The sequence below is a fragment of the Anser anser genome, assembly GCF_964211835.1.
Source record: "Anser anser genome assembly, chromosome: 1".
Taxonomy (NCBI): domain Eukaryota; kingdom Metazoa; phylum Chordata; class Aves; order Anseriformes; family Anatidae; genus Anser; species Anser anser.
Genome location: NC_139720.1, coordinates 75,946,713 through 76,007,660, shown reverse-complemented (window position 1 = coordinate 76,007,660; position 60,948 = coordinate 75,946,713). Strand labels below are relative to the sequence as shown.

At 38.3% G+C, this 60,948-nt stretch overlaps 1 protein-coding gene across 6 annotated transcripts; it reads left to right on the top strand.

Annotated features, from left to right (window-relative positions):
* Positions 1-1,708: 1,708 nt before the first annotated feature.
* On the top strand, positions 1,709-43,006 carry BMAL2 (basic helix-loop-helix ARNT like 2). 6 transcript variants are annotated; one of them, XM_083813142.1, is made up of 19 exons: positions 1,799-1,934; positions 7,125-7,320; positions 7,837-7,886; positions 9,569-9,713; positions 10,902-10,937; positions 15,384-15,422; positions 17,626-17,783; positions 20,015-20,094; positions 20,763-20,855; positions 22,850-22,967; positions 23,833-23,976; positions 25,639-25,879; positions 26,868-26,974; positions 27,559-27,709; positions 28,925-28,980; positions 29,750-29,858; positions 37,960-38,047; positions 39,158-39,266; positions 40,428-43,006. In XM_083813142.1, exons 2-19 carry the CDS (start codon positions 7,292-7,294, stop codon positions 40,559-40,561), a joined length of 1,887 nt encoding a protein of 628 aa, XP_083669268.1. In that variant the 5' UTR covers positions 1,799-1,934; positions 7,125-7,291; the 3' UTR covers positions 40,562-43,006. The 6 variants fall into 6 exon arrangements, with proteins under 6 accessions (XP_083669267.1, XP_083669268.1, XP_083669270.1 ...); XM_083813140.1 differs by lacking the exon at positions 7,125-7,320 and adding an exon at positions 5,260-5,355 and having other exon boundaries at positions 1,808-1,934; positions 23,845-23,976; XM_083813139.1 differs by lacking the exon at positions 7,125-7,320 and adding an exon at positions 5,260-5,355 and having other exon boundaries at positions 1,809-1,934.
* The last annotated feature ends 17,942 nt before the right edge of the window (positions 43,007-60,948 follow it).

Genomic DNA, 60,948 nt, shown 5'->3' with positions numbered 1-60,948 from the left:
AATGTAATTAATTATGAAAATACCTAGGTAAATAATATTCTTGCTTTTATTAAAACCAACATGCTTTTTTGTGTATTTAATTTTCTTTTTCACTTTTAGCAAAGGATGCTTTTCTTTTTATCTTAGAGAATAATTTTGTTATGCCTCCAGACCAAAAAAGCAATCACTTTTGTGATTGTTGTCTGTTGCACAAAGATAGAAATTTTAACAACTTAAACATTAACCTCTAGAACAGATGCTGACAATCTGATACACTTTGAGAATAGTGCACCTACTTTTGCTAGTTCCAAAGGAGCCCCCATTACTAGTAACTGCCAGAAGCTCTGGAAGTCAATGGAACAGTACACCTGCAGAGGTAGCTTCCTTCACACAGGTCTCAGATCACCTGGATCCAGCTGCCCTGTACACACTTGGCCCCTTGAACATGAGTTCAACAAGTAGGTGCAGGGACACATGCAAGAACATAATATGCAAGATGCAAGATGGCTCAGGTAAGGATGAGAGAGGGAATTAGGAGAATCTTAGCAAATAGAGATAGAGCGCTGACAGTATTAAACTAGTAGATGCTACTTAGTGTCTTTGCTAACTATTGTGCATTGCACAAATTAATTAAAGCAAGAAGCCTTGGGCCCCTTACCAAGGTTAGTCTCATGATAAGATTGTGAGCCTGTCTTAAGAAACTGGCAGAAACTGGTCCTGCGGATGGACAAGAGCCAAGGAGCAACTGAGTCTGCACAAGGACAAGAGGTCAACTGGCGGTGGCGAGGAAGAGTCAACAACCTTCATCCCCACGACCCCCGGCAACAACCACCAGGAGACACTGCACAAGTGCAGATGGGAGGAGCTTATGGAAATAACTTCTTGGAACTAATTTTAAGATGAAGTGGGGACAAGTTATGAATATGCATATGCGCAAGACTTTGGTGGGACTACCCCCCCGTGCTGCCCAGTGCTGAATAAACGTACCTACTTTACAATCTTACTGATTGTGGAGTCAGTTTTCCGCAAGTCAAGGATGCAAGAGACTTAGGCAACAGCCTGTTCTTAACAGCTTGAACTGAGCAAACAGAGGCTACATGAGTGAGCTGGGGCAACACAGTAAAAGTGGTTCTGTTAAGAGGAACAGGTATTGCTGAGGTCCTGGTGCCCACACCACACATTGGAGAGATTTCATTTCAGGTTAGCTCTAGTGGAGTCGTGTGGAGCAGATGCCCATTACCAGGTGCAGCACATTAAGCAATTTCACGTGCAACTTGAGGTTTCCACACAGAAGGAATACAGTTCTCACACAGCCAGACAACTCCAGGATGCGAACCAAGATGCAGTGAGGATACTGGGTATCTTCACTTTGAAAGCACACACCTGGCATTAGTCAAAACCAAGGTTACACACTCAGTGCCTAGCAGAATGCAGGTCTGCTGACACAATTCACCATGTTGGTAAGAGTTAACTATTTTTGTGCTACTTTTTACTTGCATGTGTGACTGTTCATCGCCCTGCCCACACGGCGGAGCAAATGACCCCCAAAAAAGTGTCACCCAACCAAAATCACGCCAAGATTCCCACTGAGGGCTTTCTGCCACACCTTCCCTTCCCTCACTCAGCAGCCGTCCGCCCCTGACTGCTCCCCGCCCGCCCCGTCGCTATCTCGCGAGAACCGCCCCGCCGGGCGGGGGGGCGTGAGATGGTGGCGGGGCGGGGAAGGGGGGGGTAAAATGGCGGCGGGGCTGGCGCTGCTGAGGCGGTGCTAGTGAAGGGTGGGGGGGAGCTCGGCGGGGTGTCGGAGAGCCCGCCCTTGGGCCGGGCTGTTCCGTTCTGTTACGCCTCACCTTAGCTCACCTCCCGCATGCCGCCGGGGCCGGGGGCGCCCGCCATGGCCGAGGCAGGAGCGGGGAGCGCCGAGGGGGCCGAGGAGGAGCGGCGGGCTGCCGAAGGTGGCGGGGGGCGGCCGCTGTGGGCGCGGGCAGGTGTGGGTCGGGGTGGGCGCCGCCCGCGGGGCGCGACCTGGTGTGGTTGTCCGCCCGTCTGTCTGCCTGTCGGTGGGACACCGTGAGTGGGGCTGGGGTGCTGCAAGCCTGGGGCAGGGAGGGTGCTCAGCCCTGCGTGCGCTTGGCTTGAGTGTGCTCGGAGCTGTGCCATCTCCTTTCTTCTTGTGTCTTCAATTCTTTCTTGGGGTTGGATTTGGGTGATCTTTAAGGTCCCTTCCAGCCCGAGCCGTACTCTGTTTGGAGTGTAGCTGAGGTGTGCAGGGGTGGATGCAACGGCGGTGGACTGTGCCTGTCCAGAGGAGCCCCGAGCACAATGTCCACACTACACTTCACTTTGTTTAAGCTACAGATGTGGCGTCATACTGATGTGGTGTGGGCTGCAAAGGTTTCTCTATGTTTGACTTAGTACGCTGTTTCTGATATGCAATTAGCTATGCACCTCATATGCTAGGATGACTTTTTGGCAGGCAAACGTAATTTAGTATTCTAAGTGTAGTGATTTTTGGCTCCTGCATGCACGTGCCTACGCCTGTATAGTGAGCAAGGTTTGATCTTCCTATTCATAATCTTAAGTTTCTGGTACTAAAACAAGGCAAGTTGTAAACCAGCTGCAGCTGCTTGTGCTCCCCCTGCCTTGAAAACGGGTGTGTTGTTTCCTCTTCTGGGGTTTTGAAAAACAGAAGTGAAGAAATCTCTCCTAAACCATCATTGCGGTTCTGTTTAGTTAGCACTGATTCTTCTAGGTTTAGTTGTTGTTTTAATACGTATTGGATTGTATGTGTTTTAAGATAGATGGGGATCCTAGTTGTCTAGAAGAAACAGGCATTTTTCTGTCTCTGTTTTTTGGCTGTTCAAATACAGGTATAATTTTGTAGAAAGTAATCAGTGTTTGAAAACAAAGTGTTTCTTATTTCACAAGGTTTTTGCAGTGTGTAAAGTTGTGTTTGAAACAAGCTTTTATTGTTTCTATGTGATGCATGGGAAGGAAATAATAAAAATAAAGAAAGCTCATTGTGGTCATTTTTCCATTTACAAATGGAAAGGTAATGAACCGTAGGCTTTTATGTTTTAGTGTGGAAGAAACCTTCCTCCCTGGTTTTGTTGTTACTCAATGTGTATACTTCTTTTAACAGATTTTGAAGAAACAGAGTCTTTTTCTATCAACTTTTTTAAATATAAAAGTATCTTCATTTGTTGGGAATAGATCCATACTGGTCAGCTTCTTAGTATTTTTTTTTTCACTTGAATATACACATTATTGTTAGTATACTTGCACATTATTAAAGACAAACTCTAAACTGGACAGTTAACATCAGTTCAGAATCATCTTCACCGTAAGAATAAAACCACTTTGTGGGTGACTGGAAAGTGAATCAATATGCATACTCTGTTGAAAATTCCCTGTTTGGGCTCCAGGACCTGCTGAAAATGTGGGAGTTCTTCAGCAGGCTTGATGGAGTCAGCCTTTTCTTGCAAGTTTTTGATTCAAGTAAAACCAGGTATACTCAATTCCTTTAGCAGTATATGATCGGAGAGGTTTTTTGGTTTGTTTTGTTCCCCGCCTTGTAATGAACTGAGATATATGAGACTCTCAGTTTCTATCAGTGACCTGATTTGAGCCTGGAAGTAACTAGGAAGGCAGGGTAATCTTTCAAGGGCTTGTTTGGTATCTTTTCATTAGCTAGTTACAGTTATACTTTGTAATAAACTAATAGGTTTGGACAAGTCATTGGTGTTTGAGATCTATTAAGTGAATATATTATTTAATTAGTTGTGATTCTTGAGTATATTTTCTGAATGGTGAAAATAAATGAGCGTAGATGCAGAAAAAAATCAGTGGCCTATATTAATATTTGGTTCAAATTTTTATAATTTGGGATATTAAAATTTTTCAGCATTTTGTGATAATAAAAACAAATCCAGTGTTCTTAAGCCAACCTGTAAGAGTTTCTCTATTTACTGAAGTATGCATCTTTTTCCTGTTTATGCATGCTTATGAAGTGTGATACACAAAAAAACACCTGTTTTAGACAATACCTTTCTGGTATTTTCAGAACTTATCCCTGATTAAAACAGTTGTCCTAGCTTTAAAGGAAGGTATACTGTGGGCTGTGATCTGGATGGTAAACTTGCTGTAAGTACTTTGAAGATGGTTTTCACGGCCTGTTTTAAAGCTGTAAACCCCCAAATATTTAATACAACTGTCACCCCTATTTAGAAAATATGGTTGCCTGCTTTATATGTGTTCAGACCTGCAGGACCTGTAAAGTAATGCATATCATGGTGCCTGTAACTTTCTTCCTCATACAGCATAAAGTACTGTAGGTATGTAGAATACGCATACAGTTTTTCTCATTCTGTAATAAAAACCTGCAGTAAGAATTCATTAGAATGATTTTAGAAAAACAGTTTTGTAGTAAAATAAAGCAATTTACGTGATGTAAAGCTATTTGAAATCAATTGAATCAATAGCTATCTTGTATGAGTATGCACCAGTGCATGTGCAGCTAGTTACATCTGTAATTGCTTAGGAAACCAGAGACTTCTAGATCTTCAAACAAAAATTTTGAGCATGTCTTAAGCATTGTGAAACTTAAGAATCCAACTGGCATCTTGAGTAGTACCTCAGTTTAGAAAATCTAGGTTGCTTAGGTACTTGTGTGTGTTCATACCTCTGCTTCTCTTTATGACTGTGTTCATAAGGGCTTCAGGCTGAGACCCTTATATCAAGTATGTACTTGGAGGCTATGTGCACGTGTTGGCGTTTAGGTTCAGAGCAACAGCATTATTTTGAAGTGAATTCTCAGTCATCCTCACTTACTGCTCTGCAGCTTTTTATAAATGAAGTAGACTCCTTTCAGAAGAAACTAAGCTAGAATGGTATTGTAGGAAAGCTAATGCCACTCCAGGCATATACCAAATGTACTCCAACTCCAGATGTAAAGGACTGAACCAAGGGTTGGTTCTCAGACAGCTTTAAAACATGCATTGTAAGGTTTCTTGGTCCAGTGAACCGGATTGAATGGGATTTAACATAAGCTCCCTGGACAACTGAAAAACTAGGAATGGGGACTTCTGTAACCACCTGCTTCGCTCTGCTGGCCAGTTGCTGCTCTGCTGTAGTATTTACTAATAGACATAGCCTAGTAGCTCATGTGAGTAGACTTCAATTTCAGTAAGTAATCTAGCAAGTTAGAGTAAGGACCACTTATGTGCCACCTTAACTACATTCACTTCTAACACAATTTTGACTTCTTGAAACTTGTCAAAGCTTGGACTTCCTTAAGCAGCTGCTGAGCTGTGACATGGAGAATAGTTCTGCATTGTATCTTCTGAGGACAAATGCACACAGAATGCCACCCAAAAGGTTGCTTTGTTGTTTTTCTTGAAAGATACTTGCTCATTGATATCTTACTTCAAATATGTTTTACTGCAATATCCCAGTAGGTGGATTTAGATGTTGTTTTTTAGTTGCTTAAAAAAAAATAATGAGGGCAGATAAAGAGGTTTTGTATTAATTTATTATTATCTACATTACTTGTATTTTTCCACTTATGTTTGGAGTGCCTATGTGTATCTTGTACGATTTCATTTTGATGATTCTGAGAAGTGACAAATATGTTTTAATATTAAATGAATATTTCAGGAGAGCCCATGGGGAGTGAATTTATCACTAGCCAAAAGCTGAACTTTGACAGGGAGGTGAGTGGATCATGAAGTGGCAGTAAGGCATAATTAAGGCCATAATTCTAAAGGACTGTCTGGGATTTGTTGTGTGTGACTCTACCAGGTGCTGTCTGTGGCTGTTGTATTGCAGCAGCTGCGTGAGAGGTCTGTAGCCACCTTGGGTGGGATTCACCTTGCTTATCTTTAGATGTCAGTGGAGTAGATACAGCGTCAGAGCTAGCTACTTTCTTCTTTGTGTAATTACCAAAGGGAAGGAGGTAGGCACTCATAGGCGGCATTTCATCCAACTGACTATGGGAATCTATTTTAGATTGAGATGAATCACCCTAGAAATGTTAAATTTCATCTAACCAACTGTATGAGTCTATTTTAGGTTGATATGAATCACCCTAAAAAGTCTGCTACTCTCCAAGAGGCCCTAGAATGGCTAGTTCAGATGTGGACATAATTGTTTGCTTGGAGGCATCGCACCTTTTATGACTGGTGGAGTTTGGCTGTAAGCCTCTCCTAATAGCCTGTGTTTAGGAACTGAAAAGCTTAAAACTGCTAGTGGTACAGACTGCTCAGAAATGTGGCATGTGTTTAGAAAATATTATTGTCAGTAGTTATTAGAAACATGTAGAAGGTCTCCAAAGTCTTGTTTTTTAATACATTGCATGGGATTCACACAGAACAATTACTGAACATATTTTTCCCAAACTGTATAAATTTATAGCCCTTCCTTAAATGTTAGGTTTTGCCTGATTAATTCTAATAAGTTTAGTGAGAATGTACAATTTTTCATGTGATATGTTTGTATGGGCTTTCCTTTTTCATAGAGACAATGCTTACAACGCTGTTTTTTGTTTCTAATATTACATTTGACTGTCCTGATGTACATGCCTAATATGCTTCTTCAATATTTTTAAGATAGATAAGCATACATGCTTAATACTGAGAACCAAGCAGGTCATAAATAGTTCCTTGAAAACATATACTGTTGACTGAGCAAATAGACATACCAGGGCCTTAGCAATAGTGTGAAATTATTAATAGCATTAGTTTAAAAAAAAAGTCAATTTGAATTTTGTTAGCCTTGCAATCCAAACTAGTGTAAGTAATAGCCTTTGGAGTAGCAAAACAAAATGTATCTAGTTGAACTAAACTGTTTCTGTCACTCTTTTCAAAAGTAACTAATGATTTTAATCATCCAGGAAAATAAATTTGTAATAAAGATGGTCTTTCTGGGTGTTATTGTTCATGAAGCAAGAGTGGGAGACATTTAGTTTTGCTTCATGTGTTCCTAGAAATGCTTGATTTTAATGGTATGAAACTGTTCACAGAAATGGAAAATAAAAGGAGGTCCCTCAGCTGCACAAATGAAAGGTAGAAATGCAGCTAGGAACCTCCTATCGTAGAAACACACCTTATTTATTGGATCCTTTATCCATCTCTCCCAACGTGGTACAGGCAGAGTGAAGAAGTCTCTCGTCACAGAGTGCAGGAGGTAAAGATGTTCTTCAGAGGGAGAGCGAGCACCTTGGAATCACCTAGTCTCATAGTGAGAGCTATTACAGAAAGCCCGAAGGGATTATTTTAAAGCGTTCTTACTGACTTCTCAGAGCTGACCTAGCTTTATGAACTGTTTCTGTCTGCTTCTTGTTCAGTGAGTAGTAGGTATTAAAAACACTTGTTCTTTTCTGTGAAATTCTAAATATTTAGTTTTCTACTGCATTTGGTAGTTCTGAAGTTTTAATTTATTTCCCTATTTGTTTTCTTTTCTGTTCTTTTTTTTGATAATTTTGAATAAGTAAGAGTATATGCTGCATGCTGTACACGGCAGGAATTAATACAAATTCTTAATATTATCTATCTTCCTGAAGATATATCTAGATGGCATTTAATATGGCATTTCACTTAAGATGTCACTGTGATAGTAAGGATTCAGCCTATCACCTAAACATTTAGATGTAGAAGTTCTAATAAATTGTTGCTGATAAACTAAACATTCGGATTTTTCCTAGTTAAGAAAAAGATGTTAGGAAATGTAGAGGAGATGGGTTCAGTGTTCAGAACTTAGTGCCAGTGTCAGGAAGGATTGTAGTTACTTTGACAGTATGAAGGATAAATTGGAAAAGCTGTAAATGACACATCATTTGATTCCTTTTTGTTTCTTTAAAAGGAAGTGGTTTAGGAAGCAGGCTGGCCATCTGTGTGCAAAGGAGTATTTAGGTCAGTGGGTCTGTTCTGTTCTGCCTTGTTAAAGGATGAAAGGATTTGTTGTGCTGAAAGCATTCTTGTCTTTGGTACATTTAGGTTTCTGTTTAGTAAATACTCTTATGAATATGCATGAAGAATGATTGTTACTTCAAAAACCTTATTTAGTGATTGTAGACTGCTGTTAAAGAAGTGAATTAAAACTACTCCCTACAAATAAGAAGTTCCTTTGGAATTGTTTTTGTTTGGTTTTATAATTGCAAGAATTTGTAGCAGAAATATCAAGTGAAACTATAAAGTGATGATTAATCAAAAAAAAATTAAATATCTACCATTTCTGCCCTTGTATTTATAACTTATTTTAAAATAATTTTAATATCCCTAGTTTGAATGTATTGTGTGCTTGAAGTAACTACCTCTTCTTTCTGTTGTAGATGCCCAAAGGCTGTTACTTATTTGAGAAGTGTTTATTGATTCTCTGTTTTCACCACCTATTTTTCTTTGGAATTTCCTATGTGGCTTAATGAGTTAAAGAGATTTCTAAAATAAAATGGGCTGTCTCTGTGTAGTCTGACTTGGTAGAGAGAGGATTAGTGGAAGACCAGGCAATGTTCTTCAAGTATTAGCCTATTTTCATTTAACTCTCTAGAGTAATATTCCAACAGAAAATGAGAACCTAGGAGGTAATTTTTCTGCTGTAAGATGCATTTATACCCAAGAGGGGAAAAAAGTATGCACTGTGCTTCATTCTTTTTACTTTTTTAGCATCTGTGCTGTCTGTAAAATAAAATACTCTTAATAAAGTATCCAGATTTTCTTCATGCTGGACTTTGAAAGTACCTGTTTGTTTTTTGCCTCCTGCAAAAGTAGGAGATACTTGCTTTGTGGAATTAATCCTTTCTTGTTTCTAGTTGTATGATGTTGGATACTTTCCTCACTAGCACAGGAAGCCTAAAGGATTGCCTGTGTTGCTGAAACAAAGTTAGCTCTGTTTCTTTAAGCATCAGCTGGGTAATTCTTTGTAATAACTTTGCACTGAGATAGGGAATAAAAAGTGCATTAGTGCTTAGAATCCTTGAGAGTATGTTCCTTTACCAGTAGGTTGCTGGGATTATTTTGGCTTGTGACTTTTTTTTTTTCTGGCTGAGAAAGAAAGCTGTTTTCCTTGGTAGGAGAATTTTCAAGGGAACTCTGAGGTAGAACGTGACAAGCTTTCAAGACTCTCTTGGCCTGTGTGATTGATGTTACAAATAAGTGTAGATTTTGTGTCAGAAACATAGCAAATTTTCTTTTTTGGGGGATGCTCAGCTTGTTTAAAAAACATAGTTCACTTTATTTTGTTTAAATTGAATGTAGAGTTAATATTTGGATCTGCTAGCTAATGCTGCATCTTGTGACTTTGGAGCAGGATGCTTGAGGTGCTGGGAGATTTAACTGTAGTCTTTGGAAACTGAGGAAAGGTGTATTTTACACTGCATTAGTCTGAATAAGTTGTGGAGGTCTTTATAGGACTGTAGGAAAATGATGTGCTGTTCTCTGTACATAGGTTGTAGCAGTGTAACTTGTTTTTTGTGTCAGAGGTGTAAGTCACCTACACATGTGGGTTTTGTTTTCTTCTTTTCTACAACTGAAAATCAGAATGAATGCATGATGATGTAGCTTGCATTGAATGCTGAGTGTTTTTTCTTCATTTATAGATAATTTCTCAATAGATGGAAGCCTGTGCATTGCTTCTAGAGTCTCCAGCCTCATGAATCCAATAACTAAGACTGCTACCACTTCTTTAAACGCTTCTGTGGCTGAGATTCCAAGGAAGCGCAAAGGAGGTGATTCTGATAACCAGTAAGTAAATTGATTGTTTGTGTCTCCACATAAATAAAGGAAAGAGGATTAGAAAGTTACTGTGTCATAGAAATAACAAATGAACATCTCAAGTTTATTACAGCTGTTTATTTCAGTTTCTTCTAAATGTGCTGACAGTTCTGATCAATTAAAACTCAAAAAAAGAATCCTTGAATCCAGGTGATACATGTAGGTTTATATAATGTGTCTTCCTGTTCTGAAGTATCTGGTAACATGTCTTTAATAATGAAATTTCAATCCTGGCGCTTTTTTTTCTTGTTCTGCTTGCAGGTAGTTATTAAGTAGCTTGAAGTTTCAAAAGTGCATCTTTGAATATCATGTTTAATCTCTTTAATGTAGAGTTGCAGTATCAGAACTGCTTCTTCAGTGAACAGGGCAGCCATTTATATAAATGTCCAGAGAGAACTGTGACCTAAAAATGAGTACCTTCCTGCAGTAGTACTCGGTCTCTTTAAGTGCACTGATACTATTAGCTGTTTTCTCCAGTTTTATAACTGCCAAACAGATGCCAGTTAACCAAATAATTGTTCACACAAAAAAAAATATAATTTCAAGTCCTTTGTTCGTAGTTACATTTATCAGCTAGAAGTAAGTCGGCATGCAGATCTGCTGCATTACAAGCATCTCTTCACTACAAGTGTGGAAAATCCACTTTAAAAGGGGGGGTGTTGTAGGAAATTTACATGTATATGTGATTATTAAAGCAATTCTCTTTAAACCATGCTTTTTCCATATATAGGCCAGTGATCTACAGAATGTAGCCATACTGTGGATGTTGATGTAATTATCAACTCGCAGCTTCATGTCTATCGAGAAGATCTCTGAAAACTCCCGAAAGACAATAGCTTCTGAAAGAAGTCTCCATTGTTTTTTTTCTGTAGTACTAGTTGATTTTACGTGTTTAGTGAAAATGCTGGTTATTCAACAGTGTTTTCCTGAAGTTTGGATCTGTTTCTGATTTCATAAAACTTCTGTCAGAAAAAAAATCATGTGCAAGTTGAAAAAGTATTGTTTTATAAGTACTAATAATTAGTTTGTAAAAACTAATATTCTTGCTGAGAATGAGTGAATAATCAAGTGGGACTTCCACACTTCTGCACCATTAAGTATATCAAGTCATCTTGCGTTTCAAAGTACATTCAGCTTACTTCATTACCTGTTTTGCAGGGATACAGTTGAACTTGATGGTGATCCTCAGAAAAGGTACTCTTTATAAATGAACCCATTTCTGTTTTCAGTGTTCTGTCACATTTTTCCATTTGTCTAGCTAAGCTGTGTGGTTTGCCTTAAGGAATGCTTGTCTAAGGACATGTATTTGTGTAGCGAAAGGTGTAGCTAATTAGTGGGGTGGATAGATCCATTCAGTGTTAAAGTTTTCTACTGTTTCTTTCAAAAATGACACTAACAAGCTCATATGTTTACTAGACTTATTCATGTTGAAATTAAGATACAAATAGGAAAGAAAAGAGTAACCGTTAAATAAGGCCGAGGAGGTGAAGGGAATATCTCATGCTCTTCTAGGACTGGCACATCTAAAAATGTTTTTCAATTTTTTCAACCTTCACAGTGTGCTTCTTAAAATATAACTACAACATATATGTTAAAATAATGTTATTACGAGTTGACAAGCCAAAATTAATATTGGATGTGCGATATAAATAAAGCCTATGTGTGTATTATGGAATAGTTATTAGTTACATGATTACTTTGTGATTTCTTTTTCTGCACCTCAATACCTTACTTAGAATATATATGTTTATATGTAGCTGTCCAGTATTCTATTTTATCCTTGTAGTCAATATTTGGTGCATGATTTATTCGGTAGTATTAAAACCTTCTGAGCATAAATTGTTAATCTATTTGTGGATTTTTCCATTGTGCTTATGATGGAAATCTTTGAATAAAGATAATCCTCTTTTTGTCTTTAAGACCCTCACTTCATTTTTAGAAGAAATAAGGAATTATGATTAATAAATAATAAAATAGAGGAAAAGGTGGCAGTATTTAATTTCTTTTGAATAATAACAATCCTCTTCTTGCTAGTACAAGTTAAGGATACCTACATTAGAGCCATGAGGTAGACTTTCATTCTGTGTTCAAGGTAGCTTTAACCTAGCTATTTATATCAATAACAGCACATTTGTTAGGACAGAGGCTATATAAATCCATCAAAGGCTGTGACTGGTTGCTTGAACAGCAAACTTGTTCTAGTTTCTTCCCTAAGTGAAGCTTCTGAGGGAAGAGATACAGTCAAGAGGCTGCATGCTGCATTGCAGGTGATCTGGCTCTACTTTATCTCTTTACCTCTTATGGTCAGATAAGGTAACTTTTACAGTATCAAGGAATCATCTAGGTTGTAAAAGACCTTCAAGATCACCAAGTCCAACCACCAACCTGACCTGTTGAGTACCATCCCTGGCCTGTGTCCCTTAGTGCCACATCTGTATGTCTCTTCGGGGATGGGGACTCCACCACTTCCTGAGCAGCCCATTCTAATGCTTCACCACCCTTTCTCTGCAGAAGTTCCTCCTAATATACAATCTAAATCTCCCATGCTGCAACTTGAGACTATTTCCTTGTCCTATTGCTCGTTATCTGAGAGGAGAGACTGCCAGCCTCCTTTCAGGTAGTTACAGAAAACAATGAGGTCTCCCATCAGCCTCCTTTTCTCCAGACTAAACAACTTGTTCCCTCAGCGCTTCGTAATGAGTTCTGTGTTCTAGTCCCTACACCAGCTTCTTTTCTGTTCTCTGCACACCACTGAAGCAACTCAATATCCTTCTTGTAATGAAGGACCCAAAACTGAACACAGTATTTGAGGTTTGGTCTCACCAGTTCCAAGCACAGAGGGGTGATCCCTTTTGTAGGCCTGCTGACCACACTATCCTGGTTTGTATCTGAAATACCATTGGCCCTTTTGGACACTGGAGTACACTGCTGGCTTGTGTTCAGATGGCTGTCAAACTAGCACCCCCAAGGGCCTTTTCTGCTGGGCAGCTTTCTAGACACTCTTCCTCAAGACTATACTGCGGCATGGGCTTTTTATGGCCTAAACGCAGAACCTGGCACTGAGCCTTGTTGAATGTTGTGTGATTGGACTCAGCCCATTGATCTAGTCTATCCAGATGACTATGCAAAGCTTTTTTACCCTCAAACAGATTGACAGTCCTGCCTAACTCAACATTGTCTGCAAGCTTACAGAAGGTGTTCTTAATCCCCTTGTCCAGATAATTTTTATCAATGTTAAACAAAGCTTGCCCCAGTACTGTGCCACTCACTAGTACTCTCTGAGTCTGGCTGTACAGCCAGTTTTTCTCCCAGCAGTGTACGCCTGTCCAAGTCTTGAGCAGTTTTTCCAGGATAATACTGTGAGAAAGTGTCAAGTGCTTTACTGAAATCCAGGTAAACAACACATATAGGCTTTATGTCATCCTTACTGTAGAAGGAGATCAGGTCAGTAAGGCAGGGTCTGCTCTCTGTGAACACATGCTGGTTGCATATGCTTACTTGATTTTTTCTGTGTGTGCTGTGAGATGACATTCAAGATGATCTGCTCCATGACATTCCTTGATACCAGGGTCAGACTGATAGGCCTGTGATTCCTGGGATCCTCCTTCTAGCCCTTGTTGTAGATTGGAGTTATGTTTTCTTGCCTTCAGTCAACTGAGACCTCCCCAGTTAGCCAGGACTGCTGGTAAATTATTGAAAGTGGCTTGGTGAGCCCTTTTGCTAGCTCAGTCAGTACCTGTGGATGAATCCCATCCAGCCCCATAGACTTGTGAATGATCATATGATATAGCAGGTCACCTGCAGTTTTCTAGTGAATTATAGGTGCTTCATCTCGATCCCTGTCACTGTTTTCCAGCTTGGGGCTGAGAACAATTGGCCTTGCTAATAAAGGCTGAGACAAAAAAGGGATTAAGTACTGGAGTTTGTAGTATATGCACATTTCTGGTAAAAGTTTATTTCAAAATGAAAGAAGAAATATTAGGTACGAGGAACGGCTGAGGTCACTGGGCCTGTTCAGCCTGGAGAAGAGGAGGCTGAGGGGAGACCTCATCGCAGTCTACAACTTCCTCATAAGGGGGTGTCGAGAGGCAGGAGACCTTTTCTCCATTAACACCAGTGACAGGACCCGCGGGAACGGGGTTAAGCTGAGGCAGGAGAAATTTAGGCTCGACATCAGGAGAGGGTTCTTCACAGAGAGGGTGGTTGCACACTGGAACAGGCTCCCCAGGGAAGTGGTCACTGCACCGAGCCTGTCTGAATTTAAGAAGAGATTGGACTGTGCACTTAGTCACATGGTCTGAACTTTTGGGTAGACCTGTGCGGTATCAAGAGTTGGACTTGATGATCCTTAAGGGTCCCTTCCAACTCAGGATATTCTATGATTCTATGAGGTATTGATAACTCCTCCAGATCTGAAACAGTTTGACTGAAGATAAATTCTAGGGTCACGTGAGTCCAACCTAATCCTGAGTTCGGGCTTATCAGACTGCCTGGAAGATGCCTGGGTTCTAGTAAAATCCAGGTTGAACAGCTGGATCTCTGAATCTTGTGTTAATTTGACACTGACTGCTGCATCCTTACTGGGGTCAGTGCTTGGTTGTAGGTGGAAGCAGCTTTTGAAGTCTTTTCTAAAGCTCTAGTCTCCAACTTTCCTTCCACTTCCTACTTCTATTTTCTTATAGGAAACAGCCACTGCTTGATTGGCCTGTCTCCTTACATTCCTGCCAGAACGTACACATCTTCTATAATGATCTTGAAGCTAGCAGGTCTCTCCTCTGGAATGGAGCTTAGAGTACTGCATGAGATGTCTCCACTGCTGAATTAAAAAAAAAAAAAAAAAGCTGAAGTACTGTTGTATAGATTTAAAAAATGCTTGTATCCATTTCTTTTAAAGAAAATAGTTGCCAATATTAGTATAGAACTGCCTCTCTGCAAGTACCAAATTGCTCATACTGAATTGGCAAGACATCTATTAGGCCACTTTCTGAATTTCTTAAAGATTGTGGTGGGGAATACTGTGATCTTGGAGAAGAGAAAAGATCATTGCCTTTGTTTGAATTATTGTTTAAGTTTTCCTGTTGCTAAGTATTTATCATGATATTGGTGCTATGATTATCTTTCATTTATGGTTTTCTTATATAGATTCTTTTCAGTCATTGCTGTGGGGTATGGGAAAATTTTAATTTTTACTTCTTTTTTGGTCCTTGAGCAATTAGGTTATATTTTAGGCCCAGCCTAGGCTAGGGTTGTTTTTTAATCTTTTGGCAATCAGATTTTGGAAATAAGAACATGAATAGAGGACCCTTGAAAAATTTAAAAAACAAAAATACACTAAATCAAGACTGGACTTAAGCTGTTTGAATGTTCCATTAATTTTGTTTTCTTTAGGTTAGAAATAGCTCTATAATAATGAAATATCCCTGTAATATGTTCACATAACAGCTGTAAATATTGGAAATTATGCTTTTGTCTATCTGTGTTACGCATCACTTTCTAGATGTTTGTGTTAGGAATTTTTGTGGTTTTAGTTTTGTTGGAGTGACAGTAAATTTATAGCATTTTCTGTATCTTCTTGAATTCATGGAAGAAGTGCCTAGTACTAAATACTCATTGTAAGACTCTATATCTTGTTTTCTCTAGGAGTGAAGATGAAGAACATCTTAAGATAAAAGATTTCAGGTACTAACTTTATAGCATTAAATGCTATACACTCAAGTTGTGTATAAAGGAAGCTAGTTGATCCTCAGTCTGCATGAATTTAGGAATTGTTTCTTATAGATTTGTTTACACATGAAGGTATTTAAGAATTATCCCACACAAAAATGGATTCAGTGAAAGCATGACAAAGAATTCTTGTTCTGGAACAAGTGCTCATATATGGAATTACTTAATGATTGCCACTGCACTGTGAATTCACATCTTACCTTAATGCAAATTAAAATTCACAGAAAGTACTTGTCAAAAGCATTATTTATGCAATATGCTAACTAGTAATTATCATAGAAACAACAAGGTTGGAAAAGACCTCCAAGATCATCTGGTCTACATTAAATTAAATGGAAGAAATGAAATAGTGTTCCAAAACAAATTTACAGTTTTTTAAACACCAAAATTTGTTTTTCTTTAATGAGTATCTCAGATCACTATGTAAGACTGTGTTTTGTACATTGCTTTGATACTTGTGTTGTACTGTTAATTTTTTTCCTTAGATGATGGATTTTTAGTTTATAAAAAAAAGTATATATTGGAAGACATTTTTGAAGGTTTCATCAACAGTTAATCTCTGTCCAGTGTTCCTTTTCACAAGCTTATTAGGAAACTTGCTCTTCTCCCTTCCTGCTTGTAACTGGGGAATGTAACAGCAGGCTTTCTGAATCATCAAGTTTCACTAAGATTTCTGCATCCATAAATTATTCTCAAATATTAGAGGTGTGGAAGATTGTTCTGTTTCCCCATGTGTTTGTAACCATTTTCCTGAGGTTCAAAGTACACAAAGAGCATACATAATATATTACTTGACTGTCCCTACTCTGATACAAAGGTAAAACGGGCTGAGCCAAGAATAACTGATGAAAGTAAGCTAAAAAAGGCTTCGGGGGTGGGAGGGGGAAGCAGATTACTATGAGTGATCCAAAATTAACCATGTGGAGGGGGAATTTCTTTTTTGTGCTTCCAAAGAAAAATAATTAAAAACATAGAAGACTAAATCTTTAAAACTGTATTTCACTCTTTCTAACAGGACAGAGTTACTAAACTTTATTATCATCAATGCTTTGTTAGAGTACGCCTAAAAGGAAGAATTTGGGGATCAGTTAACCAAAACATGTTGCTTGAGTCAGTTAACTGCCATTGTGTCTGGTCTCAATCAGAAAGGAAAATAATCCTTATTTTAAATGAGTGGCTAGCTTGTCTTCTGAGTGAGAAGGGAATAGAATTAATTCAACTTTTCTTGACCAGCTAAACGGTAGAGGGAAGATGATCAGCTAGAAAGTCAACATAATTGACTAGAAAGAATTTGAGAAAGGGTGACCTGAGATAAAAATATATTTGTGATGTGCAATGTTGTGTGCCCTAGAGGGGATTTTATGATGAAAACTGTGCAAGAAAAGCTCTTTTCAGGTGGTTGAATTCTTGAATGGAGGCTTATTGAGATGAAATCTGACATAGGGTGTGCACAGAGGCCGAAACCCGTCCTTAATTCACCTTACTAGGTGAATGAAGGGGGAAAGCTTTCTGAAATACCTCTAGTGAAAAATAGATGAAACATAGCTTTTTCTTTCAGTTTCCACAGCATCTCTTATAACCACATGTAACTCTGTCATTTGTGCTGTGAATAAATGCTTGTATTTGTGTCTTTTTTTCAATACGAGTTATTTTCAAGATATTTAAATAACAAGAAGACATTGCTCATCCAGGACTATTGTGAGTTTGCATAGACAGAGCTCAGAGATGCTTCAGCGAGTGCTTAGAGCATTATTTGTTTAAAAAGAAATAGTAGTAGAATGAATTCCCCATCTTACTTACACAGGCTAGAGAGCAGCAATGTCTTCAAATATTTACTAATGACATCAAATGTCTGGTATACAGTAAGATGTCAAGGTATTCACTTGGGCCTCAAGGGTCACAAGAAGAATTTCAGTTTTGTAAGTCTTCATCAGCTCTTGTTTCTGCCATACATGATCAAGTTTTTGTGATATTTCACTTATTATTGTGACTGTTGCTACTTTGTTCACATGAATCCGATTGTCAAATACATGTGTATAAAAAAACATTTCAGTGCAGTGATGCTTGTCATGATACATTCCATTCCCAAAATTAAATTGATGAATATTATGAGGAAAATTGTGTGTTCCACACCTTAAAATATTTTTTTTCTTATTAGAGAGGCTCACAGTCAAACAGAGAAACGAAGAAGAGACAAAATGAATAATTTGATAGAGGAATTGTCTGCTATGATACCCCAGTGCAACCCCGTGGCACGAAAACTAGATAAACTTACAGTTTTACGGATGGCTGTGCAACACTTAAAATCTTTAAAAGGTAGGTTTTAGGAAACTAATCCTGACAGTCCTTGTTCTATCATGGGTTATAATACATATTTTCTTTGATGTTAAATACATCTAAGGTCTTCTGTTTTATTTCCTTGCTGAATTCAATTCTGAGTCTATTCTTCATTTAATTTTACATTTGTAGTTTCCAGAATTTCATTTATTTATATTTTTTTCTGCTATAGTAAGCAGTACTTCAGTGTCTGATACCTTGTTAGCTAAGGCTATACCTTTTCAAAATTATAGAAAAATCAAGCAATTCCATCTTCTGTTATTTTCTAACCCTCAAATTAAATGTTCTGCTGTCTCTCAACTTTCCATCATACTTTCTTTAACAGTAATACCTGTGGTGCTATACTAACATCAGTAGCTGTACTGCTAGTGAGAAGAAAAGGGTCTTCAAACTAATGTTTGTTACTGCAGAGTTTGTGATTGCATCAGCCCTTTGTATTGGAATTTCCTGTTTAATTATTGACTTTGTAATGTACAACGTCATTGAAAAAGACCGTTTTTAAAAAATAACTAATTTCTGGGAAGACTTCAAGTTGAAAACCAAGTCACTTATGAAATATTGAATACTTCCAATGAGTTGTTTGTCTAGCATGACATCAGAAAAAAGGTCTTCTCAACAACGGGAAACCATGCTAATCCTTACCTAAAGAAACTGATCTAAGTAGTTGCACTAATAGGGAGCACAGAGAACTTACTTCAGTGATCAGTTTCATCTTGTACAGTGTAGTTTTATAAAACAATAACTATTTGCATAAAACTAAAGAAAAAATGAAATTTGAATGTGATCATATTTCTTCTTTTTGTTTCTTTGGCTTGCAAGGACAGTAGTCAAAAGAAACATTGCAAGACATACTTTAATATGGCTGATTACATTTAAGTCTAAAACACCACAAAATTTTATAGAGTGCTAGGAAAAAGACTTATTAAATGCTTATGTCCCCAGCCATATAACAAAGTAAATGTGGATTTCATTGAGTGTTTTGTGTATGTGCCAGAGTCAAACCAGGATATATTCTTTCATCTCTTTTTGCTATTCTTGCTTTGTTCACGGGTTTTCTTTCTCCCCTAAGAAAAATTAACATCCAAATACAAGTTGCTTATTGCTTGGTCTATCAGCAGCATGCAAAATTTTGTTGTTGTTTTTTTTTGGCAACACTGTTTCAGAATAATAATTTGGTCAACTGTAAGCAAAGATTAAAGACTCTGTGCCTTGCCAAAAATTTGATTATGGATAAACGCATCTGATAAGAACCTCTTTAGTTGTTAGTCAAAGCAATGTATGAAATTAATTATGTGACTGTCATGACAGTTATGGACTCAGAATAATTTAGGTTGGAAGGAATTTCTGGAAGTCCTCCGGTCTAAGTAGGCTGAGAATTGTGCATAAAGAAATAATGTCACAGATTAGCGGGGTAGTAATTGCACTTAGAGTTTAAGCAAGCATCAACATCTTGACAATGAAATGAGAAATCTTAAGCTCAAACAGTGTTATTTTAACAATGGTTTAGGAAAACTGGACTTTATCTGCCGTAGTTGTCATATGTATCTTCAAAACAAGTGCTTTAAGACAATGAGAGATACTACATGGAAGTACAGCAAATGCTGAAATTCGTTGGCAAGTTCAACTGCTATATACCTCAAAAAATACCTAGAAAAAATGTGAAAATACTTGTAATGGCTAAGGAGGATTTTAGTGTGTTTGCCATGGATGATAGAACAGTAATATGTTGTGAGTCAAACATATAATACCTATTCAGTGTAACTACACAGAATGATTTTTTGGATGGCTGGATATAGAGTACTAATGAAGCCTTATTCATGCCAAAAGGCAATTGATAACATAGGAATTACTCAGATTCAGCAGATATTAAGGGCTCTGTAATAGGTCTACAAAATATTTCTAGGTAATGCAGAGCTCATAATACCTTTTCTGTAGCAGTATACTAAAGATATCTGATCAGAAGCTTCCTTATTTTCTGCTAAATAAAAGGCAAGGAAGTAACTGGTGGTATGCCCGTATTCAGTATCAGTGTATGTTTAAGAGGTTTGTTTGGTTCTTTTTTAAAAAAAAATCTTTTATAAATTTTTATTCAGCTGTTGTGATTGAAAAGAGAATTTACAAATTAAAAATTAAATATAACTATGTTAAAAATAAATCTAAAATATATCTTTTGATATTGTATACATATTTACAAATAAACTATTTTCCAGGTTCCACTAGCTCTTATACCGAAGTTCGATATAAACCTTCGTTTTTAAAGGATGATGAGCTCAGACAGTTAATCCTTAGGGTAAGTAGAAGGCAACTGTCAGTTAAATGTTGTCTTTATTAAAGCTTGCCATTAACTTTTTATTTTGGGAGAGCTGCCTTCCCCGTCTTTTTCTTCAAGCAAGTGCTTTGATGTAGTTGATGAGTTTTGGTTTGTAACCTCTGTACACTAAACAGGACTTTTCACTAAGATATACTCAGCATGTTTCACACATAAAATGTTTTTAATGCAGATATTGAAACTTGCATGCAAGTATATGGAATGCTTTTAATTATGCATAAATATACTTGCAGTTACTTGCTGTGCTTCAAGATGCAGAAATAATGCCTGAAAGAAAATCTTCCTGTTTTTGCATGTAGTCATACACCCACACCCTCTTACCCTTTCTCATTTGCAGCTATTTTCTCTTTTCCTTTGCTGCAATAACACAGTTTGGCAAGATTTGTAAGATGACTCCAAGTTAAGCTGTTTTGCAGCTGGCATTCTCTTTCCCAAAGCTGTGTTTAGGAAACTCTAGCTGTCTGCAGTGGAAGGGCTGATTTGGTCCTTGCAATCTTTTTAATTGCTTTTTGGTGTGATTTTTATTTAATAAAAACATTCACGTTTAAAAGTGTACCTCCTTGTAGTCATCAATATTCATTGTATATTTTAATTGTATGTTTTTTAAGACAGTATCTTTGTATTTTCAGGCAGCAGATGGATTCCTGTTTGTGGTTGGATGTAACAGAGGAAAAATTCTGTTTGTCTCAGAATCAGTTTGCAAAATACTAAATTATGATCAGGTGGTTATATTTGAGTTTCTTGGTTTGTTTTTACCTTGCATTTTCTTTTACTTAGAAATATTTAAGCTTTTACATTTTACTGTATTTTATTTTTAAAAGAGTCCTTTTGTATCATTTCTTGGAATGTTGTTGGTAACAACAAAGTAAAACTGAATTTCCTGGAATAAGTATTTGTAAGTGTGGTCAGTGTTTGTGACCTGAGCAATAGCACTGGATTTCAATTGATTGTACTTAAGAGAACTGCTAGTCTAAACGAAAAGGATATTTTGAAGATGTCCTAATTTTATCCCCATTTTTTTGTTGAATGATTAAGTGATTTTTTGTTGTTCTAGCCTGAGGAAAATTGGTTGTTCAGCAGCATGCGTTAATTAAAGCTCTCCTTGGTGTAGTGCCTTTAGGCTCAGATGCACCATATATCACCTCACCCACAGTAACCATCCATGTTATATAATCTTAACTTGTAGGAAACAGTGTGAGTTAGCTTAACCTGTAGAATAGGCTACATATTTTGTAGAATAGGCTCATACGAATAGGCTCATACTTTGTATGAGGTGACATTTAACATCATAAGGAATTACTGCAGATAATAAAAGCATGATAACTTGTTCATGTTTCTATGACTCCCATTCCAAAAACAGGCTAAAACAATTAGTGCTTCCATCTGTCTACTTCTGTAATTTAGAAACTATTTGTGCTACATTTGCTTTGATTAAAGGAGGAAGGTCAACCAATCTGAATTCTGTTTTATATATTTTCTTTAAACAGAACTATGTCTTATTTAAATTAAAGTTAAATGAATCATTTTATTTTGTAACAAGCATAAAGCAGATTTTTTTGAGAACCTCTATACTGAACTTGCTCAAAAGTACAATTTGGAGTCTCTCACGTTAATCATACCTGCCTCCAAACCCATAAGATCTTCAATGTTCCAGCCAAAGTGGTTTAGAGAATTTAACTGTCTTAAGTCCTGGATTTATTTGCTTATCTAGGAACCGCTCTGGTTATGAATCCCATCCTGCAGCGTAGTCTGTTCGTTAAACCTATATATTTTGACAGGGCTGCTATTAGCCTTTCTCAGGGGCACTCATCGTTTTCGCTTTTCATTAGGGTTAGATGGGGACTGGGTAAATGAAAGAGGCTGAATATTTATCCTGCTTTCTTTGAAGATTTTCATTAAATGTATTTCTGGTTGTAGTTTATTAGAGAGGTGCTCCTGTTTTATGCAGTGATCATGTAGCAAGTGGCCAGGGTCCAAAGTGAGTTGCAGTTTGAGTCTGGAATATGATTATCAACAAAGCTCCTTTCTACCCTTTGATTTGACCTGCTGTGGTGAAGGTAGGCCATCAAAAAAACAAAGCTTGCCCACTTCTGTGAGAATTCCTTCCTGTTCCAAGAGAAGGTAGCAGTGCCTACACTAGTGCAGCAGACAAGCTTTGGATGAGCAGACTGAGCGGGTTGAAAGGATCCCAGCTAGAGAGATCACTGTGAATATCCACTAGCAAGGAGTGCTGAAGTGAGCTGAGCCATTTGCAGCTTCCAGACAGCTCCTGGCTTAGCAATGCTGTTCTGTCCATCTAAATGAGAGCTCAGTCATTAGGTATCATGAATTTTTCTTTTCCCTTCCATAACCAAAATAATCTGTGAGGGGAGTTGTTTTGCACATAACCTTCTTTGGCTTCAGGATCAGAAGTTCAGAAGTTGTGTTAAGTAAATAAAACATATATATATATATACATATGTTTTATAGCACTTACTCTTTGTTAATATGCAACTAGTATTTTTCAAAGGGAAGTTACAAATTTTTTTTGCTACCCCATTTATATAAAAAATAATATTAAACAATGGAAAGATAATGCAGATTGAAATACAGAACTTTAGAAAAACTGTGATATTTTAAAGTTTTTTTTAAGTAACATAGAATGTGGTTTTTCTGAGGTGTTAAATGTGTTCAGTGACCTAAAACAGTGGGGTTCTTTTTTTCTTTTTTTAAATAGGCCAGTTTAATTGGACAAAGTTTGTTTGATTACTTGCATCCGAAAGATGTTGCCAAAGTGAAGGAGCAACTTTCATCTTCAGATGTCTCTCCCAGAGAAAAGCTTGTAGATGGCAAAAGTAAGTCATGTGAATGTACTCAGATTTCTTTTTTTAAGAGATGTTAATAAAATTGAGTTCTTATGCAGGACATATTCATGTGTTCATATGTGCAATAAGTTCTGTTCTTATGCAGGACATATTCACATGCTTATATATGCATGGATGTACAAACTTGAAATACGGTTTCTATGAACCAGACATTTGAATGCTTATCTGCTCCATAGAATGCACTTAGAGTTTAAAAACTAACCCAGAAAAGAACTTTATATAATAAGAGGGATTTAAATTTGTGTTGTTAAACATTTACCAAGTTGTCGTCTGACATTCTTCCTACCAGGCATACTACTTTTTTTTCTTGTATTTGATAGGTCTTGTCAATACAAAAGACCTGATGTAGTCGAACATGGGATAAAATACTTCAATATCAAGAATCCCTGTCTTCTCTGAAAATGCTAAGTGTCGATCCTAATTTAACCAAATCTTATTTTGTTTACAGTTATTTCTAATATGGAAAGCATTATGTACTCTGCAGCTAATAACTATTTTATAGCTGACTTTTATAAGCATTTTCACACTTCTTCTATGTACCAAATAGAAGTCAAAAGTTTATAAAGTGTATTTATTAAAATATAATTCAAAATGTCATGTATGGCTTAAGTTTAATTTGGTAGTTCTTTTTGATTTTGGAATGTGTGTGACAGCCACGTTTTCTCTGCCTTGTTTAAGTTATTAGACCTTTTTCATTTTTAATTGTCAGGACAAAAATTAGGCAACTGAACAGTAAGGAGAATGTACTAGAAACAGAAATGAAGATTAGGCCTTGGACTCAACAGTTTTATTGCTGAATTTATTTTTTTTAACTACTTTACTAAATCTTTATAAGCTGGCTTGCAAGTACACACAGATTTTCAAGCTGGACCAGCTCGACTGAATTCTGGCGCTCGACGTTCCTTCTTCTGTCGGATAAAATGTAGTAGGACCACAGTCAAAGAAGAGAAGGAGTGCTTGCCCAACCCAAAGAAGAAAGGTATTCAAACAGTGTAGCTGAAATGGGGGCTTTGTCTTGAAATTTGGTATATTTAAGTTCCAAGTCAGTAGCATGACCCTTGTAGTTATCACAAAGTAGCTGTAGTGAAGTGTAAATATGTACTGAAGACACATCTTGAAAAACGGTCTAATTGTACTCTTTCTCCTCCCTGTTCACTCCTGAAAAGAGGGAGGGAGGAAGGAACCTCAGTTTCAGTGCCTGTTTAGGAGCACACGCTCTGTTGTAGTCAAATTTTAAAGTTTCAGGGAAATTTTTGAAAGCACTGGAGCAGATCAGAAGAATGAAACTAAGTAACATGTGTCTTGAAGATAACTGTATGAATCAGGCCTGCAAAATCTACTGTTTTGGAGGGAAAAAAAAGCAAGTAAAAACTTTTTTGTCTGATTTACATTTTGTGTTGTGTGTACTTACAAAGTATGGGTTTTCCGTTTTTGGTTTTTAATGGTGAAGTTAATTTATCAACGTATTCCATTTACTTTTTTTCCAATAATTTTAATCTAGTTTATAGTTTCAGTTTAGTTTTGGTATGCCTGTGCAGCAAGTATATTCTTGTCAAGTTTCCAGTGAATGAATCTTTTTTTTAAAAAAACGTAATTTCCAGCTTTTGTTTAATACCTTGGCATTGATTTTTGCAAAAGTGTGCAGAAATGATTTGATCCTGAATAAATCTTCCTCCTTTTTTATTTCAATAACCTGTTACCGTTGAGACAGAATATACAAGAATAAATTTAAAAATAGGTCTGTCATTGTAAGTAAATGGAATTCCATCTCCCTTGATGTGCCAACTAATATGATAAGACTATTTAACATATAAATGCTTCTTCAGGAAAGCACTATTCAGGGAGATCACATTGTAAATCTGATAAACTGACAATCACAGCAGAATAAATACCTCAGTTTTTCATTTTACAGTGGTAATTGATGTTTTCCATACTTGATAGAGTTAATGCAGTCAAATCTATGTAAATCATAATTTGGTAAGAATACAGTTATTAAGAATATTTTGGCAATTTGTTTTAAAGATAGTTACTGCAGCACATGGTATGTTATATCTATGCATTGATGCAAATTAGGCTATTTACATATTATATAAGCAGTGTATGCTGTAACTTAAGTCTCTTTTGATATTTTTGTTCCCAGAAAAATTGAGGAATTCGGAAGCCTTATATAAATAGAAAGTAAGCTGGGTTGTTTTGTGTTGTAATCTTGGTTGATTCTTTTAGTAGCTGCAGTAAAACTATGTTAAGATCATAGTGTTCATATAAGATAAATTGATTTGGAAGCTACAGAATGCTGCCATGGGTTATTTTAATTTACAATATATAAGAAACAATATAAAGAAAAAGTGATCTGTGAGTTACTAGACTGTTTTTTTTTTTTTCCTGTGAGACTGTTTGCACTGTCAACACCTATAATTTATCTTACTAAATCTTATATAGGGCTAGAAGTGCTCTATCCAGGTAAGCCAAAATTAAGTAGTATGAAATTAATTCAAAAGTACTCTGTAAAATTATGTATAGCCTTTTACAGTTGTTGTAGGTAAACATAAAATATGACTGCTGGTATTACGGTGAAAGGAATAAACAACAACAACAAAAAACATTTTGAACTGTAACTGCTGATTTTATTTCTTTTTATTAGATCACAGGAAATACTGTACCATTCACTGTACTGGGTACATGAAGAACTGGCCTCCTAGCGAGGTGGGAGTAGAAGAGGAAAATGATGTAGAAAAGGACAGTAGTAACTTTAACTGTCTTGTTGCAATTGGGAGGTTACACCCTTACATTGTTCCACAAAAGAGTGGAGAGATAAAAGTCAAAGCAACAGAATTTGTTACACGATTTGCCATGGATGGAAAATTTGTTTACGTAGATCAGCGGTAAGCATTTTCTTCTGTAGTAAAGAGAAAATCAAAATGACACAACTGGAGTGGTTTTCTAATCTTTTCTGTGAGAAAGACACATGATGTTTCAAGCAGGATAGAATTTCTAGATTTCGTACACTGGAAGAGCTTTCTCCTGAATCAATGACTTTCTTTTTGGACTTTCTTTTTGTTAAACATAATGTAGCAAAAAAGTGTACCGCTCTGTAGGAAAAGGTAGGCTAGAAAGATGAAAATACATAATAAAATACACTCGTGTATTTATTTGTAAAGAAAAATCTCAAGTTAGAGCTTCGTATCTCTATATATGACTTTTATTTGTTTATAAGTTGCACTGACAGAGAAAAAAGTAATAAGCACTTCACCAAAATTACTGCATGTTAAAATCTTAATATTTGGAACAAATACATTATATTTAAATGAGTTACCAAATTATTTAATTTGAAGTGAAAGCCAAGTTCCTATTTTCTGAACTTCTTTAAAAAGGACTTTTGTCAGTAATACAGACTGAATTTCATTAATGCCACTGGAAGATTTTTATTGCTTTCAGTCATCTTTCATCTAAAAGTATTAGTTCAAACCTATTCCTTAACATGGCGAAGCAAAATTTAGCTATTTTTTAATGACTCATTATGGGGGTTCAGTACTCTGGCTAATTGGAAGAGCTAATAGTGATTTATACTCTGTGTGCATTTAAATTGTGCATACACATGGTTTGCATGTTTAAACACTGTTATTTTGTCTTTCTATTGCCATTCATTGCAAAATCTTGGTATCCTGTATTATTCATTGCAAACAGATCCAAGGTAAACTGCAGTTAATATTTCCTGTTGGTTTAGAGCTATTCTAGTGCTGTATCTTTTCCCAAACATGAACACGAGCATCTATTTCTTTAAATATTCATTTTCTGCTTTATCTGATACTGAAGAAACCAAGCTTTGCAATTGTTTGAATGTACTGCAAATCATGTTTTTATTTCTAACAGTGCAACAGCAATTTTAGGGTATCTGCCACAAGAGCTTCTAGGAACTTCTTGTTACGAGTACTGCCATCAAGATGATCACAATCATCTAGCTGAAAAACATAAAGAAGGTACAAAATGATTGGTCCTCCCAGGCTGTGTACGACTACATGTAATTGCTATGTGAAAACAGTACAAATCAAAAAATCAGAAGCTGGGAATTAATAAAGTTAAACAATCTTAGCATTGTCCCTTTCTACATCTACATGAAGACATGCCCACATAAAGTGTGTAAGAAAAACAGGGAGAAACTTCTGTTGTCTTGGATCTTGGTGCAGTGCTTTAATTGCAAGGGAATAACATTAATGCTTCTTTCAACCTTCCGCTTCAATTCTTCTTTGTTAGAAAGAGGAATAAGTCCTGGAGAGCAAATGTGACTAATCAGTTAAATAAAGACACCAGTTATTAAAGTTCACCAAGTCTCCCTGCTAGTGGTTTGCAGAAACTTAGTACATGGGCTCATGTTTAAGATGAATAGCATTGTTAAAAATGTAGTTTGATTTCAGTAAGGTGTCTGTCCTGTCAATTTTATGGCATTTGATTTGTATTTCTGATTGTCAAAAACATTTCAGCTTTATGATATCACAGACCATTTTTTTTAGCTTAACTCTGTCCTCCAGAGTATTAGTGATCATAATTCTCCTTTCTTATTTAGTGTTGCAGAATAAAGAAAAAGTATTTACAAATTCCTACAAATTTAGAGCAAAAGATGGGACATTTGTTACTTTAAAGAGTCAGTGGTTTAGTTTCATGAATCCATGGACCAAAGAACTGGAGTACATTGTATCAAACAACACTGTAGTATTGTAAGTAATTTGTTATATGAATTCCCTATGTTAATTTTTGTCTTATTTGCAGCTAGCATTGATAGAAAGCAACCTGTTCAAGAAGCAGAACAAGACTAGAAAATATCAGCAGTGCACGAAGAGTTTGAGTAATCTGGAAAAACATTTTGCATTTACCAGTTGATTTTGATTTCAGGCTTAGGTCGTGGATTTAACTATGAAAAATGTGCGATTTACTAGTGGAAAAACAGGAAAGAGTTTATTAAAGGAAGAGAGGAAAGATCTTTAAAGATAATAGATATGAAAAAATGGAGATGTGAAGTTACTTCTACTTTTCTTCCTGAGCTTTGTAAGACTACATGTGTTGGTGGGGCTAATTTTAAGTGCTGCCCTACCTGCCATGTGTCAGAATATGGAGAAGCATAACTGATAGATAGTAGAAATGCAAGGCAGGACAAGAAGATACTGTCCAAATTGATTGCAAGGGAAGAGCCTATGAGACAGTAAATGAACTGTTGGAGTGTGTGATTAGTTCTTCTTCTGTTACTTTTTTGTTCACTGAGCCTTGCAATGGAGTTGTATTTGGATTGTTCAATAGATACCGAGGTTCTTTGCCAATTACTGGGTTTTTGAGAGGGGGAAGACAGTGATTCTATTTCTGTTAGACCAAGTTGTCAAGGGAGCCTTTTACCCATTTTGTAATTAGTTCATGTCTTAAGTCAACATTGTCCGCCTATTTTGTCTGTCTTTTTTCCTCAAAAAGACAGTGAAGCGAAGTTAAAGCAGCATGTGCTGCCCAACAGCCAAAGGCCACTTCTGCCTGCCTTGGAGATCAAGACATCCGAAGCTGTCTGGAGGAGGGGAAAGTAGGCAGCAGCTGTAGGCAGACAGTAGCCACTGGCCTGTCCTAGTAGCAGTTGTTTATTCTTAACTGCTCTCCGACCTAGGAGTAAAACGAGCAGCCTTGTTCTCTTGGCACAGAACAGACAAATAAATTGACTGTTCTTTTTTATTTGGGGAATAAGTGGAAATGAGTATTTCTCTCAGTGCCTCATAACTATCAAGTAGTATAAAGGTTGAACATTGAAACATGTAAGGAATATCTCATTTTATCACTAGCTTGAGGATATTAGTTTTCCTATGTAAAGTATTGATTGAAATCAAACACAAATACACTGGATTTTGCCATTGAAAATGTTGCTGATTTTTGTGTTTTCTTTTTTATTTAAATCTCAGAGGTCACAATGAGTCTGCTGAAGAACAGGTACCCTATGCTTCCCAGCCTGCAGAAGGCAAGTGTCTCTTCTTACAGTTACCATAGGTGTATCTTCTGATGGATCATTAATGTTTTAGGTTTATTGAATCCAGGATTTTTTTTAAGGCTAAGCTGTTTTGCAAGGGAGATTTTTTTTAAAGTATTTCTAGTGACAATTTCTAGCTATCTAGCTACTTGCAGCATCCTAATTCATGTAGTTCAGATGAATGTGATGAGAAGGGCTTGCAGCATCTCTTTTCCCACTAGAAATTTCTACTATAGCTAGGTTTTTTTGATAGAATATCATGTTTCTGTCACGGTCTTTTCTTGTTTGTTTTTTTTCTTTTTTCCAGTTTTCTGCAGAAATACAATTGCAATGACTTTACTTACATAATAAAGGGTGATGAATATTTTGTTAACAGTTCTGTGCTATGCACATACTCTGATCTCTGAGGTTTTCTTTTACCTTACTAGAAAGTTTTCTTTAACAGCATGTTTGTGAAAATCCAACTTTTTTTCCTTATGCTTTTTGCATTGACTGAGGCGAGAAATGGTAATAATTAAAGCTAGTAACTTCATTTCTGAAGTTCAGCAGTATTGACATTTATATTATTCAGTTATCTTTATATTTCAAATAAGACTTGTAACATCCCCCAGGAGGTTAGTATTTTAAGGAATTTCATTTCTGAAAAAAGGGAACAAAAACTGCTTTAAAGTGAATCCTCGAGGTGATTGTTCCATGCTATGTAATAAAACGTCTACAAACTTTAGATTTTATTCTAATTTATTTTATTTTTTAACTGTAGATGCTGTTAAACAATCTTTAGTGAGTGTACCTGGAATGTCCTCTGGAACGGTTCTTGGTGCTGGCAGTATAGGAACCGAAATTGCAAATGAAATATTAGAATTGCAAAGGTAATAAGCACTTAACATCATATGTTAGGATTTTAATTAAAGATGGAGAAGAGGCATATGTGATTATGTGGGGACTGTTCAAGTTTCATTTTTAATATATGTATTAAATTATTTTTTTATTCAGCAATGGTATTATGAGGTACCAATTATAACCTAATGTAGGTCTCACGCATGGCAGTACACATCACTGGCCTTGATAAATAGTTTTGTTTTGGGCATGCAATTTCCTTTGTTAATGGAAGAATTATATAACTATGACTTCAAAAGTATTACTATGATGCTTTTTCACTTGAGATTGAAATGAGTAGATACTCCATTAGGGAATGGAAAATTAGTTGTCTGTGAGTAGCATTTATATTTTTCCAATGGTGTGCCAGCAGAGACTTCTTTGAAACAGTAACCAGTGGAGTGCTTTCATAGCCTGTCTTGTCCCTTTCCTAATTGTCCTGCAGGTCGGCTAAAGTGATAGCTCAGTAGCTCCCCAGTACCCAGCTGTACATTTAAAAAAGCATGACTGCATCATTCCAAATGGGAATCCATGCAACATTTATGCTGTTAAAGACTGACCCTTTTAAAATTAACTAGTTTTAGTAGATTTGTAGCATAGCCAGTGAATTACAAAGGAAGAAACATAATTTTAATGTGAAGATGTCCTTCTGTGTTTTTTGTATTGGGCATCCACAGTGGTGCCTGACTTGCTTATAGAGAGGTTATTACTCTATTTCAGTTTGCACCATATCAGCATTTGTTGTTTAAGAACATTTTTAAAAAGTCTCTGAGGCTAATTCCAGGATTTGGGGATTCACAAGCACAGAAAAAGTCTGTTTTTTATTACAACTCCTTTGGGAGTCAAGGCTTCGTCAGAAGCTCCAACCACTTTTAAGATCAAACATAGCATAGGGTACTATCATCTCACAGGACAGGACAAGTCATCTGACTTAGCTTTGGCTAATGAAGCGATCTCTTAGACTTTAAATCTTTAACTTCCAGTTTCAAGTAAAGAAATGCAAACGAATTGTTCATGTCTACAGAGCAGTGTGTTCCAAGGATCCTTGTAATTCTTTCCAGTGACGCTTTTGCAACAGTACCTGAAGGACCATAGTAATATTAAATCGTCCAGTAGGAGATACACCAATTTTGGAAACAATGGTAGATGTGTAAGGAATAGTTTAATATGCCACAGCATAGTCAGCTTCTGTTATTTCATTAGCAGATGTCTGACTCCTCAGCTCATCTGTGAGGATATTATGAGAGGCAATGTCAAAAAATTTATCAATATCAAAGTAGCATCCACTACTAAATGCCTCAGTCCACCAAGCTGGTCACTTTATTGTAAAAGGTTATCATATTGGTTAAGCATGATTTCCTCTTCATAAATCCATGCTGAATTCCAGGATTACAGATTATCTCCACATAACATGGTTGTGTTCTCAGCTGTCTCTTCATCAGAACACAATAAAAACCATGGCCAGAGCCTAAGAATGGTGAGTCATGGTGGTAGATGTTTCTTACTCTGTTTCCCGTATTTTGGAGTCACTTTCCGACAATGAAGTCATATCCCTTTATTAGAATAGTCAAATTGAACAGGGACTCATTCCTTTTGAATGAAAGGAAAAAATGATTCCGTAGTGATAGGAGGAAAGGACTGCTATTTAAAAATAAAAAAATAAAAAATCCACCTCCAGCATGTTGACAGGTTGCTGGGATTATCTGTAAAGGAAGAGGAAAAGCACTGGCAACAAAAGCAACAAAATTGGGATGTTACACTTTGGTAATACCATTTTTAATGTTCTCTCATCAATACCACCTATAAATGGAAAGTGTTATTTTTATCAACTTTTCTGAAGACCAGAGTAAGCTGGTGGAAGTTCTCATCTCTGATGATGAACACCCAGGCATGAGACAAGAGCTTAACTTGATACCCCTTCTAGGAGATTGTCAGGTCAATGTTACGTTCTTGATTGAGATCACTTGATATTTGCTGAAAGGTATGTGATCATACATGTCATCAGCTTAAGAAAACCAGTTTATTAAGCGGATGAAAAACAAATTGCTGGATGAGGAAAGAATGAATGCATTCCTGTGAGTTTTCTTTGAAGCTACCCCTTGAAAGTTTTGGTATCTGTGATTTTAAGAACCATAAGCAATACTCTTCATAATGCTACAGGAACACAATTTCAGGTGCAGTATCTTCCTAAGCAGCAGAGGAAAATTTTGTGAGCTTTTTATGAAGATCAAGCCAACTCGCTACTCTTCTGTGACAGTTCTTAGAGTTCAGCAGGTCGTAAGGGAGCAAAATTTTCATCTTAGAAAACAGAAGAATTCATCATAACAGAAAGAATTGTGCAATTTGGAGAAGAGTGTGATATTAAATTAATCTCCCCAGTTCGGAGGAGGTTATTTTTGTAAGAGGTTTTTCTTTTTTTATGGATATTTAAATGGAATTCTGCTGTGGAGTTGAGGCACATACGAATTAAGGCCTCTTTAGGGATGTTTCAGGGGAATATTTATTACTTCACATCCTTCCTCATCCCAAAAGAAGAACAACTGTTCCTAGTCCCCTACAGACCTTACAGAAATTGAGTTTATTTATCAAAAAGTTATATATTAACACTGCTATAATTTTCTGTCATTCTGTCTGCCTATCATAAGCTTGAAGCTCTTAATGATGCTAATCTCCCTATCTATCAAAGATTCATTTTGTAGATGTCTTGTTTCATCATGTAAGTAAAGTACGGCTTGACTCCTTAATGGAACAGCAGTTTAATGCAACAGGACATTTACCCCTCTTTGTCTGACTTATCAAAACATCTTTTCATCAAGATCTAGTCACAGTGTTAGGCCAGACTTGCTTCTCATTTGAAAAGTGCAACTGCTACGAGAAATTAAAACAAACTGTGCAAGTTCTAGGTTCAAATAACTTCTTAGAAAAATATTTTTGAAAGTACTGGCAGCAACAACCACATGCCTTACGAAGTTGTATTAGATAGTCTTATTCTTCAAGTCATTGATTGACCTTTGTTTTTCTCATTTACATGCACATCTTGAACACTGGTTAGAACAGGAAATAGTGTTATATTGTTTTCCTTGGGAACAACCATACTACTTCTCAACTAATAATCTCATTATCAATAATCTAATTAACCTCTAATCTAATTAACCTCTAATTAATAATCTAATTAATCTCATTATTTATAATCTAATAAACTAATAAACTAGTAATCTCATTGGGATGAGTGTTGACAAGCAGACTTGTCTTATTAACAATTGGCTTTGAGACTGGTGCAATCGGCAGAACTTTGAGTTTGTTGGTCATGGGAAGGTCTACGTGACATCGCGGCTGCTGGCACCAGATGGGATGCGCCTCTCTCAGAGGGGGGAAAAGGATTTTTGCCCAGGAGTTAGTGGAGCTGATAGATAGGGCTTTAAACTAGAGTCGAAGGGGGAAAAGGATAAAACCAGGCCTGCCGGTGATAAGCTAAAGGATGGCGCACTAGAATCAGAGGGACTGTGTGCTAGTGAGGTCCTTCGGTCTGTTCCACAAGGTGCTGTGTGCAATGAGGAGTATTTGAAGTGATACTACACAAACGCACGCAGTATGAGGAATAAAATGGAGGAGCTAGAAGTCTTGGCCTGTTCCCACAGCTATGACATCATCGGCATAAGCGAAACCTGGTGGGATGAGTCCTGTGACTGGTGTGTCGCAATAGGTGGTTACAGGCTCCTCAGGAGGGACAGGCAGGGCAGACAAGGTGGGGGGGTGGCGATGCACATGAAGGAGGGGCTGGACTGTGTGGAACTTGAAGTTGGCGATGGCAAAGTTGAGAGCCTCTGGGTAAGGATTAAGGAACGAACAAATAAAGGGGATGCTGTTGTGGGAATCTATTACAGACCACCTGGCCAGGATGACACTGCCGATGAATTATTTTTTGAGGAACTTAGAGATACCTCGAGATCAACTGCCCTTGTCCTTATGGGGGACTTCAACTTGCCAGATATCAACTGGGATTACCACATGGCCAACACGAGCAGGTCCAGGAGGTTCCTAAAGCACCTCGATGATAACTTCTTGGTGCAGGTGCTAAGGGAGCCAACTAGGAAAGGTGCCCTCCTAGATCTGTTGCTGGAGAACAGAGAGGGTCTTGTGGGGGACATGGTAATTGGTGGCCATCTTGGTCATAGTGACCATGAAGCGGTTGAGTTTAAAATTTTTGGTGACAGAAGGAAAACTGCCACCAAAACTCCAGCCCTGGATATGGGGAAAGCAGACTTCAGGCTGCTCAGGAAACTATTTAGCAAGGTCCCCTGGGAAACTGCTTTTCAAAGTGTTGACGTCCACCAGTGCTGGTCAGTCTTTAAGCACTGCCTCCTAAAAGCACAGGATCAGGCAGTTCCAAAATATCGGAAGTCAAGCAGGTGGGACAGAAGGCCATCCTGGCTGGCCAGAGATCTTCTGCTGGAGCTTAGGCAGAAAAAGAAAGTGTACGACTGCTGGAAGCAGTGTCAGACAATGTGGAAGGAATACAGGGGCGCTGTTCGTGTTTGTAGGGAGAAAATCTGTATGACCAAAGCCCAATTAGAGTTGAAGCTGGCCAGGTCTGTGGGAGACAATAAAAAGTTTTTTTTTTTAGATATGTGAACAGAAAAAGGAGGACCAAAGAAATCATAGGTCCGCTACTTGATGGAGAAGATCACCTCACAGACAAGGACATAGGCAAAGCAGAGATGTTTAATACCTTCTTTGCCTCCATCTTCAACCCTGATGATAGGCTTCAGGACCCCAGGTGCCCTGAGCTGGAGGACCGTGATGGTGGAAATGATAAACTCCCAACCTACCCTGAACGTGTGCGGGATTTGCTGCTCCACCTGGATCCATGCAAGTCCATGGGTCTGGATGGGATTCATCCCAGGGTGCTTAGAGAGCTGGCTGATGTCATTGCAGGACCTCTCTCAGTTATTTTTCAACAGTCTTGGGAATCTGGAGAGGTCCCAGCAAACTGCAAGCTGGCAAATGTTGTGCCAATTTCCAAGAAGGTCAAGAAAGAAGACCCTGGCAATTACAGACCTGTCAGTCTCACGTCAGTGCCTGGTAAAATTATGGAGAAGATTATCCTTGAAGTTATTGAAGTGCACCTGGGGGACAATGCAGTCATTGGTCCCAGCCAACATGGGTTCACAAGGGATAGGTCCTGTTTGACTAACTTGATTTCCTTTTATGATAAGATCACCCATGAAGGTGATAAGATTTCCCATGAAGGGAAAACAGCTGATGTGATCTCTTTGGATTTCAGTAAAGCTTTTGACACAGTTTCCCATAGGATCCTACTGGACAAAATGTCCAGCATACAGCTAAACAAAAACATCATACGATGGGTGAGCAATTGGCTGATAGGCAGGGCTTAAAGGGTTGTAGTAAACGGGGCCGCATCAGGCTGGCGGACGGTCGCTAGTGGGGTCCCCCAAGGTTCCATTTTAGGGCCAGTCCTCTTCAATGTTTTTATAAACTATTTGGATGTAGGACTAGGAGGTGTTTTGAGCAAATTTGCTGATGACACTAAACTTGGAGGAGTTGTTGGCTCTGTTGAGGGTGGAAAGGCCTTGCAGAGAGATCTGGACAAATTAGAGAGCTGGGCAATCACCAGCCACATGAAGTTTAATGAGCAAGTGCTGGGTCCTGCACCTGGGACAGGGCAACCCTGGCTATAGCCAGTACATATACGTACTGTACGTATAGCTGTACGTATACGTACAGACTCAGTGATGAGACGCTGGAGAGCAGCCCCGGAGAGAGGGATCTGGGGGTTGTGGTTGACAGCAAACTGAATATGAGCCAACAGTGTACCCTGGCAGCCAGGAGGGCCAACCGTATCCTGGGGTGCATCAAGCACGGCATCGCTAGTCAGTCGAGGGAAGGGATTGTTCGGCTCTACTCTGCACCGGTGCGGCCTCACCTCGGGTACTGTGTGCAGTTCTGGGCACCACAGTACAAAAAGGATGTAAAACTGTTGGAGAGTGTCCAGAGGAGGGTGACGAAGATGGTGAAGGACCTAGAGGGGAAGACATATGAGGAGTGGCTGAGGTCACTGGGCCTGTTCAGCCTGGAAAGGAGGAGGCTGAGGGGAAACCTCATCACGGTCTACAGCTTCTTCATGAGGGGGGGTGGAGGGGCAGGCACCGATCTATTCTCTTTAGTGACCAGCAATAGGACCCGCGGGAATGGTGTCAAGCTGTGACTGGGGAGGTTCAGGCTGGATATCAGGAAGAGGTTCTTCACTGAGAGGGTTGTCGTGCGCTGGAACAGGCTCCCCAGAGAAGCAGTCACTGCACCAAGCCTGTCAGAGTTTAAGAAGCATTTGGAGTGTGCACTTAGTCACATGGTCTGAATTTTTGGGTAGACCTGTGTGGAGGCAGGAGTTGGACTTCATGATCCTTGTGGGTCCCTTCCAACTCGGGATATTTTATGATTCTATAATAGACAGAATGCGAGAATATTCTGAGAGCAAAAATATTTTGCTTGCCAGCTCAATCAACTGCAGTGCTTGGAACCCTTGTAATCTCAAGCAGGCATGTCTATTTCAGTGATCTTAGTTGTCCATGGACACTGGAAATTGCAAATAAACCTACGCTGAACAGTTATGAAAAGAAGCCAACTGTGGAAAGGAGCAGTTGCACTGTGTGACTGGGATCTTTGGCACTGCATTTATCCTGCAGTCCTGTATCTTGGAGTGGGATAGGGAGGAACTAGTTTTTAAAGTCTGTAAGAGGAAAAGGCTTTCACACATACAAATGGTCGTTGAAGGGTCATCAGTAAGTACTGAGTGTTTCTGTAGATGTCTGAACGTAATTGCTTGAAGCCAGATGTAGTTCAATTTCCCAAAATAGTTGCAGAAAAATAGTGCTATATTTTTTTTCCAGCTGGAGAGTAGAACTTCATGCTATTTCTTCATTTTTTCTTATATGAGTTCAGGTTACTATCTTCCACATGCTGAGGCAGTGAAAATTAGACAAAAGAGTGGCCAACAAAAGTTAACACCAGCACTTTTTCATCAAATACTTCTGTGTTTAGACACAATCCAATAGAATGCCTGTATTTAATATTTCCTGAATTTCCTCTCATTTTTTAATATCAGTAAGACAGATGACTTTCAAGCTGTGCATCAGGCATCACTAAATTTTAACAAAAAATTCAGGGCTATGGCCACACTTCTACTAATGAGCATATCTGAATCAGTTTAACATGTGAGGAATGATCATTTCAGTTACAGCAGTACTAAAATCTATTCGGTCTGGAATTTGTCCCAGCTTTTAGAGATGACAGTACTGCTTGCCAAATTGTACGTTGGACATTGGAATGTAGGGAACTAATAAATATTCTGTGCAAGTAACTAGACTTACTTAAGGCTGTTGATTCATCCATATCCTGTCTTTCCTGCCGTACCACATTTTGGATCTGAGGAAGTGGTGGAAACTGAAGTATCCAGAGTGCTCCACTTCCATAGTCTTGTCCTTTGCGAGTCAGGAAGAGAGGGGGGGAAATGTGAGTAAGCTGTCCAAAGGGCCCTGGTATGACATTTTCACTGTTAGTTTCATATCCAGCATGTTTGGTGAGGGAGGATGAGCAGGATCTCAAATAATTTTGGTAACAAACTAAGTGTTCTTTATTTTTGGTTGGAGTTTAATGAAAATAGGAAAAGACAGGTATCTACAATAATAGTAGAGGGAGTATTAGAAAGGTGTATTGTTAGTTTAGCAGAACTTCCCGATGTTGTCCATATTACGTATGTACTTCAAATGCACCTATTTGTACCAGTGTGCCTAATTCTGAAACATTTGACTCTCTGCTCTGTCACTGCTGCTGATTGAAGAGAAAAATAAGTGTGCTCAAGTAATAATGACCTATGGGCTTTACTGATCTCTTCTGTTCTTTGCGTTATCGATAGAAGAGCAAGAGAACTTAGAATCTTCAGGAGAATTTAAGCCAACTTTATCTCAGATTAGCTGGCTCATACTTCATCACTGGGGAGATCTGTTGGGTTCTGCAACAGGCTGTTTTTCATGATCAATGTGACTTGGTAAATCAATTATACATATACAATTTTAGGTTGCATTCTTCACCACCTGGGGAGTTAAGTCCATCACATCTCTTGAGAAAGTCACCTTCTCCAGCTTTAACTGTAAACTGCAGCAATGTGAGTATATCCCTGCCTGTAAAAATAAATAAATAAATAAATAAAAGGTTACCAGCAGATAGCTCATGTCCTAACAACCTCATGTCTTTTGTTTGTCCAAACAAAGCCTATGTTTGAGCCATATTACTCTGGCTGGCGTTTGTGTGAGAGAATGTGTAAGGTATTGCCAACTACCTGGCAGCTATGAAAGTCTTTTTAAGACGTGACAGCAGCAGAAGTTCCAACCTAATTTACTGGGACATCAGTTCCAGCCTTAAGAGGACATTCCCTGAGGCTGAGAGAACTGCAGTCTCTACTCAGTTATTAGGTTCTTTGCTGAAGCTATACAATATGCTAAATAAGATGAGTGTGATTCAGGTGGTAAGGATTCTTCTGAACTTGGTATTGCATTAAAACTGTTGCTAAGCAGCCATCTCAGTGTAAGTGTTTCTACCTGCTTGACTTCAGTTTGACAACCTAAATAAAATATCGGTTCTTGCTTTCTCTCAAACATTTTTTCCTCTACTTTATATATTTTGCTGGTATGTTTGCAGTAGGATGACTTCTATCTCTGTTGTTGCTAGCCTAGTTTTCACAAGTGCAAAAGGTAATTTAAAACTACTTAGATTTTTATCGTGATTGTAACAAGATGCAAAATAATAATAGAAGAGATACAATTTCATAATTCCTATAGTTTAATGCATCTCTAACATAGGAGGTATGAGGATTTTTATCATTTAACAAGAATGTGTTGCTATTAACTACTGTAGATGATGTCAATAGGAATTTGTAGTTTATGTTACTATATGTGGAGAGCGTGTACCAGCACATTTTGTTGTGCTGGATTTATTTGCTGAATACTGAATTAGACACTTAGTAGTGCAGATGTCATCACAGTGAAATAGTCTTGACAGATGTGTAAGTATCACCTTTTATTTAAGCAAAGTCCAGTGCTATGTGAACTTTAAAAAAATAATAATAAAACACAGTAGATCTTCTTTGATACACATTTTTCATTAACTCTTATCTAGTTCTTAATGCTTTTACGGCAATTTATAATGTTCCAGTAATGTAATAATTGTGACTAAGTTTAGAATTTAATTCTGTCCTTCTACTATTTTGTTCTTTTAGGTGCCAAATAAGGAGTTGATTCAGTTATGTCCTTCAGAAGCAGAAGTTCTACAGAATTCGGAACAAAATCAGGGTGCTATTCCATTTCCTAGTAATGAACCTCTCCTCAGTAAGATTTATTTCTCTTATGGGTATTTGGGGACTGAGGGAAAGACATTTATAATAAAATTTGTATTTTTGGAGTGCACCAGTATACAACCATGGATAAATTGTAAAGTTTCAAGAGTTTTGTCAGCATTTGTCTTAAGATGAGGGAACTCTTAAAAGAGATGTGTTGTCACTGGAATATGAACAGCAAAATCAGTTGTTCATTCTCATGACAAAAATAACATCCTGCAATACAAGTTTACCATTATGTTCTTGCATTCCACCATTTTAATTAGGTACTCAGAGTTTTTTCTGCAGAAGAAAGAGATAGGTAAGGATAAGTATTGTAGTGCAATATAAAGGATTTGGTTGTAACTTGTGAACTACTGTTCTTATTGTACTTTATGTCTTTCTTAACTACAAACTGTGAAGAGCCACATAAAAACAGCTGACAAAAATGTTTCAGAACTTTTTCTTCCCCTCCTTCAAGAATGCAGTAAGCCAGAAGTTTGGATATAGGATTCCTTGGCTCTGGAAGAGGAGAATGCTGTTGTATTAATTTTAACATTAAAGGCAAAGTGCTGTTAAAGTCATGTTTATGCTTATCCTGTACCTCTGCTCTTAGAAGTTTTTCCATCTCCCTCTTTTATGATCAGTTACTAGAGCTTAATTTATAACCTATAGCTGTCTTCCAGTTGAGCTAGGATCCTCAAAAAAGAATTTGTAAAAACTTTTTTTCAAGATAGGCAAGGAAACATTTTTCACTGATACTTCAGCTAAAACTTTCTTACATTTGTTAAAGGCAAGGGTACAGAGTTGATTTCTGGAGCTAACACATAGTAACTCATGAGGTTTCAGGAGTTCATCCGGCATAGTACATCAGATGAAAATTTGGGCATATCGTTGTGTTCCCCACTAAGGTGAAAATAACTAGGAAGCAGCTTTCTAGTTTGGAGGCATGAACTTCACTGCATGGATACAAGGTTTATTAGCTAGCAGTTGACTGGTCTGCAAATAGCCCTTATTTCTATCATTTTTACTTTTTTATTTTTTAACATTTGCATGTAAATATTTCCCTCATCTTTTAAAAAAAGAAGTGTCATTTAAAAACAAATCTGTTTTGAAAGTTACCATATTATTCATGCTTTATACTGCATACATAAATATTTTAACAATTTTATAGGTGGTAATTCTCAGCTGGACTTCGCAATATGTGAAAATGATGACACTGCTGTGACTGCTCTTATGAATTACTTGGAGGCTGATGGAGGACTTGGAGATCCAGCTGAACTCAGTGATATACAATGGGCTCTCTAGTTTAGCTTTTTTTGAAATAAGGAGGAGTTTTAAATCCTTAATGCACAACAACCATACATCCTCAGTACTGTATTATGACTTTTTTATTGTTGCATTTGAATTCATACATACTATCAATATATTTTTAAAGACTGAAGCCTTGTTCACAGAGAGACGGTTTCTGCTGCAACTATGGAAAAATGCAGTATTTTTTTTTATGATGTGGAACCTTGAAGTTTTAATACCGAACTATCTGTAACTGGAATGCTTAAAACACAGCTATATTTTTTCTAAGAAGCTTTAACCAAAAGGTACTGTACAATGTACAGAAATATTTTTTCTTAGATTTAACACTTTTATTTATTTTTTGTTTCAAACAAGAGAATATTGATTATCTGTGTTACTTTCTCTAGAACCTAGTCTACTTACAGAATCTAAAAATATTTATAACTATTAAATTTCATTAAAATGATAATATGCACACACTACAGTTGTAAAATAAGGTTTTGTAATTCTTAAGTGATGCAGTTTGTGATTCCTTGCTTTTTCAGAAGTGCAGTTTTTGTAGTCAAAAGTGAAAATGCAGCATACAATTCTGCGAGCAAGGATTAGACCATCATACCAATTGGAAGAAAAAGTTGTGAGAAAAATAATTTCAATCATCTGCCAGTACACAAACACGATAGGAGTATGAGGAAAGAGAAACAAAATCTTTGCTACTTTGTATTATTCATAAAGTATTATTAGAGGGGCAATGCATGGAACCTAAGAAAAGTAATGCTATAACTGTAATAAAGCACTTTGGTCTCATCACAAATTATTTGCTAACTAGAGAATTTTGGATAGATTGTCTTAGTTCCAGAATGAGGATAGCATTGTTAAAATTCTGTAGAATCTTTTATAGTATCTATGTTTTGGAGAGATTAGGTGATTTCATATGTCTTGAGTCTGTGACTTTTTAAAATACGTGTGTAATATAGTGCTGTCTGTAAGTAAACGCTATATAGAATGATCTTCTTCTGAGGAACAGCTTTTCCAAGACCTGTATACCAGTTACAGCAGATTACTCAAGAACATGGCGTTAAATAGGTTGCTTTAAAACAATATAGCATTAATATATAAAGTGGATCTTTTTCTTTCTGATATTAAAGGTATAGATAAATGTGTGTATGACTTATATATCATAAAAGCATAGATTTTTTTTAATTAATTCAGGTAATGAAAGGAAAACCTTTGAAGATGTTTGATATATGTGCATCTTTTATTAATACAAACATTAAAACTTGACCACAGGTACCGCCATAAGCACTCTTACATTTGTTTGAACTGTAAAGATGAGCAATAGGCAGCCCGTTTCAGATTTTACAAAGGCAGAAGTGTGAACAAAAGATAACTTTTCGAAGTAACCGCCAGATGTCATGCTTCTACTGTTGGATGACTACCCTTTCATGAATGAATACAAAATTTTGTCATACATTGACTTGTTATGCTTTGACAGAGCAGCTTTATATCTTATAGATATGGATTGTTTCAGAAATGATGAATTTTTGGTGAGATCTTGTACAAGTTTTCTAGAGTGACTTGTTGGATTTATTTTGTTTTTCGGTCTGTAGATATTTTGCACTGAACTTGCATGTCATTTCCTGCATTCACAGTTTTTTAAAGACGTGGGGCCAAAATTACTTGTTGTTTGGCTTTATTGGAATAAACTGTTCTGTTTCTTCACAGAAAATGAATTTGGGACTATATCATAAAGCAAAGTGAATAAACAAGCATTTAAAGTGAATAAACGAGCATTTTCTAAAAATCAATCGAATTGTACAACTGTAAAATAAGAATTGCAATTTTTGCCATTGTGAAATGTATTTTCCCTTTTCTATGTTTTTGACCATTAAGGTAAAAATCAATTATAAATAAAATAAGAAGTACTGTGGCTAGCACCAGAGAAATAAGTAAATACATGACTTAATATTGCACAGACTCTTTACAACATGGTTTATTTTTTATTCTTGATTAGTTTGAAAATAGTGTAGATGTTGTTATTGAAGGAGCATAATACTTATATAACAAGATCTATATAACCTTCCAGAGTTAAACCACTGGTTTGGATTCTTACTGCATTTTCCTAAAAATATTAATAAGAATAATTAAAAAAATGTAACAGTCATTTGCAGTCAGTGATCAATAATGTATGTCTCAATTCATTTTTAGATTTTCCCTTTAATGTTTGCAAAATTTTCTGGTTTAAAGAAGTCGTAGAACAAAAAGTGTCATTTGAAAATATTTATGATGAATAAAGAGGTGAAATTTTTATGTACTTTTGAATACAGTTGAGGTAGTTATGTGCTTATTTCTCTTTGTACAACAATACAATTCTAGTAAGATAAGGACAGATTTTTTTGAGTTGGTACAGGTTATTGGAAGATGTGATGAAATCAGGTTAATAAAATGTTATTTTTATGCACAGCTGTTAGTCTGCACATAATTCTATCTGCTCATTGAATTTAAACATAAAGTACTTGTGCTTTCAGATCCCAGGCTCATTCTCTAAATACTTAAATGGGGAGTTTGAACTAATGTGGATTCTGGTAGCTCAAGTCCCTAGCGAGGGTCACTTTTTTCATTTACTTGCAAGCACCATAGGCTGAAATCGGTCATTTCACTGGTTGCTGACTGTAGTGTGTTCCTATTTGTGATCCAAGCTGAAATGAAGAATATACTCGTGTGGAAGTGATGCTGCTTTTCCTCAAAGCCTGACTTTGGCCTGACTTTGGCCTCTTTCACTTAGTCTTTTGCTTCTTTTTTGTAGCCTGACATACACCATGTAAGTTCACAAAATGTCCTGAAATTCCAGGAAGTAATCATCAGCTGGAAAGCGTTGTCCCACTTGGGATTTCTCTGAAGATAATCATTTTATTTCCCATCCAATATGAGAATATTTTTATTCTGCACAAATATGGAGGTCACAGAGGTAGTTGGGGAATAGGTTCTTGCAGGTTAGAAGCTGTAAAGCCATGTTTCAGAACAGCACAATTAGAGGATCCAGAAGAAGGTAAGCGGAGTGGTGAATGAGCTGCTGAAAGACAGCTTGTGCTGCTGTAATATGTTCTGTGTGTACCTCATTTCTAAAAGATTGGTCTGAATAGCTCCCTATACTGTGGCAGTTGGCTGTCGTCATTGAATTTTCTGGGTTCTTCATAGCCTAATTGCTTTCAGAAAGTTCATATCTTCCTTGTGAGGAACGGAGGCATGTCAAAAATGTTCATGTCTCTTGGAAGTATCGAAGAGCAGTTTCACTGATGCTGTTCCTGTCTCTACAGCTCTCCTTACATGAGGTCCTGGGGAGCTGCTGCCAAACTATACCAGCCTACTACATATTTTTGTTTTTATTTTTAATTTAAGGGCCCTGTGAGCTGCGTATGTTATGTGTCAGCTTCTGCGAAGTGTTTTTACTTTGTTAAATGGGAGAGAAATGGGAGTAAAAGGGTAATGAATCAGAATGTCTGATTAATTGAAGGATAAGTTCATATGTATGGGCAGTTACTACATACAACTTTTTATCCTTTGGTTGTTTTCCTGTCAAAATCTCTAGAAATACGCAATCTTTGGAAATAATAAGTTTGTGGGAAAAATCTTCCTGGTTGTTGCTCTCATAGTGCTGGTCCTATCTGTGAGGTAAATGTTTACTTCCACAACATTTGCCAGATCTCAAGCGTACATGACCTGACATCTGCAATCTGTCCTACAAAATTTAGGGAACTTTGGCACGACTGAGAGAAAATTACATAATTAATAGACTCTTTTGTAACAATGAAGTATATCAATGTGTTTCTAGGAAGGACTGTAAAAAGATCAGCAGAACTTTGAATAATACAATATTTGAGTTAATTTGCAATGGTTTTAAATCTCACTTTAAAGACTGCTTCTTGCATAAATCTTACAGATGAGGCTAAACCATATAGAATACTATACTACTGGGCTTTAGTATTTAGGCAAAAACAATTTTGAGTTTATTAAAAATTCTTCAACAGGAGTGGTTCCATCCTTAGACTTTTTTTGTCTAAATAGGATAATAAGCAAATTGGTTTCTTAATTCCTCATCTTTGTGCACGTTTGACTTGCAAGGCCTTCAAGAATACCTCTTTTTCAGGACAAATACAGATGCAGTATCAGTTAATGCTTTTGTTGTCATTTGAGAGATAGTAAATCTTCTCTTTTTGAAAAACAATAACAAACCAGGCAGGTGAATTTAGTCTTGCTTCTGCAAGGTACAGTCACCTGCTAAACACTTATTCTGCAGAAGTGAGCTCAGAAGGGCACCAGGCTAGTTGTGCTTCGTTCTGTGTGGAAGGTAGGAGCAGCTACAGCATTTAAGACTGCCCACTCTTCTGTGGGCAGCAACGGGCATGAGTCAACTCCTAAAGAAAAGAATAGGGTAAATGCAGCAACAGCTTTAACTGCTTTCAGCTCAGGGGAGTTCCTCAGCTTCATTTGGTGTGTCTGTTTGGTAAAGCCCGAGGGATGTCTATTCCAAGTGTGTGCGTTTGAACTCCCTGCGTTGACCCCACGGAAACTACCTTCATATTGCAGGAAGAGCTCTTATCTGTTTTGGCTCCCGCCAGCTTCATTTACGGATTGCTAGTTCATTTGTGGATCACTGCTGCTTGTACTGGAAGAGACAGCAAACAGTTGTTTCTCATCTTCTGTCTCTGTGTTTTGTCTCTCTCATGATGACTTAGTTTTTTATGACAGTCCTTCTTTATGAACCCACAGCTTCAAAACTTCTTAAATCATAGTTCTTCGGAGCTATCCTGCTTGTGGTTTATTACAGTAATTTACAGCATGCTCCTAGATTATCTTTGGGGGGAAAAAAAAAAGGTGAACACGTGTTTAGTTTGTTTTAACTTTTGGGGCATTTTGTATCCAAATTCTAGAAGGAATGTCAAGTTTCCAGTATAAAAACATGTGTTGTGTATCTCAGAAATCAAAGGTCATTATTTCAGGGTTCTTACAGTTACTTTGGTGGAAAGCCATGGGAAAGAGTCCAACGTTGTGCGAGTTTGCAGATAAACAAAAAGATCAAATGAAGTGAAGCTCCAGATACAGTTGCAGGAAAAATAATTTTATTAAAAAAAAAAAAAGACAGTCAGGACAACTACTTGTATAAATAACCTGAAATGCAATTCACTGCCTTACTGCCATGCTGCAGGCGAAGTGCTTGTATGACTGGGGCTGTGGAATGGGGTCTCTCAATTGCTCTGTGATAAAGCAAAGGGGGTTGGATTGTTGGTTCTTCTCTGTCTCCATCTTTGTCATATTTAACCTTGTGAGCATCTACTCATTCTGGTAAGCTTTCTTATCACAAGTGCTTTAATGGTATTTCAGTTTTTGGTAATAAGCATTAGAGGTATTAACTTTAAAAATGGTGAAGATGGTTATTGATAGTCTGAGAGGAAAACATTTTGAAGTACTTAGGCTGGATCATTTCTCACTTAGGCTGGTATAACTGCTGCCTTTTCATGCAATCAATTTCACTGAATAATCAACCCCCTTGCGCTAATCCACCCACAGCTGCATTTTTGTAATTATTGATGTTGGGTTTCTGTGGATTATCTAATAACAGATATTGAAACACCACCTTATCAATCTGAAAGGAGTTGGACACTGCTGAGTGTAACTTGTACTACTGGAACAGTTCGTTTATGTTAGTAAGCATGGCCCTTTTTAGAAGGACTGGAAAGTTACTCCTCTGGTTGCTGCCTTCAGCCTCGTTTTGGTGTCTTGCTTTAATCGAGCTATGGCCTTTAAGACCGGGTAATAGGGAATAAGGCTTCCAGGATTTGGTGAGACATTTGCTAACCCTTATGACTGTCCTACTCAAAAGCAGAGTCAAAGTTGTTCGGGTATTTTTGGATCAAGGAATTTGGAAGATGGATCTTCCAGTCACTTGGAAGAGCCTTGTGACTGATGTTTTTGTGGCAGAAAGTTTTTCATCAGACAGAACTTCTAACCTGTTCCAGGGGTTTTAAACCAGTGGGTTTGTATGTCAAGAACTGCAGTCCCTGATGTGGGAATTAGGCATATGATGTATGACTGGATTATATTTTCCTCCTAAGTGATCAGACTTTAATAGGTATTTTTAATTTGGTCATTGATGTGCAAGGAAATTTGTGGGTACTTCTATTTGTAATTCACTGAAATGCCCAGTGTAATTTTCTATGTGCCATTGGATGGTTAAGCTGTTCCTTGCTATGAAACAACTTGGGAAACTTCTTCCAACCCTTAAAATAGTTGTAATGGGAAATGAACTATGAGTTCTTTGCAATTTTGTTTCCTCTGAAAGTTGAGTTTCGCAGGGAATGGATAACACAACTTGTAGGATTTTTAGTATGACCCTGTTGGAGTTTAACATTTTAACTGATTACTAAACTGATTTACTAAACATGACTCCATATCAATCAATAAGATTCTTTGCCTCTGGCTTCAGTGTAGCCAAAATCACTATTACGAACAATTGCAACGTGACCATTAAAATGGAAGTTCAAAGTAGAAGAATTGGCTGGGTGTAAATCCCCTCTACTGCCATGTTGTATTTTTGTGTGTTCTTTCTCTGCAATTAACATTGGATAGATATAAGGGCTTTATATGTACAAATAGATATGTTTAATTCATGTAGGCTGTAGATGAGATCATCATATCAAATCTACTTAATCACTTGTAGATATAGTAGTCTATCTTTTAATGAGACCAAACTTTCTAAATGTTTCTGCTTTTCAGGAATTGTTAAATTGAAGTCTTAGTTCATAGCTAAGGAGAAAAAGCAGCAATGCTCATGTCTTGCTCTCAAGGTTATTCCCACTGATAATCACATGGAGAACAAGTCATATTTAAAGGCAGTGTTTTGGCAAAATATTTGTGTCAAAACAATGAAATAAGCTCACATTTCACATCACTTATTTAATAGTTTATAGCAAAAAGGTTCTTCAGTGTTTCTGCTGGGGATGCAGTGTGTTTCTGCCATCTCAGGGGTGTATGTCTTATTTTTGACTGAATAGTTTTTAAATTGCATTTCATCTTGATGGAAATTCAAGTAATAATCTAGCTAAAATATGCAGATGTCCACTGTACATTTTCAAATTATATAAAAGGTTTTAGAAATCTCAAGCATAAATTGTTGTAGAGTTTTAAGCATGTTTATTGTTGTTATTCCCTGACATTGGTTGAACTTACCCATCAGTTAAAAAACTGCAATTCTTGGTAGCTGCTCAGGAGCTGTAAATAATAAGTTCATTTTACAAGCTTTAAGTTTGAAATAGTGGCCTGGGATTGATGATATGTATTTCATTTTCAGCTTGAAAACACTAACTGATTTTGCACTAGTTCTTTGAACATATCTGCAGCATATGATTTTTTTTTTTGTCGTTGTTTTAAAAGAAGATTTAGCAATTTCCTGCAGAAGGATCCCTGCTTTACGAGGACTGCTAATTACGTGATAGCATTTTGCAGTGCTACCTTGAGAGATTCCAGGGCTAGTTCTGAACAGGCTGCTTTGTATATGGCACCATGCAAAGTGAATCCTAGAAAGAAATCACCTAATTATGACAGCAAAGCTTGTAGGTCTAACCTAATTGGCTTGTCTTCCACCATCTAGCTCCAGGTCCAGCTTGGACATCTCTATACACCACTGCTCGGTATGGTGTAAACATTGTCTAAAAGCTTAATCTCATAGGCATTTTAATATAAGTAGCTTTATTCATAAGACTAGCTCTGTTCAGAACTAGCTACATGTTTAAGTATTTGTGCTTGGAGTGTGCAAGGTAGAATTATACTTCACAGATTACATTGCTTCTTTGGTTGGTGGTTAAGCAAAAGTTTTAGCAGTTTGTGCCAGCGCAATAATTCTGCAATAGGAAAAAGGAAAAAAAAACAAACAAACAAAAAAAAAAGTAGAGCCACAGGCAAAAAAAAAATTAAGTTTTTAGCAAATGTTGATAGCATCAAAATGGCATTGTGATATTTGTGAAGTTGTAGTCAAAAATGGTAGAAGCAATCTGCATCTCAGTTTTAAGCACTGTTAGATTTTTTAGTGCAACAATTTTAGTTATATTTTTCTTAAAGAAATGTGTAAGATCATTAGCATTAGAAAAGGTATTAATAGCGTTTACTTGTGAATATACTTCAGTAAACACTAATGAATCACCAAGATTTTTCTGCATCAGAGAAAAAACAAGTTCAAAAGGCATTTGCTGAAACTTCATAATAAATGCAAACAGTAATGACAGGCTGAGCAGAGGTTCTAGTATGGTAATAGGAAACTTGGCTGAAGAGCAAAGCCAGGATAAACATGTGAATTCAGACATCATTTAGCTTAAGCAAAGCCATACATAAACAGATGTGACTTCCCTTTTGTAAACTCAGGATCAATCCCACTTCTAGGTTTTTAACTTTGTCTATCAGTTCTCAATGTTCTAGTTGTTATTGCTGTGTATTTTTAGTAATTAACTTACTTTCCCAAAGCCTATAAACTGAAACAAAAACATTTTCCAGTCCTGCCTGTTGCAACTTGTGTCACTAGAAGAAGAAAAGGAAAGGCCCATGAGGACAGAAGGAGAACAAAGAAGGGAGCACAATTCTCTACCTCACTGGAACAAATGCGAGTTTCCTGCAATGACCACATGATTTGTAATATAGCTCAAGGTGAAAATCGATGGTTTAATGCTGAAGTTGCTTTGTTTTTTCAAGTAGATGAGATCTATACATACACCTAAATCATAATGAAAATGAAGAATAATAGGTTGGGATTTGAGTTGCCCAGCTGGCTTCACTACGTGTGCTTCTTTCCGTAAGCATTTCTGTAGAAGTGGAGCAAGTTTAGAGCCCTCAGTTGTCTTGTATTTTGAAAGTGTGTAATGGAGTGAGGTGCCAGCTCTGGAAGCCTTAGCATGAGAAGTGAAGGTGTAACCTTCTCATGCTTCTTCAAAAATGGACACTCTTTAGTCCCTTGCACATACCCATGTTTTCCTCTATATAACAAGTCTTGATGTAAAGAGAAGTGCAAATTAAAACAGACATACAACAAAAATGACACTTCATGTTTGAGTTTTATACATTACCCCCACTCTCATGTTATATCATAGGAGAGGTAATTCAGAGCTGTGGCTCACCTCATCTTCCTTCTGAATAAGGAGGGTTCAAGTAGGTTTTTACCTAGTCTTCATAATGAGAAACCTGGAGTGGGAATGATTTAAGCGAGAAAATCTCATTATCTGGGTTTTGATTTGGTTCATCAGTACTCTGGCAGAATTGCATCATTTAAATGAGTTTAATTCTGAGAAGCTTAATTAAATAATCAAATTGGAAACCCTTTTAGGATAACATAGATGTTACTGCTGGTTGGAGCTTACTATTGCAGTGTGGTTTTTACTTGTAGTTTTGGAAGCTGGGTGGTGTCTTTTTCATTAATCCTCTATTTATGCTAAAATAATCTGGATTATGTTAGCAATGAAATTGCACTGCTTCGAGGACTGGTACAACATAGGATAAAAATAATACTAGAGGCATTTGTATGTATAGGTTTGTGTGCCTTTAGACAATGCATCTTAAAAAATTACCTTCTAAAACTGCCTTTTTTACAGAAATAGGAACTTGGTTATGGACATCAAATGACATTGTTGGAAGGCTGTGCTAAAAGCTTTTAGTCCATAGATTGTTTCCAGTTGTGCTATTTCTCCACCCACCTCAACCTGGAGGCAGAGATATTTCCTCTGCTGGAGAAGATGCATTAAATTCACCTTTGGTTTCCTTGACTGCTATGCCAAGCTTGCAGACCCAGGTTATAATGTAGCACCAGTTGTGATCATACTTGTTTTGTAGTACGTGAATTCTTATGCCTCAGAAACTGGGGTGGCCCTACACACTAGTTATGATCCTCACAAATTTAGAAGGCTTGCAGTTTGTCGTAAAAGGGTAGCATGCAAATGAGAGCAGATGTTTGCAATGCCCAGTTCTGAGAGACTCTAGGTTAAGGGGGATCCCCATGATTGGGGTTGATAATGGCAAGCAGGAAACAAAATGCTGAGCTGAGACAACACACTATGAAAACTGTTGGGACCATATTTCCTCTTATCCTTATTTTAGAGCCAGTCAGGGTCTAGAGCTGAAGTCCAAAAACTCTATGCATTTTCAATAGCATAAGGCTGAGACCATCAGAAGAAGATTCTATACTGCTCATAAAATCCTGTGCTTTTGGGTAAAGGCCGTGAGTGGGGCGCATGCTGCTTGCAGTAGCTTTGCTTCTTGGCAACGGCTGGGCAGATGGACTACAGTACTTTACCAACAGTGTCTAGAACTTCATTTGCCCTTGCTACTTTTTCCTCATCCTCACAAGGAGCTAGAGCAGGCCTCTTTAGATACACTAAAGATTGCATTCAAAAATGTGTATTGATGTAGAAACTTTTGAAAACCCTAAAAAGCAAAGGAAAATAACAGGGAGCACTTCCTTATCACTATTCTTATCCTACCTTACATCATATATGGAAGGATACTGAGTTCAACAATCATCCATTTTAAACAACTAGCTTGCTGCTTGGGATAGCTGTGTAGAGTGTTGCTACTTTGCCACAGACAGCCTGTATGACCTTTGGAATTCACATGATACCATTGTCTCCTCTCCCACCTGTGAAAACAAAGCTCAAAGTACTCCACACTTCAAAGGCCTTTTTTTTTTTTTTTTTGAGCATAATTGCTTGACTGTTACAGTAAAAAGGACCATAAAGTGCACCAGGCAAAGGGACACTAGGTGTTAGTGGTACTCTGCTAGTTTTCCTGGGAAAGCAGCACATATGGAGAGTTAATAATTGCCAAATCTAATTATTGTCAGGCTAGAGGCTACATTAACGAGCAGTGTATGGAGTGGATAACTAATGCCATACCAATGTAAGGAAATCAGTGTAAAAGCCAGGGATGGGATGGAAAGTTCTTGCCAATTTATTAATGAATTAGTACACCATTGGGTTAAAATCAAGAGGAAGAACATCGGATAACACTAGAGTGGCTGGACTTCAAAAAGTTGAAGCTGCTGGCTCTTGTTGTCTGGTGAGGAACATTACAACCTTAAAGATTTTCCTGGTAACTCTTCTTGAAAATCAGAATAAGCACGGTGAACCAAACCTGAGTTGTATATGAAAAACTGCACTTGCAAGCAGAAATTACATTTTCCAGCTTCATTAATTAAAGTGTAATCAATAGCTGGACACAGCTGTTGACTAGGAAACGAGCATATGGAGTTGATCTGTGATTGTCTGAGGAAAAGAAGAACTTGTGCGCACATTAGCCATGCAGTTATGTCGTAGCAATTGCTGTTTATATTTAAATCTTGCCAGATTGACAGTAAATCTAACTGGGACTTTGACATTTTTAAGGCTTTGGAGAAAACGGTATGTAAAGATGAGCTAAAGTGCTAAAAGTGAGCTCAGTGCTGTGCTGCTATCTATAGTATTTCCTGTCTCACAATAGTCCACCCAGCTGTATTCTGTATAGCTGAGTGCTCAGTCCCAAGTAATGATGCACAGAAGATGTAATTCTGCAATGCAGCACAGTGCCAATGGCAGCTGTCGATTCGCTATCCCCACACGTTAATGAAGACTACAGAGGTTCCTCTCAGATCCATCAGAGATGCCCATGAGCCTGTTACTGAGCCAAGCAGTGCTGTCACTGAAAGTTACACAGAGTATTCAGAAAACAAAGAGCAGGCCAGGAAAAAAAAAAAAAAAAAAGCATTTAGATTTCTCTGAAATTCTGCAAAATGAAATTTCATTCCAATTACCAGAAAGCACATGGGAACAGCTAAAGTAAAATTCACTGATTTGATTCAGTGGCTTGTGCGAGTAGCTCAGACAGGAAATGCACAAAGAGCCCAGCCCCGCTGCTTCAAGGACCCCTCCAGCCTCAGAAGAGGAGGTGCAGTAGGTGGAAACCTGAAACCAAGCATTTGGTTCTTCTCACAGCTTCTTCCCGTTTCCTACCTTTTTAAGTTAGTTTGTTCTTTCTGTCTTTCACTAAGGTTGGTCATGGCACAGAGCAATGCTTAAGACAGTCCTCTCTTTTGGTCAAAAATCAATGTGCTATGAAATGGAGGACTTGCCATTACCGACCTTGTCAGAGGATCTCCCTCTGGTGTAGCAGCATCTCACAGTAACGGGTGAGTGTCCCAGAATAAATGCCTCTTGAGAATCAGGTTATTCCATTTACTACTTCAATGGATAGTTTTCAAACTTCAGCTTTGCCTTACAATAAATATTTTCTCTTCTAGATCAAAGAAACATGTCAGGAAGCTTCTGCCTGATTGTCCCCATCTAATGACTGAGGGAAGTCCTGCCACTACGCATGGGCATTGCCAGCCTGGCTTGCTCGCTGGGGTGGTGCCTTGCAGTACTGTTCAGTGGGGACTGTGGCACAGCAGGCAGCAAAGCAGAGGCATGCTGGACATGCAATGTGCTGGCATTGTGTATTGCTGTAGGTAAGAAAATACACTGTAGTTTGCTGTCGGACACAATCCAGATGATTTACACCATAAGCGTGTGTGCGGGAGCTTGCTTTCCACAAGCTTCATTCTCTTGTTACAGCTAGTTTCCTTTGTTCTACAGTGTTCTTTCTGACATGAGTTTGAAACAAAAGAAAATTACCTCTTTTTGAGTCATCCCAGAAATGACGTGTCATAAGTGAATGCTGAATTTCCTGCCTCCTTGACTCCTTTTCTGTTTTTCTGAGCTTAGAAGTTGTACCTTTCCTTTGAATTATTACTGTGATGATCTAAGGAAAGCAAATAGTTTCCTCCATCACACGAACTTTATTTGAGCATGAATTCAATGAATCAGGGTTGGGAAAAAACAAACAAACAAACAACAAAAAAAGCATTGTATTTGTTACTCGTGGTTTTCTTGCTGCATGACCCTCCCTGGGATCTAAAAGCCATCCATATGCCAAGCCTGACCCCCAGCATGTATACGCTGGCATAGCCACATAAAATCACTGCAATGACACTGTCTTCCTCAGCATCTGGCCTATTATGTCAGCATGTGGATATGTGATCTAACAGACAAAGATACAGAGCCAGGTAAGTGCCCAGTGAATGCACTGATGCACAAGCAGCAGAACAAGCAATTTTACACGAAGTTTGTGCTAGCTTAGGCTCAAAAATATTCCCTCCAGATCTGCCTTCTTTGGCTGCTAATGCTTGCTTTAAATACCATTCTGTGCTGTTTTGGCATTTCCCCCACCCCTTCATAGACAGAGCTTGTCTGTGGAGCTGAACAGGCATTTTTGGGAAGTGGGAGCATTTAAGCAGATAGAGAAGCTGCGGGGCACCAACAGATGAATGATACCAGCCCTCACTAAACATAATGCAGATGCAAGTTTCAGCAGTCAAAGAGATTTACTTGCTCCTGCTGCTCCATCGGGCATATACCTCCACAAGACCGTGGCATAGCTCTATCGTGTCCTGTTCTTGCCTCCACAAGATGCTTACGTAGTTTCAAACAGAAAGCAAGTATCTGCAACAGGTTAAAGCAAGAGATGGAAGAGAAAGACAAGGGTAAAATAACTGGAGATTACCATGCTTAACTTGGCATTTTCCAAATAGGTCAGAGTGGTGGAGGCAGAGGGTTTAGAGTGTGTCTGTAGCTAACATCTGCTGCCTCTTTCCTACAAAATAATCGAGTGCTCAGCTGGGCTTCTCCCCACAGACGTTGCAGCTGTGGCAGACTATCAGGCAGTGGTAGGTATGTCATTCCTGGAGAATCAGCTGTGTAATCTGGTCATCTGGGACTCCAAAACCCACACTCCCTTGACATACTCCTTTTACAGGTCAGTGATTTAGACAGCTGGAAGGTTTGGTGGTCTCCATGTCATCAGTGAAACTTTGTTTTTCTCACTTAATGCCCCACCTGGTGCCCTGGTGGTCTGCATCAGATTAGCTGGTGAGAAATTGGCAGGTTTCTGCCATGAGTCTTCATCTACTGGAAGAGATTACTGCTCCAGGTGCTGCTAGCTAAGTGTCCTGCCTCTGCCATTTCATGTCCCAAAACATCTCTTCTTGCTGAGGATTTGTTTCTGGGTTGTGTTCACAATGACACTATCCTTACCTCGGATCCCTCTCTTCATGCTGCTTACTGGAAGAGCTGCTGGCCTGCCTGGGCTGTGTGAGAGACAACGGAGCACATAGGAAAACATTTCCTATAACATCTGTTGGAGTCACTAGAAATGGCGTGTGTCCATCTCAGCTGCACATGAGCACGTCTCCTGTTTTGGAAGTGTCCTAAGTCTTGTTCTCCCCATTCATGTCTTGCTGGGCTATCTTCTCAGTCTCATGCTCCCATGTAGCAATAGGTGGTGGAGTTACATTTAATTATTTTCATAATAATATTTTATTGATGTTGGAAGCTCAAGTCATTGTTAACAGAGATTATTTCCACCTGTGAGATTCCAAAAGGCATTGGCAGGTGTGCCCAACTCTCAGGCTAGCTGCTTCCCCACTGAAAGCAAATTCCAGGTTAAATAAATCCTGAAACTCAAGTCACAGGAGGGGATGTGAGCTCAGAGCAGGAGACCTCACTCCCACCCACCCTGTTTTGGAAATGCCATTTATGTGCTCTCAGATGGATAAGACAAAATTTTTTGCAACTGCCTGAAACTCGTCTTGGTTGAAGTCACTGGGGGCCTGTGTCAGTCTCCCAGTATGCCTTTGATGTGTGATTCCCAGTTAATGTGGGAGCAATCATCTGCATAATTTTTATGAAAAGCAGGAGCACAGCTTGCCTTAATGTTCTTCTATATGTAAAATAAGACATGTTTAATTTAAAAATACCATCAAATACATAATGCAGCTTTGGTAGCTGACAGCCCAAACTGATTACCGTAGGCAATATAGATCCTGTGGTCTGAATGTGGATGGAGGACATGAAAGGCCTATGACTTTTAAGTCTTTTTTTTCCATCATACTTTATCATTAGAAATGCATCACAGATTTTGTTCCACCTTACCAAAATGCTCTGGTAATCTCCTGTGGTCAGGGTGGGGACAGGGGCTTCCCACACTGTTTGACAAAATTGTCACTAACTTTCTTGTATGTTAAAGGCAGTTAATTATTAAATGCTAAATGATGTCCTTACAGCACATGGTGGGGAGGATACATGGTGCTGGACTGGAGAACTCTAAGTAGAGCTGCTGGCTTCTCCTGATGATTTCCAGCCTTGGCAAAAACCTTGCTGAAGTTGCTTAAGTTGGTTGCTTTTGCTTGGCTTCACAGTTAATGTGGCAGGAAGGTTGGCCAGGGGAAAGCCTCTGTGGCCCTCGTGATGCGTTCCCCTAGGGAAGTGCTTGCAGAACACCTTGGGTAGAAAACAGACCCCAAAACAGCTACTGACTGAAACCCTGTTCAGCCCCATTCAGAGCTTTGGGTCTGTCTGCTGGTGCCACCTCACCAGCAACGTGCGGCGTCTCCCCAGCTGGCAAGAGATCCCTGCTGGGAGGGATAGTGGAAGCACTGGTCGGTGAGTGAAGAAAGAAGGTGAGATGACAGGCACCATGGCAGGAACAGGGCCTGGGGCTTTGCAGGGGAGGTGGCACTCCTGAAACCTTCTCTAGTGTCCTCCCAGGTACCTACAGTGGCAATCACAAGCACCAGATAGCATCAATGGCTTTGCCCCATGCTAGTCATTCCTGCCCTGGGGCCACCTTTTCAGCAGTTTTGGTGCAACACCTATGGTGGCCTCCAGGCAAGGTTTTGGAAACAAGCTGTGACTCCAGCGGGCTGGCAAGCCCTGGACCAGCCATGCTTGGCTTAGCCTCCTGCCTGGGGGCACCAGCAGGTCTCACTTCCCAGGCCCCACACCCTGGGGTGCCATTTTGGCACTGTCCTCAGGCCCTGGCCTGGTGGTGCCATGGGGTGGTTGTGCCCCTGCCCAGCCTTGTTCCAGTTCATGCTCCACCCCAGGTGGGGGGGGAGGGGGGGATGGGAAGGTCTCAGGAGCTTTAAGCTGCACCTTAAATTAATTTTCAGGCTCACTTGAGTGGAAGGCTTTGTTTCATTCTTGTTTGTTTGTTTGGTGGGGCCTGGTGGTCAGCAAGTGCTCTGAGGAAGCTGTGTGGTGGTATGCAGGCCCTGGGTGCTCCTGGGCCCTCAGGCACTGCCATACATGCTGACATTGTACCTTGTTAATTTACTTACACTACACCTGCTCCAGGGCATGTGGAGCACTGTGCCATGCCTCCTCTGCCCTGTCTGTCTGAAGGGTTTGGGCTGCTGCGGAAAGTTCATTGCTATGAATTCAGCACATCATGCAGAAACGTTTAAGAGCTTATATATGTGTGTATTTATTTCATGTATATCATTCTCTCCTAACAAAGGTACTATTATTTACACGTATATGGGTCCTTAGACTAAAAATAAGCGTGGGCTGCAGGAGGTAAGGGAAGAGAACTGGCCTGAAGCCAGCCTGCTGAGACCAGTGCAAGGTAAATCAAGCTCAGCCTTGTGTCAAAAGAGGCCCACTTTGCCAAAGAAAAACATTTACCCATCTCATGCAAGAATGAGAATACTGCGAATTTACTTGGTCGATCATTGTCTCACACCTGCAGCATTTGCATGCAGGGATGGAAAAAAAAGTGCTGCCAAGCAGCCTGCTGGGTGCCTGCATGCTGCTGCTGCAGCTCACAACTCGGTTGTCAGTGCACACATGTGGTCAAAACTGCTTTCTCCTTTAGTATTTACAACTAACCACTCAGTTACAAACTTGCTGTCCACAGGAGAAACAATGAGAAGCTCATCATAGTGTATTATTCATAAAACCTGACTCATTCAGATGGATCATTTGCAGTTAGTGAACTTAAAGCGATTACTTCTTACCACATTGTCTGTCAAAACATGGGGACTGAGAGGGGTGATGCTTTCATTCCTCATCTTCATTCACAACCTTTTGGGTTTTAGTTCCCTGTTAGTTTCTTGGCTTTGAACATTTTGCTATTTTTATTTCAGATTATTCAACTTGTTCAGCTCCAATATTCTTTCTGCACATACAGAAAAATCACTGTTATCAAAAGCTAGTTCAGTTCAGCCAATTCTTGTTCCAAATGTTCAGATGGTAATTCCATCACTTCAAAGATTTTATGTTCTTTTAAAACTTTAACAGCAAATGCTTATGGTTGTCACCTTAGATCTTATTTAATTCATCTTTAAAAATATATTATGTTTCAATAGCCAATGTAATAATTTTACACTTGATTTTAAATAAGCTTATGTCTAAAGTAGGATATTGAATTACTAATGAGTCCAGTTTAAGTGTTTACATATGCATATGTAAAAGCATATGCATGTACTTTAAAAGAAAACAAGATTTTTCATTACCATTTAGCCTGAAGTCCTGGTTTCCAGAGATTAAGGGGGACATTTATGTTCGCAAAACACCTGCCAAAAGATAATGGATACTTCTGACTCGTGCTTTATCTTAAATGTGAAAACATAATTCCTCAGATCCTGAGATGGATTGAAGCTTCTTTTGAACGTTCCTTGTATGTGTTTTGTATATAAGTTAAAGACCTCAAATCTGAACTTTTTGACATTTTTGATTGAATTTTAAGGTGGTGTATGTATAAATATAGCACTGCTGTACACAGTTTTACAAGAAGCCATCTCAGGAGGGGGAACTGGAGAGTAAGTTATTTGGAAATACTTAAGTGCTTCTCTGCTGAACTCAGGACTAGCAGAAATCACCTGCAGATGTTAAGAAGAAACAATAATAGCTTTGATCACTTAAATTTGAAACTTTCTTTGAGAACAGTTTTAAGATAAAGTAGTTATTTTAGGAACCAGAGACATTATAGAAAATGGACATAGGTATTCTCATTCGAACGGATTTTTTTTGCATTCAGTTACCTGAATTAAAAGAGAACTGTCTCTTTAAAGATGTTCACAGAAGTTTTTGGCACAGAGACAAGAGCCCCACAGCAGGGCTGCTGATGCTGAATCCAAGCCCTGATGCCTGTGCATTAGCAAATTGTACATTAATGAGCTGATGGAGTAGTAAGATCATTTTGCAGGATGGTGTTTAACCAACAAGAAGCGACAGCCGCAGGTATTTTTGTGAAGCCAAGCTGCCAGAGGAGGTATGCCTTCCACCTTCAGCAAGATTAGACTGAGAGTATATTAATCTTGTCTGAGACACACATTGGCTTATCCAGCCTTATTTTGTTTTGCTGTGCTCACCCATTTTCTTTTCCTTACATTTTCTTTTCCACATATTTAGCCTTTCATCATTCACCAACCAGCTCACTTCTGCAACTTCCATTCTCTGTCCATCTGTTGTGGTGAAGGATCTGCAATGGCAGCAGCAGACCGAAAAAGCATGAAGAAGATCCAGCTCAAGGAGGAGTGACCCAATGGCCTGGCAGTGCGTCTGAGCTGTTTTGTTCGCCAATATGCCCTCATCCTAGCACAGCCTTTTCTTTCCCTGTCATTCAGCAGTGGTTTCACCAGACTGAAAGGTGAACAAACATTTGTGTCTTCCCGTGAAATAACTCCACGTTTATATTCTAATTTTAATATTAATTTGTTTGGCTCCTGTTCTTGGAATATTTAATTTCATGAAAATCCTCAATATTCATCTCATTATCCCAACTGTGTTGCTCTGTTTCTCTAAATGTCAAAACCAATGCTTTGTCTGGGATGGACGCTAAAACATTTAACCAGCTTTAATGGAGACATTGTTGAATAAATGCAGTCTGAAAAAGCATTTTGACATCTAGAATTAAATTGTCTGTATAGCAACTTCAGTAAGATATCCAGATACTTTTGTAATCAGAAAAAGCAACTACTTCTCTCGTTAACCAGCAGATAACTGAAATTGTGTTCATCTTGCACACCCTTTGACGAGAAGGAAGAAATCTGATTTTAATTCCCCCCATTATCTTGCGAATGGTCCTCAAATGGTTTATTTTAGGTAAATAATGTAATGGGCTAGGTGAAGTCCTAGTTATAAGCTTTTCATATCAACCATACTAACTCAGATATGACTTACTTCCCACTTAAACAAAATCCCTCTGTCTCTTCTTTTCCTTACCCTTTATACAAAAAGACAGGACTCACAAGTGATGTGGATCATCACTTGTAAAGATCATTTTGATGTTTTTTTTCTAACCTAAAAAAAAAAGGAATCCTTCACAAACGAAAGCTTTATTCTCCCTCTTCCTAAGGTGCAAATTCTCTGGAAAGAGAGAGAGAGAGAGACTAAAAAAGAGAGTAGCTAAACTGATGATCACCGCCTTCTTGTGCTCCTCCTGAGCTGTGTTTTCTATGTTTCTCTCTTCTTTCTTTCAGAATAAAATAATCCCTGTTATGGTTGTCTGTCACTTTGCTCAGAGCAAGGCAAGCGTCACTTTGATGTAGTAAGACATCTTGGTCACAATCCTAGTCAGCCCATAAGACTTCCCTTACCACCTCCCATTTCTCTAGACCAGAAGGTTTTAGTACCTTTGTGTGATTAACTTGTGTGGTGCTTGATACCTGCAAGCATCCTTTCCCACCCTGCGTGTTGAGGGTGAATCAGCCTTGCAGCCTGTTGCTGTTTCCCACGCCTGTGAGTCACCAACAAAATATGTTTGGCCGGAGAAGTCAGTCCAGGAACAAGCACTCTTCGTGTACCTCAGACTCTCAGAAATGGGAAGCAAACGCAGTTCCTGTTCTCATCGAGACAGGATACCGTCACCTTCCCCCGAGGCCCTTGTGGCCCTAGTATGTAAGGAATGTCTGAACCTGCCTTGTTTTCCTCTTTTGAAGGCCAGCTCTGCGGTTAAAGCAGGAGCCTAGAGGCCAGCTGATTGGGCTGGCTTTGACACTGACTCACTGTGAGATCTTGAGCAAGTCACTACAGTTATGTCTACAGCATGCCAGGCAGAGATATCTGTGACTCTGGAGCCGGGTCAGGCCCCGCACACTGGCTGCCTTTGCCAGCTGTGAGCAGGGTGAGTGAGCCCAGGGACCGGACAGTTGTGAGCACAACTCGGCTCCTCCGTGTTGTGCCTACATACCACCGTGCTCAGAGGTCTCTGTATGGTGTTACACTGCAAACCTGGATATATCCTGCACCCCTTTATCCCTCATTTTCTTCCTTGGTGGTACAGAGAGAATAAATTCTGTGTGGTGGGATGCAGTATTTTCAGATTCTCTTAAAAAAGGCTCTTTTTGCTGTACTAGTGCTTTATTTGCTGAAGAGCCCAGCTAAAAGGATTTGGGGTATAGCTATAAGCCTGATTTTAGCAGAGCTATAAAAAGACTACATGCAGGAGCGCCAGCGGTGCAATATAGAATTTGATGCTGAGAACAAACCGGACCAAAGGAGGTGCTTGCTGAGTACCTG

Bases quoted from the DNA above. Each gene is read 5' to 3' on its own strand.
- BMAL2 (XM_083813139.1), top strand. From the start codon at position 5,294: ATGGAGAATAGTTCTGCATTGTATCTTCTGAGGACAAATGCACACAGA. The intron at 5,356-7,836 runs GTTGCTTTGTTG...TTTCTTTAAAAG, and splicing joins CACAGAATGCCACCCAAAAG to GAAGTGGTTTAGGAAGCAGG. The intron at 39,267-40,427 runs GTAAGATTTATT...ACAATTTTATAG, and splicing joins TAGTAATGAACCTCTCCTCA to GTGGTAATTCTCAGCTGGAC.